The sequence below is a fragment of the Ptychodera flava genome, chromosome 11 (genome assembly GCF_041260155.1).
Source record: "Ptychodera flava strain L36383 chromosome 11, AS_Pfla_20210202, whole genome shotgun sequence".
Lineage (NCBI taxonomy): Eukaryota > Metazoa > Hemichordata > Enteropneusta > Ptychoderidae > Ptychodera > Ptychodera flava.
In genome coordinates, this window is record NC_091938.1 from 21,245,451 (window position 1) to 21,317,539 (window position 72,089).

At 37.1% G+C, this 72,089-nt stretch overlaps 2 protein-coding genes across 2 annotated transcripts; one reads left to right on the forward strand and one right to left on the reverse strand.

The window, feature by feature from the left end:
* Window positions 1-9,431: 9,431 nt before the first annotated feature.
* On the forward strand, window positions 9,432-19,026 carry LOC139143803 (CMP-N-acetylneuraminate-poly-alpha-2,8-sialyltransferase-like). The gene is made up of 5 exons (XM_070714364.1): window positions 9,432-9,487; window positions 9,985-10,146; window positions 11,364-11,462; window positions 12,060-12,638; window positions 17,294-19,026. The coding sequence occupies exons 2-5, from the start codon at window positions 10,004-10,006 to the stop codon at window positions 17,541-17,543; spliced, it is 1,071 nt and encodes a 356-aa protein (XP_070570465.1). The 5' UTR covers window positions 9,432-9,487; window positions 9,985-10,003; the 3' UTR covers window positions 17,544-19,026.
* An 8,496-nt stretch (window positions 19,027-27,522) lies between these two features.
* LOC139143804 (adhesion G protein-coupled receptor B2-like) lies at window positions 27,523-41,142 on the reverse strand. The gene is made up of 17 exons (XM_070714365.1): window positions 40,960-41,142; window positions 40,540-40,608; window positions 39,793-39,913; window positions 39,138-39,284; window positions 38,677-38,903; window positions 37,969-38,018; window positions 37,559-37,685; window positions 37,136-37,233; window positions 36,481-36,592; window positions 36,182-36,306; window positions 35,909-36,001; window positions 35,398-35,464; window positions 34,752-34,837; window positions 34,211-34,337; window positions 33,842-33,883; window positions 29,753-29,953; window positions 27,523-29,323 (listed from the first exon to the last, which is right to left on the reverse strand). The coding sequence occupies exons 3-17, from the start codon at window positions 39,869-39,871 to the stop codon at window positions 29,291-29,293; spliced, it is 1,614 nt and encodes a 537-aa protein (XP_070570466.1). The 5' UTR covers window positions 39,872-39,913; window positions 40,540-40,608; window positions 40,960-41,142; the 3' UTR covers window positions 27,523-29,290.
* Between the last annotated feature and the right edge of the window lie 30,947 nt (window positions 41,143-72,089).

Consider the following 72,089-nt stretch of genomic DNA (forward strand, 5'->3'; position numbering starts at 1 on the left):
AGAATTGTTTAGTGACCGAGGCAAACTTTTCGTAATGTAGTACAACTTTAAACCTTTCATCACAAAGTCTCACTATGATCGTAGTTTATTTGCTTTGTTTGAACGACTATCATATACCCATGTCTGTATCGCTCCATCCTGGTGACGTTTCCCGTAATATATCAGTCGTGATATTTCACGGTAAACCTCGAGAGTGCACGATAAACGACATCAGTTTTGATATTTGCAAATTGTTAGTGAAAAAGTAAACAAACAAATGGCTACCGCTCTCCGCCTACGGTGCATAAAAAAAATTGCATTGCTTTGTGGAACAAGGATACATTGGGTAGCTCAATCGAAGAATAATCTGTTGAATCTTGTGATGTTATCCAGTGGTTCTCCTGTTCCCCTTAAAATCCTTGTGACTAAATTTTCCACAAGCTCTAGCAAATATTCCACCGTTCGCATTTCCTCAAAACAGGTCATGAGCGCTTGGCGTGACGGCGATTTCGTGCGCACGAAACATGTGGTGACAATCTTGACATGGCAACTCTCTGATGTAAAAAACAGAACGGCCGCCTTCCCCCGCTCCGTGAGGCGATCGAGCGCATTCGAACTCGGGAGAGAGAAAGCAGAGGAAAGTTGTTGATCAGTAACGATTGTAATAATAAATTGCACCATCTAAATTTTGCATGTGACTATTTTTGAGTCCCGGTATCTTATGGTGCTCATTTAGATATGAAGGATTTGCCGCGCGTGCGTGTTGACTTCTGCGAAAACCTATAGTCGTATGGTTTATGAATGAAGCCTTTTTAAACAAATATTTCCATGTTTATGTGCAAGGAAGAATAAAAGTAAAGCCTAAAATTTAAAGTTTTCCTTAACATTTATAAATTTTTAAGCATGGGTATATGATTACTCGGTTATTACCAAATATCGCAAGTTGCTTGCGTCGTATCATAACCTCTATTTATCACCTTTTACGGATATCCAAAGGCAGATTTAAAGCAATGTTTGAAATGTATTAAAGCTGTTTCTCTATGAAACCTTTGAGTAACCTTTCTCCAATGATATTACTTGATATATAGTAATGTATGTTTTTCGAGTGTTTCATCATGTCGACTCTAAAGCATGTTGGCTTGGACCACTGTCTGAAAATTGTAACAACTTAGCGTAGTTTTTTAATCACTTTTAAAGGGGGGAGATATAGCTGGGCGGTTATGACTGTGATGTCTTCGGTAGGTGACTTGATACCCTACGTTTTCAGAATCCAATCGAAAATTTACTTCATTATTTCCATATGGAAGTTGCAACTAAATCGAAACCTTTTGCCTTATTTTGCAGGAGAGTACCTTGAATGACACTGCCAAGTCTACAGACGTCTTAGAGCATTTGAGCGACACACTCCAAAGTGGTGAGATGCTAATGAGTGGCGACATCTTGGTGGCCAGAGATATTTTGGCCACTATCGCCCATAACAAATACTTTAACAGGGATGGCAGTATGATACACGAACTTCTACCGCTGTTTAAGGTGTGTATCGAAAAGTGTTAATGAGATATTGACATCTGTGCGTGAAATTGCCTACTTAGGACCTTTGTAATTAGAACTCAGTTATTGGCAACAGCCACACTGCGAGGGCGCTACATCTATCAGACCGATATAATGTTTCAAGTACTCAGATCTAGAGGGCGTACGTTCTCGCACGATACCACTAAATTTTAAAATATTCACCACTTATTTGAGTGATGTTGGCAATAATGTTGGTTTAAAAATCAATTTAAAATATGAAAATGACGCCCGTCGGATACAAATGTGTAAAGTCTGGGCCTGCGAGAGATAGACATGTATGATATGATATGAAACTTTATTTGACGTAGACATCTTATGTCAAGAATTTTGTCATGAGGAATAATGTTTCTTTTCTTTGTATTATAATGATAGCAATTCCTTCTGGTCTGCAGCAGCAGCCTCGATCTGAGGGTCGAAAAACAATGGGGAAAAACTTACAGGGTAGGTACTAAAATGCATCGTTAGATTGCATCGGTTGAATTGACTAGCACAAAACAACATTACAAGCCTGCATGATAGCTATGCAGAATACGTCATTATTGTGTTTCAAAAATTTCTTTGGGGTCTGATATTCCAGAAGAAATCGTTTGAACATGTTCAACGGGTCAGACACACTCGTGAATATCATTATTCTGATGTTGTTATCATGTTTTCACTTATCATGATGAAAATAATGTTAGACTTGACTTTACATGCATATACAAATGTAAAAAAAAACCTTGAATAGAGCTGAGCTTGATCTTTCAGAATTAAAGTTTAATCATCTAGAGTAAATTCCCCAAGTTTAGCGTTGTTATATTATTATTTATGGTTAATCGCATCCCGATGAGTGGCATCTGGACACAGCAAAGTCGTTCATATATTTTACCATTTTACAATGTATGTTTCTTAATATTAATTCCTAATATTCTCAAAATTATAAGAAAGTTGATTTACAATGCAAATGTATTCATTTGTCGCCTTGTGGCTCCAATCTTTGCCTCGTGTGTTTAAAGCGGACACCACATACCGTGTATTTGCAGGCACCATCAGTGGCGTACAATATTGGTTTTCTATCCACACTTTGATTTTTCTTGTGCAGAATCTTGGTTCAGATGGTAGCGCTGTCTCGATATTATCCACGATGGAAGACTTTGATGCTTCTGTGTATCCACACATGTAACAGAATGGAAAAGACTTCGTTCTGCAGAGCAAAAATATTGGTATGTGTTTAATGTTTGATAATTCTTTTGGCAGCGTTTAAAAGCAATCGTTGTGACAGAGGTGCATGGAAACACTCCACGAACCGTTCCAATCATGTTTTGCGATACTATTCAGATCCTCGGATAATGCTTGATTTCACAAAATTTTATTAGAGATGCTTAGCGTGGGGCAACAATACGGCAAATCATATAAACTCGGATGGGTTTTTCCACTCTTAACGATGATTGCCACCTTTTACTATAAGTTTGCACTAAACGTATGTACATCTAATACACTTCAAGGCCCACGACAAACTCAATGATAACGAAACCGCATTAAGTAATCTACGCTTAAATCTTTTCATTAATTAAGTATGCATGGGCTGCTTGCATAGCGGAATAATATGTGAACTCTTGCAAGCAGACCACTAAAATCACGGTGTTCATCGATAGACTACTAAAAAATCTAACTGACACGGATTTTTTATGTTATTTCATCACAGATGTTATCTGACATTCGTCAACCGTGGGTCTGGTCTTTCAAAGAGAAGAAAGAAGCGGACTCTTGTATATTGTAATTGTAGTTTCATTCAATATATTCTATGACCCTCGGAGCAGCTTTAATGTAGGTTCTTTCAAAGTAAATCCAGTGTACCAGAAAAGCAAAACTTCTTAATAATAAAAATCATTATCATCACTCGTATATTGGAACGATTATGGTAAAGAAATCTGACCGGGCCGTGCTATGAACTTTAGCCTGACAATTTTTTAACGAATTTAGCTCAATGTAAATCATGTTTCATTACTCAATGTGCCTAGAACCGTCATGCCAGCTGCTCTAGTTGCCACGGTAACCTCATAAAAAAGTAATATTTAGAATTTTATTTTACAATTCGAGAAAAGCCTCTGGTAGCAACGGCTCCGGTAACCATGGCTACTATTTTAAGACCAGTTCAAATATGTTTTTCCTTGATATCATAGCCCTGTCTGAGTTTCCGAAGTCGTGGGAAAGACAACAGTCAATAGAGCTGAAACTGCTTCATCATTAAGTGTATTTACAAAACCTTTCCATCACATACATTGCATCTTTTAGGCGGTACGGAACTTTGGTAACGGTGTTAACTGCATTTTTCGATTAGCTTTGATTATAAGTCTAAATAATAGGTATAGTGTAGGTTTTCACCAGAATATCCCTACTCTTATCACTCGCAACTGTACAAAATAACACATGCATATTTTTTTCTGTCGTTGGGTCCTCGCGCCGGTTTAATACTTTCTATTCTAATAGCGGAGAATACATTTAAAAATCCCGGATATTTTATGGTTCAGGGTATATTACGGCATAAAATGGAAAACTGTTCACAGGGTAAACTTGTTGATATAACTTTTGAATCTACGTTAGAGATATTGTTTCGTATCTCAATCGACTTTCAAAGTTACAGACCAGTTTAAGGTGGTTAACGATGTTACGAACAGCATGAGCGATGCGATTGAAAGTGATTCGGGCCAATTCCAATGTACCTACCACATTTGGATATTCGGGAATTTGACACATATACGTAGATCCCCAAGGTAAATGCTCTACGACTAGTTACACTAGTTTTCAGTATTAGATAGCGAAGCTGCCGCAGTGACTGCAATAAAACTGCTTACACAAATTAGTTTCAGCTGTAGCCGTGGTCACGTTTATGTTGAACAAGGCTACTTGATACAGACAAAAAGTCTGCTTGTACAAGGCAAAACTAAGTCTGTCTGAGGCTCGGGTTGTAAATGAGAGTTTACGATTGGCACTCTGTGTTCAAGGTTAAGATACAATGTAACATTACCATGCACTGGTCCATGTACAAATCGGTTTTATTTCAACTTCCCCAGACAAACTGTCTGCATGGGACATACAATGTTGTCGACTTTGCCAGCTGGCTACAGCTGAAACTAATTAGTGTGAGCAGTTTTATTGCAGTTCACTGCAGTGGCTTCGCTATATATAGTCAGGTGGCTTGACAAAATATCGTTACACGGATGAAAAAGTGCCAAATTTGCTACAGATGTTCGCATATATGTGTAGATCAATATTAGCTATTGCTCCAAAAAGTTTGGCCACCGGAAAGGCTCGATGACGTCATAAATTCAAAATGGCCGCCACTAGAAGGCTTAAAGATGGTAAAATACGTCTAATTCAGGCAGTTTTCAATATTTTTTGAATAAACAGACACAAACATCCCAAATTACAAATGCAACATAAAAATTGATGCAAATCAATTATTATGATGACGTCATAAAGCCAAAATGGCTGACCAAATTCAAAATATCCCATATTATCGTCTGATAATGTTCAAATACTGTTTATTAAGCCTGTTTCCAGCATTTTATCCCTTTACTGAAATTAACACCCCAAATTATAGACAAAATATATAATTGATACAAATTCATTATTGTGATGACGTCATAAAAGCAAAATGGCGACCGAAAATTACAAAATGACCTATTATGAAGTTCACTGTGCTTAGTAAAATAGCCAATTTACGTCACAAAATAACTTTAAAGGTAATCTACAATTTGTCTTGATAATCCATAAACTCAAAATAAATGATAAATGTACTAAAACTTAGCCAATAAGCCCAACACAAATTACAAACTATTATAAACAATGACCTCTGTCTGAAAAACTGAACCAATATAAAGGAAATAAAGTTATCTTTACCCATAGGTTCTACCTTTGAAAGTGTTACGTTATAGTGAGTAGATCAATAGTGATGTGATTTCATGATAACGAAAAACATGGCGAGAAACCGGTAAATAAATCATGCCTTGACCCTGGTCATGTGACCTTGGTCCCTGAAAAAAGGTTTTATGTTTGTGATTTTGGTCTAGACTTTTGCTTCCTTTGTTTCAGAAGCCTTTTTCGTTTGAATTTTCTTGGATTTTTATGTCTCGATGTGTGGTGACATAGTTTTGTGCTACAGTTACTGTAGTTCTCTTTTTGGAGGATGTGCCGGCCTGAAAAAGATCGTTTGGTCAGGGTTTTATGAACAAAAAGAAGACTACTTTTTGCTTTTTGAATCTAGCTTAGCTTACTTTTTGCAGCTTTCGTGAATTTTATGAAAAGCGTCTTTGCCTTTCGTTGTTCACTTACCAGACTGGTTAGGAATTCAAAGATGAAGGAAACTGCAAAAAACGTTGCTGTTTGGAAACCCAAAACATAAAAACATAAAAAAACACCAGGAAGAACATAAGCAGAAATGGAAGGTTAAACAAAGATAAGAACTCAGAAAGATTCTCAGATTCATCAACAATCTTGCAAATCAAACCTTAATCAAAGCATTAATTAAAGGTTTGAAATTTATTCCCACTTCGGAGTGTCTAGAAAAATTGTCTTTATGAGATATCAACAAATTTATTCGCATCATACGATTATGCGATATCATGAGAATAATCATCAATCAATCAATCAGACATCTGTTCTAAGATAAGTACATGTTCAACACTAGTAACCGCGGAAAACCCAAAAATTGTAAAACTGTCTCGAAGCAACTTAGATCGATAGAGGAAATTCCATTCGCAACCCACTTCAGAAAGAATATGACTCTGGCAGAAAAGACTGCCCTGAACAATCTGTCTAAAAAACAAATCTTAATGAAACCCATCAATAAAGGATGAGGCATAGCAATTGTGAATAAGATAAATGACATTAAAGAAAGTTATAGACAGCTACGAATTGAAAAATGTTCACTAATACACTTGGCGACATTGACTATACAGTGGATATTGTATACGAAATCATTTATCTGCGACAAGAAGATCATTGACGAGGTGATTTACAGTTTCCCCATTTCCATAAGTAGAATAATTTGTACACCACGATGGTATCTCCTGCCAAAAATACACAAAAGCAAAGCAGAAGAAACAATCATTACCCAACGTCTCAATAGAAATAGCTGCTCAAGCCCAATAAAACAAATGTCGGAATTTCTAGACCTTGTCATAAAACCAATCGTCCAAAGCGACTTATATATGCCAGGGACACAAAAAACTTTATTCTCTTTTAGAACCAATTAAACAAACAAGCAAACTCTATTCTGGTAACATAAGACGTGGTATCAATGTAGAAAAACATGTCAAAAATGAAGCCATAAATGCAGCGATCAAAGCGTTGGACTCTGAAACAGTACTGCCAACTGGTATGATACAAAAACCCACCATCAATGTACTTGAAAGCCTTAACTGTCGATTATTCTGAAACGCAACATATTTTAATTCAACTTAGAAAAATGCAAATGAATCTATGGATGAAGTATGGGCTCACCAGAAAGAGCTGATATCATATACCATGAAACGGAGAAAATTATATTAAATCCTAAATCCCAAAGCCGGTCAAATATTCGTATTGAAATTTAAAAGGTGACATGTTCATGGTTTACACAGGAATCTAACATCAACTTTTAACATTCAGAAAATTTGTCGAGGAGTCCACACTGTACTCTACGTTCAACTTGGGAATTCATAATTGAACATTCTATCGACAAAATCTCATACCTTGACGCAATTGAGAGAGATGGCTCGGTTTTAAAACCCACAAAAAACCATCTGACGATGTTTATCTGCCACCGACTTTCAAATGCTTAATTGAAGGTGAATTACTCAGATATGTACATGCAACAACAATATGGACTTCATAAAAAGGTCAATTTCTCAACGCAAAATCTTAAACAAAGAGATTACAAAAGAAAGACATAGCTTGTATAAAAAAGAATGTAACAAAACGTCAGCCATCCTTCATCAACAAAAGTAAGAGTAATGATGTAACAAAATACTAGTCAGCACAACCTCATCAAAACCAGCCTAATCAAACAATGTGATAACAATCTGGAAATTATGAAGGGCGATTAAAACGCTGGCCATAGTTTTCCAGAGAACCTATAATAACGTATAAAAGGAAGAAAAACATACAATATATCGTCCTTCAAGCAAAATTCAAACACAAGGAGAGTACAAATGAACGGTCTGAGCAACAATTCACGCAAAATTCTGACCAAAACATAATGATTTTAGCATCTCTCTTTGATGAACAATGGCTACCATTAAAATGAGCATGTGGGAATACAAAACAATTCAAGTGGCTGAAGAAGGGACTCACTTTGGCCCGAACCGCCAACATAAAACCTTACATAAAACCAACATAAAACCTTATTTCCGGGTCCAAGGTCACATTACGAGGGTCAAAGCACTATCGATTCACTGGTTTCTCACCATTTTCCCTTATCACCAAACCACATTGATCTACTCACTATACGGTATCACAAGCAAAGGTAGAACCAGGGTGTGAAGTTGCCTTCATTTCCTTTATGTCGATTCGATTTTTTAAACACAAACCATTTTTAGTAATCAATTATCTCATTAGAGTTTTTTTACTTGTGTTGAACTTATTTGCTAAGTTTTGATACATTTATCTTTAATTTTAAGTTTATGGAATACTAATACATTGTACATTACTTTTATACTATCATTTTGTCACGTAAATGGGCTATTGTACCAAGCACAGTGAACTTCATAATCGTCCATTTTGTAACTTTCCGTAGCCATTTTGGTTTTATGACGTCATCTTAATAATTAATTTGCATCAATTATCTGTTTTGCCTGTAATTTGGGGTGTTCATTTCAGTTCAGGTGATAAAGAGCTGACAACAGGCTTCATTAACAGTGTTTTAACATTTTTAGACAATGTTATGGCGGACATTTTGAATTTGGTCGGCCATTTTGGCTTTATGACGTCATCATAAGAATAAATTTGCATTAATTAAATGTTTTATTTATGATTGGGAATGTTTGAGCCAGTTTATTTATAAGAATAGTGAAAACTGGCTGAATAAACTGTATTTTACCATTTTTAAGCGTTATAATGGCGGCCATTTTGAATTATGACGTCATCGAGCCTTTCCGGTGGCCAAAATTTTTGGAGCAATAGCTAATATTGATCTACACACATATGTGAACCTCTGTAGTAAATTTGGCACTTTTGTCATCCGTGTAACGATCTTGCTGTTTTTTGTTGCTAAGCCACCTGACTAATATTACTGAAAATGGTTGTATTGCGATTTATATATTGAGTAGGCCCGTGGAACGTGTCATTTTAAGTGTGTGGTGACAAGGAAATTATGCTCATTTTTTCTACATTGCACTTATGCATGAATAACAACTTTCAGTTTAAACATAAATGTCTAATGGTTGTGGCTGATTCTCTGCTACTCGATCCAAAGCAAAAATAGGCCATCATTAAATTTTATGCTCCAACAGTAGGATTCTCACTATAAGTAAAAACCTCTGGTAACAGCTTTTAATAATATTTGAGTTACATAGAAAAATTCACAGGTGTGCACAAGATTTTGTTATTCAGCATTTACATGTACATTATGCGTTGGCGGATTCCCTGATTATTATGAATTATTTTACTGTAAATGTCAGTGACACCCCCATATTAGACGAATCAATATTCATCGCCGTTAATTTTTTAAGGCTCTATACTGTAGGTGTTAATGGATAAGAAGAAAACGTTTATTTATACTCACTGACACCTATTTACTGTTTTATTATAAATATACGATCCGACTCGGACTGGGAATGGTTTTTGTATAGCAGGCCTCAGGACAATGGTGGTCCAACGCAAAGTGGATTTGCAGTAACACCAATGTAATCTGACATATAAAAACAATCACATGTGACAACAGTTCATCCATATGGCGTAGATGGTTGTGCAACAGGTATGTCTATGGGCTATGATCCCGAAATATCACTAAATGGGGGGAGGAGGTCGAGTCTGAGGAAATTTACCCGATCTTCTATCATGAAAATACCAGGGTGAGAACCCTGCCATGTAAACCTAAATTCTACCATTGCTTGAATTTCGATGAGGTTATGGTTCGCGAAGAATGTACCACAACCAACTGAATCACCTTTAACATCTTTGTTTCAAATTGATGTCATCCCGATCTTCTCTATTCAACATCAGTTGAAAACATACATTTACGTTGCGTCTATGCACTTCCAAATGATGTTTAGAGTAGGCCTACATCGAGAATTTGGGTGATGCACTCTCGGCATTCTCCATGTAAATCATATCAATTTATTGGTATTAATATAAATGATATTCGTTGTATTAGTAAACTCATTGTTCATATTCATTTTACTGAAAATGTCGGCGTGACTCCCATATTCAACGAAACGAAATTCACCATTCAGTGATTCTTATTTGTTTCAGAAAACCTTTGAGGCCATTAATGGATATGAAGAAATCATTATTGCTACTCGCCTTATTTATGTGTGCCTTCTGCCTGTTAACAGTGGCAATGATAATCGGTCCAGCAGGGACAATATTTTTGTCTCACGCGTCAGTAAAGTCGTCGTCCAACGTTGGTCCCAAGTAAGTTTTCCAACATACACTTGAACACCTCATAGAAATATTAATACACACGGTGTTTTTTTTTGGGGGGGGGGGCATGGAAGATGGTACTATCAGACTTCTTACGACATACATACATACATACATACCTACCTACATACCTACCTACATACCTACATACATACCTACATACCTACCTACCTACATACATACATACATACATACATACATACATACATACATACATACATACATACATACATACATACATACATACATACATACATACATACATACATACATACATACATACATACATACATACATACATACATACATACATACATACATACATACATACATACATACTAACATACATACATACATACATACATACATACATACATACATACATACATACATACATACATACATACATACATACATACATACATACCAGGTACAGTATCTTCACCTTTTTTGCTTTGTATTGAAAGAGCAGGCAAATTTCACTACAACGTTACTAGAACAAGTAAATATGGTGCACCTTTTGTTTTTCGTTTTATGCAAAGTATATGGCCTGCATATTTTGTTTATCTTTTTCGGTATTTTGAGTATAAAACCCTGCCCTTGTACAAGATCCTGCCTTTTTGAGCGGGGAATTCCATAATAGTGTACATTCGCGCGTTAGACTCTACTTGGATCATGTTTCGAGGCGATTTTTCCGTTTCTTATCGTTAAAGTATGGAAGGCTTTGGTAAAGAGATCTATCATTTTGCGGAGGGTGCGCATGCGTTAACATCTGGGGAGTGTGATGAATCGTTATTATGAAGCAAGGGCTTTTTATGTAAATAAAAAGTTGAAACGGCGCTGCACAGCCATGACGACAGAAAAACCCGCGCATAGGCCGTAAGCTACAATTAATGCACCTACCCCAATAGGCACTGCTACCAATGCAAACTTCATTATTTCACTATCATATAAGCCACAGGAACAAAAATATAGTTATTTCTATTATTGCCAAAATGCATTCTTGTATTAGAATTAAGTGTAATTCAATCGGTTGTTTCGAGATACTTTACTATCAGAAGACAAATACATAAACACGCAAACAAACATACATACACAGACACTGAGAGGAAATAAATCGTATGTGTTGACAAAGGAGCTGGAGGAACTGATTCATATCTTAGCAAACATTTACTTTTTCTACTTATGCTATATTTTTGCATCTGCAGAATCAAACATTTCATCCGCACCCCCTTGAATCGAACTTTGGAACCGTGCAAAAAATGCCCGAATAATCTCAAGTTTGTAAACAGCCTTGAAGAACTACGGTAGGTATAGCACTTTCGACATCGATTATAAACCATTTCCCTGTGAAATAAAAACAGTTGGAGATAAATCATGAATAAAAAACACAGGAGTGAAGTAGCAGATCTATCAGAATGACCGTAAATTGTTGTATTCACAATATTTGTCGACAGATTAACTCTGACAGTATGGAATGTAGGTGGAAATATGCGCCAGTATTCAATGATCAATGGAAATTATTCAAGATTCTGAAATAAACTGATTTTATTCAAATTAATCAGTTAGATTAGTAATCAATGAATGAGACAATCAAACACCCATCGTTTGCTTATCGTCATATCAAAAGTCACAGGTCAACTTGCCCTAAGTATCTCTCCCACATGATTAAACAACGAGTAAATTTCTACTTCAGTCGGACTATTTTTGTTGTCAACTTTCAGTGCCCATATTTACAGTTCACCTGCCGTGTTTTACAAAACAGTGTCCTACATGCCCTTTAAGCTACAAAAAGTTTGATATTACTTTTTCATTTGAAGATCAAGTAAATAAAATCTTTTGGCAGTTTCTCTCATTATTTAGTTACTTATTTTATTAATATATTCATTTTTTCTTATTTATAGGGGTAACATTTCTACAGTTTTTAATCTAAATAATTCACTCGCCGTTTACAAAAGTCACGTAGTTCCAGAGAAAATGATGTTTAGACAGAGTTTCATGACAACCGGACAAAAGCCCACGGGAATAAACGGGGACTCCTTTGAAGATAACTTCTACACCATTGAGACTCAGAAGAGCTGCGCCTTGGTTGGGAGCAGTGGCATCCTCAATGGGAGTCACTGCGGGCGTGAAATCGACTCGCATGACTTCGTTATGCGGATTAACTTACCCGTCGTCGCGGGATACGAAAAGGAAGTCGGCCATAAAACGAACTTGACTGCCATAAACTCCAGCGTCTTTTATTTTCTTCGTAAATACTTAGAGGAGAAGGGTGAAAAGATTGAAAAATACCGTCACTACCTGGACTCTCTGAGATACTTGGCTAATTGTATTATATGGATGAACCATGACATTTCCAAACGTCCTTTTCGAATGTCGATTAAACAATTGCAGACCGCCCTGATCAAAACGATGGTTGATGCAAATTGCTCATACAGAGTAGCCTACTCTCCAGTTCCTACTTATCCAAAGCTGACTAACAGGTAATAATCCTATTCTGCAATCACAGTTTTTTTAACATGTCAAAATTTCTTCATATAGCACAGGTAGATGTGTTAGAACCGATAACATATCAAAGCCGATAACGTAGTAAACATTTACCGATAATGCATCAAATCAACAAATAACGTAGTAACGAACCGATAACGTAGCAATTTTTCTTAACCGATAAGGTATCATCAAATTTACCGATAACGTATCAATGAACTTATAACGTATCGGTAAATCAACTGATAACGTAGAAAAGTCAACCAATACCGCATTAAAGCAACCAATGACGTATCGGTTAACTGATAACGTATCTGATCAAGCGATTCATTGGGAGCGATAGATCTATCGATCGATCAATCTATCGATCGGTCATAAATTGTTTGGTAGATCGATCGATAGAACGATGGATCTATCAATTCGATAGAATGATAGATTTATCAATCAATAGATCGATCGAGATATTCTATAAATTGTTCGATAGATCGATCGATAGATCGATTTGTTATTACACTGTCTCTTGCCTGATTTATCTTTTTCTTCTATTTATTTATTTTATTTTTTTATTTATTTTTGCATTCCAACATTTTTACCCAACACAGAAACTGGCCAGCTTGGGATTATAACACAGTCATGCATAATACTATTGATCTCGATGTTTATCTACAAATGTTAGCGCATATGTGATTGGATAAAATGGCTGTTCTGAGCATTTGTAATTACCCCTAGGCCTATGTACTGGTCAGACATCATGTTGCCTATATAATAGTAGTTCTAAACATAGACAGTAGAGGGGGGAAGTCCCCCTCTACTGTCTATGTTCTGAACTAAACTACAAAAAGCTGTTACACTACTAAAAAGTTTCGTTTGAGACGCCATGCCGAGTTCCTTCTCAGTGGGTTCTAACATAGGGGTAGATTTAGAGCAGACGCTACAAGACAGCAAACGATACAGAAATTGTGTGACATACATTAGAATTGAACATTCATCTACATTGAAACGTTGAATATATTGTACAGTATAGCAGTCGAAAAATCCGAACTTCGGTCATATGTTTTCACCGTGATGTGACGCAACAAAATGTAGTAGCTCCATGCAAAATGACTCCATCGCCACGCTAAAATCTGGATGTTTCGCGACGAGAATATAGAGAAGCCGTCGGAAATGTTAGGGGGGGGGGGTGATAGAACTGCAACAAATCGACATCGAATTGTTCGCGTTGGTGACGGTCATATCGGTTCAGTCAAGATAAAAATACAATCAAATTTGCAACACACGTGGTTGGGCCGAAAAATCCACAAAAAATTCCACCAATCCACATAGTGGATCCATGGAGTAAAAAACTATGATGTCTCCTACATCATGGACAAGGTCTGTGCCTACATGGATTGTTAATACTAGCGGAAATGATTCAGGGTCAGTTTGTGTTCTCTAAAAAGTTGCCACAAGCTTTAACTAGGTGCTAATTGTATGCATTCAATTCCTCTCTAAAGAGAAAAAAATATCATGTTTTTCTGATGCACCATAGGTACGATGCTGTGTGGACCTTTGTGTACATGTTCCGTTCACTATGTTACCCTGCACCACAATAGAGGGAAACACTGTGGACGAACACAAATCACCGTACACAGACTTAGGTGGCTGCAAAGTTTGCAAGGACCAAAGACCAAATGTACAATAAAAGAAGGACCTCGGCTACTTCTTTGGCGTCTACACACGCGCTACTCCGCTCTGCATGGCAGGGCTATAATACGGCTACGGCGTAGTCATAGCCGAGCACTCTTGACTCATACCGGCCGTGGGGCTAATAGCTGACCATCGCGCATCGGTTGATACCGTGGCAGAAAATTACTTTAATAGTAACCTCCGTGACTTTATTTTTAGGTCACGCGTACGTCAGTCCAAGGAGGCAAAAAGTTCTCTTCTACCTCCATGGTTAGTCATGGAGCCAGGAGCGGAGCTAGTACCTCCATGCTATACGGCAAGCATTGAGAAATATCTTGGTCATTGCATGCTCATTGTGTTTCAAATGTCATTACACACGGCTTTTCTATAGGTCTGCATAGTTTTCCCTATTTGATGAACGTTAGTTTGTAATTGTAGGGAAATTAGTGAAACCAACATTATTCGGAATCGCAACTGTCCTACAAAAAGCATGGAGCTATCTCCATGCATGGAGCTAGAAACTTATCCATTTCTAGCTCCATGCTCCATACAAAGAGTAATCTTAATTCGCTGCCCACATGTGGGTTGTCATCCTGATGTAATAGCCATTAACCGGATTTCCATCGATAAAGTCTGTGCGTAAACAAGAAAAGTAAACTTATGAATTTTATAGACTCGGTGGGTATGGCCGATTTCTGCCAAATAGGTCGTAGCCACCACATCTAAATCTGTGTGGGGGAAAAGCTGTCATGTTAGCGTAAATTGCTACAAATTTCTCTGCAGAAAATCAATCGTGTTTCGACTGTTTTCATAGTAGTACGAACGTCTAAGTTGAAATGTTGCCAAACTACTGGAATTTGTTTGAGAAGTTGTGTCTAGTCTTGCCGTTGAAGCTATACAGTTGTAGTTTGGTAAAATTCGAAGAGATAGTATAAGTACTGATAAAACAAAGGCAGGGTAATGAACGGCTGTTGGTTTACACAGAGAACCCTATCGACTAAGAAAACTAGTCTGTGTATCGGTGTAGCAACATTAAGATCAAGTTAGTCGTTCCTCATGCAACAAAAGTTATACAGGCGAGTCGTGGGAATACTTTGCTTTGCATATAAATGTGATTATCACAAAATAGTTGTTGTTTTTTAAAAACGTAATCGGACCAGCTACAAAACGAAAGTACTTTTGTCCTTCGGGACTGTTTTCTGGCTCAAACAGACCAATTGCAACGCCCGCAATCAGGATTAACTTGCAAAATTAATATATTTTGATTACAGGGAATTCAATTGAACAAGGAGTCCATATTTACCTGTAATTTAATCCCAGGATGAGAGTTACATTGCCATTTTGATGTACTGATGTCGTAACGAAATTTTATGATTGGTCATGTTGAAAACTGTTTTCCAAGTCCTCCGAACTTAGAAAGTGCGTCGATAAAGACACTCACATGTGTGTGGTACCTTGAATTCATCCTGCAGGAATACCTTTTAATTAGGCTGCATTTCCCAAATTGATGAAATTCGATTTGTGATGTCTGGGTAATATAACGAAAACAATATACTTCAAGTATATGTAACTCTTAAGGTGTAATTGATTGATCAAGAAAAATCGGAAGATACAACACTCATAAATATTCCGTTACTTTACATTTTAATACTTTATTGCTTGATAAATACTTTATTGGTTGACTCGATGCATTATCAGTTGATTAGAATATTTATTCTTCAACGTGCACGTGATTACGTTATTGGTTGATTCAATACATTATTTGTTGATTTGATACGTCATTGTTCACTTGGCTACATTATGGGCTGTTTGATACACTAGTACACTATCTATCTGTCTATCTATCTAAAACTATCTATCTATCTATCTATCTATCTATCTATCTATCTATCTATCTATCTATCTATCTATCTATCTATCTATCTATCAATCTATCTATCTGTCGATAGATCTATCTATCCAACGATCGACAAGCGTACACCCCTCCCCTTGGAACGCAATAAAACTATTATATATTCATTCAATCTTTCAATCGATAGAACGATCGATCAATCGGTCGATCTATCGATTGATCAATGGATTGACCGATCGATAGAGGATAGATCTACCCCAATCAGTCGATCCAATACGTTATCAGTGTTTTCATACGTTATAAGTAAATGTATTGATACGTTATCGGTTAGGAAAAATTACTACGTCATCAGTAAATTTTACTACGTTATCAGTTAATTTGATAGCGTGACATTATCGGTAAATCTTTACTACGTTATCGGGTTTGATACGTTATCGGTTAGTTACTAGATTATCGGTTGTAATAAGGCGAGAAGGGATACAGCTATTGGGGGCATTAGGTTTCATATGAGTGAGGATTGCAGTGCTGTTATATGTTTACCTCGTACATGTAGAGAGACCCAACTAATTTTAAGGAAATAAAATCACTTTCCTGTCATCACAGCCTTCATTGTGTCTGCGAGGTGGATGAAGTTGTGCTGTTGTCGAGCTGAATCTAGCCCCGTACGCATCCCGCAGTCAGAGTACTATTTCAAAATGGCTGTCCCTGTTGTAAATTCTCGCAAATTTGGCATCTCGTTGTCAATTATTGACAACGCATTGAGTTCTCAAACATAAGCAGGCTGTGCAATCTTTGTATTTCAGAATAGCTACACATTATCAATGCTGACAAATCTACGCTGTTAAACAAACGCTCTGAGTTGTTTTCAAAATGTCGCCACCAAAACAAACATTATATACATATATATGTGTGTGTATATATATGTGTGTGTGTGTATATATGTGTGTGGGTGATATATAATTGCAGGTAGTTTTACTTTGTAATTGAAATTATTTGGTATGAGAGAGAGAGAGAGAGAGAGAGAGAGAGAGAGAGAGAGAGAGGAGAGAGAGAGAGAGAGAGAGAGAGAGAGATATGCTGTTGACATTTTTGTTATGGCAATGCCATTTATATTTTTCTTATCATATTTCATAGATTTTGGAATAAGACGACAGCAAGCGAAGGATTCGTTATGTTCACCATAGCCCCATTATTCTGCAAGGAAATCACACTGTACGGGTTTTGGCCTTTTCCATATGACAGACACGGTACCTACGTAAACCATCATTATTATCACGAATCTTTCTATAAGCGACGGAATATCACAATGACGGGTGAATTCGACATCTTGCAGGATTTAAACAAACGCGGGGTAATCAAACTCGTCACCGACAAATGCGCATGACAACGCTTACTGGTATTACATGCAGTCACAAGGGCGAACATCATCTAGACCATTTATGTGCTAATAATTGTATGTTTTCGTGGAAAGAAAGCATCTATATCGTCGTTATATTGAAAGATTCCCGAGAATATCAGTACATTCCTTTCGCAAAACTACTTAGAGACACCTGCTCATGTATTTTGGGTTTTGCTCATTTAATTTTCCCCGAGTCATCACAGTCAAATTTCCATTATTTGAGGAAAAGAATAACAATATATTTTGACACCGGTACACCTTCAAATAAGTCAAGCAAATATACAGTTGAAATTTATTTTACATTATTTTACTTTCTAATCATACTTAAATGAATCAGCAAAAACTAAATGACCGAAAACAAAATACATGAACAGGTAGCACATTTGATTATACTTATATGGGCGAGCCTGGATCTTGCTAAACATATAGAATCACACATAAGGTTTCAATAGGCTTTAATAATTGTGTGTCTTATAATGTTGTTAAATATAATTGTAGTTATTAGGTCACACCTCTCGATGCCCGGTCAAAAACATTGTTTAAGGTCGTGTTTATTGGATTCTGGATGGGTATAATTGTGATTTTTCGATGAGAAGTTTCTTGGAGTTTTGCATATTTACGATTATGCCGTTTTAACCTAGCATGTTCTGGCAATGGTGTATGGCTATGATTACTTTGCATGTCACGACGAATCAGCAGGATTGGAATTTCGAATAAGGAGAGACTTGAATTGACCTATACTGAAATTAGTTGCCAACCACTGGCGGTTTGACTTTAATGTTGCAATTGTTTCTTCTGTTTCTATCTTCATCACTCGGAAAATGTAGCTTAAGAAACGTATGCCGTGCTGAGTTGAATATAGTATTGTACTGTTTTTGTAACTTTCAGTTCATTTAGGAGTTCATCTTCCACTTTTAGTTGTTATTTTTTAAACGATGTTGTTCAACAGAAACTCGCTACTTTCATTTTTATTTTCCGTCTTAACATGATATCATTATATCTCTTATGGGAACATCTTAAATGAATGTCATATTAATGGTTCAAATACAATGTTCTGCACGGTATTTTTGAAAGTTAAATATTTTACTCAAAAATATGTAAAGTTTCATGATTGCTAAGCGGTCGTTGAAAATACTATGATTTGAAATAACGGTATTCTCTGATAGGATTAGTCGATACAGTGGGCTGAGAACCCAGTTTGCTTCATCAAGGCTTACAAAGCCCATTGTACGGTGTGTACGGTGTGTTAAACAACCCGCTGAATAAATTGCATTGCAGCAATTTTTTCACAAATTATGTATTTATGTGCCTATTCATAAATCGTAATGACCACTTGTACGGCATTTACTGTTGGTTGTGTTAGTGTCATTCATATAATGTCGAATATCCGAGTGTGGTAGGTATACTTCTTCTATATCTTCATTATATGTGGCAAGTTTCGTTAAGTTGGTCGAGTCAATTTAGATAAGTATCCCTAATAAGGAAAGTTCATTGAATATGCAAATTAGGAATTGGCTGAAGTAAAAATGCTTGATAAATTTCAATAATGTTGTATTACAGTATCTTCTATATATGTAGAACGTTTCACAAACTTTGGTCCAGTCAATTCAGAATGATATCCCTAATTAGGAACGTTCATTAAATATGCAAATTAGGATTTGGCTGAAGTTGAAATGTTTAATGACTTTCAATAGTGTTTAATCATAGTACATCCAATATCCATACCAAGTTTCGTCAATTTGATCAAGTCAATGCAGATATATATCCCTAATTAAGAAAATTCATTAAATATGAAAATAAGCAACTATCCTCTATGTCATCCCTGAATACCTTTCAGGGCTGATATATCTTGGTGTGATCAACAGTTGTGGTAATTCTCGTCAAATTGGGTTAGGATTAGTCATTCTCAATGTTAATCCGGTTTTTTTTTCTAAAATCATTAATTATGCAAATGAGGGAAAGTTAGCAAGCCACATCCATAAAAAACTAATCAGTTCTTGCCACTTGCTAAGTGAATCTATGTACTAGATTTGATTCTTATCTCATGAGCAGTTTTTGAGATATCGGGAGCACAGGCAGACGGACAGACAGACAAAAATACACACAGGAAGACAGACATCGCAGCGACATAAGCTCACGTGTTTAAACACGTGAGTTAAAAATAATCGGTTCAATAATCGGGGTAAGTTGTTGAATTTTCCTGACTGTGACCCCTGAAGAAGCACTCACACTTGTACTTTCACTATCACACATCGCACACAAACTTTATCGAAGCAATGAATGTACATCGCAAAAACCTATTTGAACTGAATTTAAAGTAGTAGCCATGATTACCGGAGCCGTTGCTACCGGAGACTTTTCTCGAATTGAAAAAGAAAATGCCAAGTAATCTCTTTTTGTGAGGTTACCGTGGCAACTAGAGCAGCTGGCACAACAGTTTTAGGCGCAAAACTTGATGAAACAGGATTTAAAAAGGGTCAATTATTCAAAAAATTATCAGGTTTAAGTTCAAAAAGGCATGAACGAGTTCAGAAAGCCATAAAACATCTCCAACTTGTTAGACACGTGAACAAAATGAGCAATCAAATACGTAATCAAGACGAAATCAATCACTATCTCTTAATCGGCAAAGTACAGGAACTCTTCCAAGTCTGCTCGTAAATGTTTCATCGATTGATCGGACGTCAAAGCCTATACAACTCGGTCTGGTCAGGTTTCTCTTCCACAGTAGTCCCACTTACGAGTGATGGTAATGCTTTTTATACTTTAGTATGTTTTGTATTCTAGCAGACTGGACGTACTTGAAAAGACCTTGACAATAAAACTTCTCCGCGGGTCATAGAATATTGAATGGAATTACAAAACTTAAGATATAAAAGCTCTTTTAGAATGCCATGTAATCATGCGTGATGAGATTTGTTGTGACGAACAAAACATTCTTCCAAAACCGTTTATATCTCATACAATTATCACGCGCCTCGAAAGCGAAAGACTTAGACTTTTGCTCAAAGTTTCCTTCATGAAACTTTCACCCATTCTCTTACCAAATCAACGATAAAAATCCGGGATTCACCGTGCAAAGGTTGGAATTAGCGAAACAAATTACCCAACATTTCGCGATATTTGAAATTCAAAATAGCCGCCATTCCTGTGTTAACTCTATTGGGAGAAATTAAACTTTGGATTATCGGAAAACTACACCGATGTTTTTCTTTCTCCAAGACCTTCAAAATGAACCCCAACAGGTGGTAGACCAGAAAACGAATTGTAGAAATTTAAGAGTCCGGATATCTGTCCCCGAGGCGCGTTCTACCTCAGCAGTTGATGTGCACTACACGTAATGAATCAGATCTAATCCAGCACATACATAGGTGGACAAACACAACTAAGGGAGACTGATCCCAATTCTAAATTAAATAACAATGATTAGCCACAATGCTCTCCTCACTGTCAAACACCTTCTGAATACGTTATATTTTAAAAGACAATACAACTCGGCAGAATAGGTTGCAGGTTGGCCAAGTGTGTCTTCTGAGAGACCCAAAAGTAAATGTTTTTTTTAACCTCAATCTGGTTTCTGTTTCCAACCAGACTGGTTAGAATTTCTACGGAGGAATGCCACTCAGGTCCAGACTCGAAAACTACAAACGAAATCAGGTAATAAAGAATATATATTTTAATTTTTTCAGTTATATTCCAAGCAAGTCTGGCCGGATCACTTGTGATGGCTCTTTTTGAAGCTCACAAAGTAGAAAAAGTTTTATTCGACTTAGTTTTGTGAAAATTCGAGAATTTGAATTTGCCGTGTCGGTATATATAGGATAATTTGTTACTTTAGTACAAAGTTGTAGGGCGACCTCTTGCTTTCGAAAGGGAATAGTTTAAAGTTTCCTCGCGGAAAGTTTGAGCAAACATGCAGGACTTTCAATTTCTAGGTAAGTACACTGCAAATTCTTCTGGCTTGAAATATAACCACTTGGTTTGTATGTGGCTTGCGGGTGAACCAGTTTGAAATATTTCGGTTTGCCCGCAATCCACTAAGATTTTTTGGTTTGCAGTCACGCCACCACAAAGAGTATGAATGGCATGTATTCATACCAATACATGGGTGGCTTATTATCAAGCCCGTCATGGCATAAATTTAAGCCGAATGGCTTCTTTTTAAGCCTTTCATAGTCTAATCTCATTGGTTTAAATTTGAGCCACTGGCATCGTTGGTTTGCTTATATACCGACAAATTCATTGGCTCATCTTTAAACCAACCACAAGTGGCAACTTTGTGAGCATGGTTTAAGTTTAAACCATCCATGCACTTGAAATTAATCGGCCTGTTTTCAAGCCATTGTCATGACAGTCACTGGTTAATATCTAAACCAGAATCGTACATCACGTCACTACATTGATAACAGCGAGGACGGTGCGCATCAATGCCTGCATTCAGTGCGACAGATTGATTAGCTTTAATTTTGTCGTACTGTACAATTTTGGGATGTTTTCAATTGAACATAAGATGTGAACTTGCTTCAAGTATGCGGGTACATAAATATCAAAACAATAATTTGAAGGAATTAATTGACAATACTGAAATAGTGTTGATCGCAAATGACGTCATTTTTCTTTCATTAACATGCAAAAATAAATGTTGGGCCTATAGGTCGGATTGTCTGCATTTCCCGCGAGAACAACGAAAGTAAAAACCACAATAATTTATGGCTCATGACGTGCCAAAAATATGCAAGCCAGATCACCGCTGATGATAATTTAGAGCGTTACGTATACGTGTGTCCACGCGTGACGTGTTTCAATAAAGTCAACGGTCGCGGTCATTACGTAACCTTTGACCCACGGTTCACCCTTTGTAACATTACGCTTTAACATAGTTCAATTTTACACAATGATTCCCCGAGTCAATGTGAACTTCGTTATAGATATTATATCACCGTGACATATGTAAGAATTATTGTACTTGCTGATTGATCGTACTCTTAAAGTGACCGCTGGCTAGTGGAATCCTCACCCTTCACTTCAAAGGGAGTGGCGTATGAATTCCTCTGTCTGCGCGCCAAGCCACAGCCTAGCCGAGATGCAGTGCAGCCGAGACAGTACTCTACGCAGTCTACGATTGTCCAACCTTTCCGAAGTCCTTTCCGAACTACGGCAGTCCCCGTCAGTTTACCTCCAAAATTTCCCATATAACAGTCGACAGCAATGGCTTCCATCACCGACGAAATATGACTTTGGAAGAACATGTTATGTACAGCGAAACTACATGTATTTGTGTTCATTCGTTCAACCATGCATCGAGTCACTCGATGGAGCACACTAGTCCCGCTAGATCTGTGCATGGAGGTAGAAAGAAAGAACCGACGTCTTTGGAATTTGAGGCAAGTAAGCTTTATTCCATGTTATATTCCGTGTAAGATGTGCAAAGTCATTAATTTAAACCGGGCTTGAATTTGTTCAAACACTTCGATCGCGTTCCGAAAACATTTGAATTTTCTTGGAGCCGCCATTCAACTTCCGGTACAGGCGGCTCAGTGAAACACGGATGCCCTACACTCAGCAATGTTTATGCATGGATGTAAAAAAAATTTACATCCATGGTTTATGGAACGCGATCGACATGTTTGAACAAATTCCAAACCCCATAAACGACAAGGTTAGTGTGTATAGTGTTTGTCTTCAGTAGTGGTAAATCGGTACGACCAAATTCAGCAAATATGTAGCATTTCACATCAACACGCCTCGTCCAGTGGGATGTGCTTATTCATGTATGTGGTGGAACTCTACACGGCCGTCGGTGTACTGTGTACATGTTTAACAACCATTGTTGTTGTTGACAAATGAGTTCTATATAGCCTTTGCGCCTGTCGCCAGGGGGCATGGAACTAGGGGAAAATACTAAACGGAAGTGTGGTAAAAACATATGACGACTTCTATACTTTAACACAGAACGGTGCAATTTTCGAGCGGAAAAAGTGAGTGAAATATGAAATGCATATTTATGCTACAACAAGAAAACACCTAATGGTGCATGGGACTAGCTCTGGTAAGTGTTCATGTGCATTGTTTAGCTCCGTATTATTTTATAACTGTAGATGTCGGCGATTTTCAGCCTGCTATGCGGCCAAGTTGTAGACTCGATACGAGAGTGGGTGACGCAAACTGTGTCACATGGCCCTGCTGACAGTAGCGCCGGTATGATGACTGTGCGCTTCCCGAACCTAAGGGACCCGTAGTAGCTCAGCGGAAACAAATTTACGTGAATGTTCAATTTTTTTAATATTTCAAAAATAAAAACACAGCAATGAAAACATAAGTCAACAAAGTATGAATTCGTTAAAATTTTGAATTTTTACCCATAATTCTGAAGATTTTGACATTCTGGCCATGTTACGCCGTCATACATTGTACATAGTGAAATGAAAGTCTACAACTCGCCCGCTTCGCGTGCCAAAAATCACCGATATCTACAGTTATAAAATATTACCTTGCTAAACAATGCACACAAACACTTACCTAAGCTAGTCCAATGCACCACTAGGTGTTTCTTGTTGTAGCATAAATATTCACTTCGTATTTCACTTTTTTTCACTCGAAAATTGCACTTTTCCATGTTAAAGTATAGGTCGTATGTTTTACCGCACGTCCGGTTAGTATTTTCCCATAGTTCCATGTCCCCTCAGGACAGGCACAAAGGGTGTATTCCAGACTGAAATTTGATTTTCAACAGTAACAATGCTAAATATGCACATATGAACTGGGTTGATAATGTATTTTTGACACTCATCATGCCTTAAGAAGTAGAACAAGAAACTGCAGTTTTTTTGCACAAAATAAAATTACTTGGAAATTGCTAAAAGTTACAGCTGATTGAGCTTTCAACATGCTGGATTTGATTACTGTCAGATTCAGTGCATGGACATTGTGTAACACTACACTTGAATATTCATACAACCCTGTTACCTTCAGAGTGCTGGTTCAGGGATGTACACACAGATGTACCAGCCCTGATAAGCAACAGAGACTACCAGCTATTAAAATAATATCCCCAGTATAGCATAGTCAGAAAAATAACTAGCACAGCTGCATTTACATCCATGTACCTAGTGTGTGAACAGTCCAGTACAATTGTTCTGCTTATCAACTGCAGTTTCCCATTCAAGTCATTGAAGCATGATGAAATCCCCAATGTTTAGCTACTCAATACAGTATGTACATGTAGCATTGTTATTGTTGAAAATTTCATTTAGGGCCGTACAAGACTTCATTAGTCAATTATAAAAATGATCAAATATACAGGCTATAAAACTTGGCATTTAGTATGCTGTGGAAAGTAGACCAAGAAATTGTAGTTGATAAACAGTACTGAAATACTGAAGAAGTAGACAAAAGTTACAGTTAATGGAGCCTCATTTACTTATTTCAAACTACATACTGTGAAGTATATCATCAATGATGAGGGTTGCATAGCCAGAGTGATAAAATGCTTTCTCAAAGGTCTACTAACTTCTTTGCAAGTCTCAAAAGGACATTGCACTGTGACTCTGATATATCTTGTCTTGTAATAATCATTTTGATATTCTTGAATTGAAATTCATTATCGTGAAATTCACTCCGTAGTTTCACACACTTTTTGCCAGTGCACTGTTGCAGCAAGCCTATGACATTGACAGTAACTTGTAAGAGCTATCTTTGTCATACTGAGAGACTTGCCCTGAGCAGTCATGTCAGATTATTGATGCACCAAGAAAGACTTGAAAATTGTGTTCCTGCAGTCAAATATGTGTTTAAGAACATGACTGTTATATACTTGTACAAATTCCCTAAACATACCAGTTTCTAGGCCTTGCCCTCATTGTACAAGTAGCTGGGCACTGAGTGTTTTACCAGGAGCTCATCTTGGACTGCAGAGTTTGAATGTTTGCATCTTTTATATTGCAGGATGCTGGAAACTCACATTCTGTGGACGAGATGCAAAGCAGCAGCCCTGTTTAGGTGTGCTCGTCTATAAAGGAGGAACAGTTTGTGTTGTTTCTTGAAGGTGTTATATTCTGCAGCATGGAAAGAGACAATGTTGTGCTAGGTTTGCTTAGTTATGTAGGGTTTCAAACTTTGATTACATCAGATGTGTGAAAGGAACATTTCAATTTGTAGAGTACTTCTGGTTGACAAAGCTGGGATGAGAAGTAAATGGGCTGACAATTATGAGTGGTCTGCAGTGTACAGGGGAGTTCCCAGTGAAACAGCTAGCAATTTTGCATCAGATGCATTAAATTATGTTATCAGTATGATTTACAAGTAGCATTCATAAGAATGTCATTTTTAGTATTCCCTTGTAAGTATTAGATTCAATTATGTTGCAACAAAGACTGTTTCATTTCTTGTAAATTGCAATAAATGTTAGTCTGAAATTCATTTTGATGATTGTTGTTGTTTTTTTTAATGTAGCTTGCAGGATTTCTAACTATTTCAGCTGTTGTTTGTTTTTCAGATATTCTACGGTCCTGCTTTGTGTAGCTCCGTCACATAGAGGACCCAATAGGCCATTCCAGGGATGATAATCCTCCTCTGTGTCTACAAAATTTGAAGACATCCAATTTAAATTGAAGGATGGTCAGAAATAATTATCCCTCCCCCCTCCCCTCCCCCCCCGGAAATATGGCTAATATTGAACTGGTTTGTCAGCAAGCCCTACAAAAAGCCATAGATTGGCATGCCTGCAAGCCAGCTTGTAATGGCTTGTTGGTAAACCAGAGGAATCCTTACAGTGGTTTGCCTGTAAACCAGAATTAGTCAGAAATTGGTTTGTTTGTAAGCCACATTGCAGTAATATTGGCTTATCTTCAAACCAGATGGAACCAGAATTGGCTTACTATTGATCCATGGAAGTGTGGTATTGGTTTAAAAATAAGCTACTGTTCAGCATTATCTGGTATATGGGCAAGCCACAGTATCTTAAACATGGCTTGCTAGCAAGCCTAGTTCATATAATAGTGGATTGCCTGTAAACCATTCTTTAGTACTAACTGGCTTACTGGCAAGCTGAAGTGATCTGTACTTGGCATGTATATATGCCGTATCAAAACCCAAACTGGCATGCACAGAAACCAGACTTGGCATGCCAGAAAGCCAAATATAAGCCAAAATTCACAACTCGAAACAATCCGTTTACTGACAAACAAGCCGGTTTATTTTTGGCTTGAATTTAGCTGGCCGGCAAACCAGAAAAATTTGCAGTGTACTACTTAGAGGCCGTGGATGATTAAAACATGCGCACGGTGTAAACGCAACTAAGTGCGTCCTACTTCAAGCCTCCTCTCTTAAACGAAACTTTGGAAGTGCGAAAATCCAAACAGTCTTCATTCTGTATCAGCATATCTATAATCGGTAATTATTGCAGAACGAAATCACATTTACGCTACCCCCCCCCCCCGGCATACCCCTTCTAGAATAAATCTTTGTTCAGCGCCAAGTCAACAATAACGTGATATATGTTAGTATAACCAACAGAATGAAATGAATTGAAACATTGTATCCAAAACGATTGTATCGTTATTTTACTCGTACGCTGAACCACATGTATGCCAAAGAAATACTGGTGTGGCAACGGTGCCGCACTTGCCTGGTGAAAGCCAAACAATATGCGCGATATATTGCGATACATAAAACGTGCTGCGGGATCTTGCGATATGAAAAAGTGTAGTGCGATTTTTGCGCACGATAATCGAAAAACAGCCAAACCCCTTCCCCGAAACACAGAAATTGCGTTTACCATGCGCGTGTTTTAATTATCAACGGCCCCTTAAAGAAACAATTCTACATTAACTTACACTTTATAATCATTCAAATCGGAACATTCATTTCTCATTCCTGTTTCTAATTAAGGTTTGATTACCCTAGGGATCCGATATCAACAAACAGCCACTGAGAAAATACGCAAAGAAAAAGCAAATATCATTTTGATAATGTTTATATTTTTATTGGCAACATAGCTACAGAGAAAGCGCCAATTAATCAGCAAGTTTCAATTTCCCTTGAAATAGATGTATGGCAGATAATACTCACAAATTTTCACGCGAATGATCATCATGATGATTCTATAAATTTATGCAGCTTATTGCAGCGAAAAATAATTTCTCACCAAAAAAGCTAGATTATGTAATTACCGGCATTATTATGTCACACAGAATGTCTGAATTATTATAATTATACGGTGCACAATGACCTTAGTAATCTGCTTGTTGTACTAGACGACGTGTGTGTTGTGACTTGCTTATAAAATTGAAAACCACTAATTTGTGGTTCTATTGTTTCAATCAGGTTGATATCGTCGCAAACAAATGTGCAGAAACACCATAACAATTTGGTTAAAATGGCTAAATATATTGACGCACGTTACACTCCTTCCTGTGATTACCAAAGGGTTGAAACATAGAGCCTCCTTCTCCCTCACACATCAACTTTTCAGGGTAACCAAAATCATGACCCTTCGAAAAGCGAGCTTAAAGTAAGCTTTTTACCTGCAATCATGCAGACATATCCAAAAAATGCAATTTCACATTCTAGCCTAGATACTTTATCCGGTTTCTTCCACAAATCGCATTTGCTGTTAGGCATTTCTTAAATGAACCAATAGCATGCCTGTGAAACGCGGCTTGTATAGGGATAATTTAGATTATTTTCCCAAGACAAAACTATGCATGATGGCCCCCGATTCTTTTGCTTCTGGTCAACGAGAATGATTGAAAGTACATTTGCAGAGAGTTGAGTAAAAATATTTTAAAAATCAGAGTCGAGTACGTACTAACTTAACATTTGAAACTTCATAGTAAGTGATCTATTCAGTGATCTAACCCGAACCGGACTGTCGTTTAGCCAAAAGAGAGATATCATAGTATATTACAACACATAATATAATATAGTATGGTACAATACATGATCAACTCTTATATATCAAGCAAAAATGTAAATAATTTTAAAACACCATACGAATAAACAATTAAATGGATATAAACTTACAAATAATTAATAAATTTAATTAAGCCGAGTTTATTTAATTGAGGAAACGAGAACCAACAATTGTAACTTTATTTTTATGTTTTTTCAATCAATCAATCAATAATAAGCATCGTTACTCTTAAAGGCGAGGTTTAATCAATGTACATTATATGCCTTGGCGAGAGTCTTTCATTTACGCTTGTAGCTGTTTACAGCGGATGCTTGTCTAATGCCACATATTACGGATTTCCAAGTCACGGATCTACAGATGAGCTCTTCCTCCATATATTTTCAGTCTTTACTGAGATCTGTTGTCTCTTTCGATGCCTTTCGCGATAATTTTATATGAACAGACTCCCACAGATAAATGTTCTGCTTATTTCCAAGCCTTGCCCTAAATAGTAATTTATTTTTCGAAATCTTGTCAATAAAATTTAAATTGCTGATATGTAGGCGATTAATATTTAAGTCACCTGATGCAGGCATGGTCACATAAAACATCTAAACAAGAAACGAATGATGTTACAGTGGCAGGTTTCACCAATACATGCCTTTTTCAAATTCAAGAGACGGCTGTCTTTCGTCTTGGAAAATTCCCCGTTGCAGAGGCGTTCAAGATTCATCACTCACTTTCGATCACTCCATTATTAGCAAGATCTGCACTGCGAACCTTACATCAACTACATGAGAAGTATTGTCTGCGAATCATCCCTCGATGAACGTTTTAAAGTTTATTTGACGTGAACGTGATGGGTACGTTGTGCCTGGAAGAAGAATCAAACATCGATTATGGTCGTACAATAACCTTTTACGGATACTAATTAGCCAAGGTCAAGATTGTTGTCATTACGAAAGAAGTTGACTTTGAATATTTGCTTCATTGTGTATATATCAATCAATAATTTTCATTCCTATCATGCAAAAGGGATAACAAAAAGGGACGCATTAGAAGGAAAGCATTTATTCCTACAGTGATGATGCTAACATTACACTCTTTACATGAATATTACCCATGGGATCAGCTAGCTACTATCGTGTTGTCCTTAAATGCGAATTTCTCGACTTCAGTCCTTCGTGAAAACAGGAAATAATACGCAGACATGAATTTCCATAGCGTGCACAGTTTCCTCAAAGTACCCTAAGCTTGACCATTGTTTACTGAAATAATGGCGAGACATTATGAAGCCACTCACAGCTTGGAACAGATGCTGAATTTTCTTTGACTTTTCTTCCTTCTCCTGTTGTCGTTTGCTGATCTCTCGTTCACGTTTTCTTGTCTGCTTTAAGACCTCTCTTCGCTTTGTCAGAATCTCTGTTTCGTTGACTTGAACTTCTGCTAGAGCGTCACGTTCATCTTCGTCACCACATATGCGAATTCTCAGGGCAACCAAAACCTAGAATTACGCAGCGGGTAAAATATTTAACATAATTTTAAACGACATTGTTTACGTAAAATAAAGCATAACTTCATAAATAGGTAGGTATTAATATTCATGCTGGATTTCTAGTGTTAAGTTTGTCTATGTAAAGTTTGTCTTCATCCGTATTGTCTGGCTGTCGATAAAATTGCAAGGTTTGGTTAACCTTCGAATTTTGTGTGAAAGGAGAATCAGTATCAATAAACACACAAAAGCAGAGGCGAATACGACAATAAACTTTTGACCTAGGCAAATGCCATACATCGAAGTAAAAGATGCAATGGAATTCGGCAGATTTCTTCATATAGCCTCGCGTCCCGTTTCTATGAAAGCCCGTAAGGGACATGTTTGAAAGCAAAAATAAAAAAAATATCTTGTGCTCACGAGATCTTTTCTTGTGATCACAAGATCTTTTCTTGTGCTCACGAGATCTTTCTTGTGCGCACAAGATCTTTTCTTGTGATCACAAGATCTTTTCTTGTGCGCACGAGATCTTTTCTTGTGATCACAAGATCTTTTCTTGTGCGCACAAGATCTTTTCTTGTGATCACAAGATCTTTCTTGTGATCACAAGATAGTTTCTCGTGATCACAATATCTTTTCTTGTGCGCACGAGATCTTTCTCGTGAGCACGAGAAACTATCTCGTGAGCACAAGAAAATATCTTGTGATCACGAGATAGTTTCTCGTGAGCACAAGATAATATCTCGTGATCACGAGAAACTTATCTCGTGAGCACAAGATAGTTTCTTGTGAGCACAAGATAATTTATCGTGCTTTTTTGGTTGGCCTAGGGAGTAAAATTCCCGGCCTTGCATTTTTCGGCCATACAGTTTAAAATTTACGTATCTAAGGCTCAGAGGCAATATATGACACTATAATTTTAATTCTCGTGCCAATTATATAATAAACGGAATCAGCGATGTTTTAGTGATCTGATTTATACTCCCACTTGTCAAAAATTAGGTTTGAATGGCTTTTAAACTCGACTGCCGAGATCAACAATAATGGTTTATCAATCAAACAGTCACGTACAATTACTCTATCAGTAATATAATGTGCTACCAGTCTTTGTATATTATTCCTCTTACTTTGATCAGTGTCAATTTTAAATTGTATACAATCATTTTTACACGTTAACTGATCTTATCATACAGTTAACATTGAAAGTGTGATCAAATTTATGGCAATGTATAACTTTCAGCAAATTAATTATTCAATATTCAGTATATCTTACAGTGAAAATACAATTGTAAGAATGGTTAATGATGTACTGTTTTACAGTTGTGACTTGCGTAACCTGTGGAGAAAGTCGATCTTTCATGGTTAGTGAATGAATTTATGTATGGATAGTATATGCAACACCATTTTTTTGTATCACAGTATCTGTATTTCCTTTGTGTAATTTATATGGACGAATGCTGTCCGAAATAAACAAATAATAAATTATAATAAATAAAGGTCAAAATTTTCGTAGCCTAAGTTTTACTTCATCACTAATCCATCAACTTGATGATTAGCTTTTTGTATGTAAAAATCAAACTTTCAAATTTCAGTAAAATATTAGAATAGGTTGATACTGCTGTGAGAAGGATACATTTTGGTAGAAATTGTCTCTCAAACAAATTTAATCTCCATTATGGTTATTTGTCGATTTTCAATTTACATGAAGAAAAGATCAAATTATCTCGTGAGCACAAGATCTTTTCTTGTGCTCTCAAGATCTTTTCTTGTGCTCTCGAGAAACTATCTCGTGAGCACAAGATCTTTTCTTGTGCTCTCAAGATCTTTTCTTGTGCTCACGAGAAACTATCTCGTGCGCACAAGATCTTTTCTTGTGCTCTCAAGATCTTTTCTTGTGCTCACGAGAAACTATCTCGTGAGCACAAGATCTTTTCTTGTGCTCTCAAGATCTTTTCTTGTGCTCACGAGAAACTATCTCGTGAGCACAAGATCTTTTCTTGTGCTCTCAAGATCTTTTCTTGTGCTCACGAGAAACTATCTTGAGAGCACAAGATCTTTTCTTGTGCTCTCAAGATCTTTTCTTGTGCTCACGAGAAACTATCTCGTGCTCTCAAGATCTTTTCTTGTGCTCTCGAGAAACTATCTCGTGAGCACAAGATCTTTTCTTGTGCTCTCAAGATCTTTTCTTGTGCTCACGAGAAACTATCTTGAGAGCACAAGAAAAGATCTTGAGATCACAAGAAAAGATCTTGTGCTCACGAGATAGTTTCTCGTGAGCACAAGAAAAGATCTTGTGCTCACGAGATAGTTTCTTGAGAGCACAAGAAAAGATCTTGAGATCACGAGAAAAGATCTTGTGCTCACGAGATAGTTTCTTGAGAGCACAAGAAAAGATCTTGAGAGAACAAGAAAATATCTCGTGATCACAAGAAAAGATCTTGTGCGCACAAGAAAAGATCTTGTGATCACAAGAAAAGATCTTGAGAGCACAAGAAAAGATCTTGAGAGCACAAGAAAAGATCTCGTGATCACAAGAAAAGATCTTGTGCGCACAAGAAAAGATCTTGTGATCACAAGAAAAGATCTTGAGAGCACAAGAAAAGATCTTGTGATCACAAGAAAAGATCTTGAGAGCACAAGAAAAGATCTCGAGAGCACAAGAAAAGATCTTGTGATCACAAGAAAAGATCTTGTGCGCACAAGAAAAGATCTTGCAGTATCAATCTATTGTAATATTTTACAGAATGAAAATTGGCTTTTAAAGAAATAGCTAGTCACCTAGTTGATGGATCTTGGATAAGTTAAAACTTAGGCCATGTAAATGTTGACATTTATAAACTTGAATATTGAATTATTCATTTCCTGAAAGTTATGGATTACAAATAAATGCTAAATTTGATCACACTTTCAATGTTCACTATACGATAAGATCAGTTAACATTGTGTAAAAATGAACATATACAATTTAAAGTTGACATTGATCAAAGTAAAAGTAATATACAAATACTGGTAGCACTTTATATTACAGAATAGAGTACTGTTAACTTATAACAGTCAGTGTACTTGACTGTGTAATTGATAAACCATTATAGTTGACCTCTGCAGTCAAATTTAGAAGCCATTCAAACCTAATTTTGGACAAGTGAGAGTATAAATTAGATCATTAAAGCATCCCTGATTCCGTTTATTATATAGTTGGCATGAGATTTGAAATTGTAGTGTCATATACTGCCTCTGAGCTTTAGATACATAAATTTTAAACTGTATGGCCTGAAAATGCAAGGCCTTGAATTTTCTCCCTAGGCCAACCACAAAAGCACGATAAATTATCTTGTGCTCACAAGAAACTATCTTGTGCTCACAAGATAAGTTTCTCGAGATCGCAAGATACTATCTTGTGCTCACGAGAAACTATCTCGTGCTCACAAAATCTTTTCTTGTGCTCACGAGATAGTTTCTCGTGCTCACGAGAAAGATCTCGTGCGCACAAGAAAAGATCTTGTGATCACGAGAAACTATCTTGTGATCACAAGAAAGATCTTGTGATCACAAGAAAAGATCTTGAGATCACAAGAAAAGATCTTGTGCGCACAAGAAAAGATCTTGTGATCACAAGAAAAGATCTTGTGCGCACAAGAAAAGATCTTGTGATCACAAGAAAAGATCTTGAGAGCACAGAAAAGATCTTGTGATCACAAGAAAAGATCTCGTGCTCACAAGAAAAGATCTTGTGATTACGAGATAGTTTCTCGTGAGCACAAGATAATTTTTTAATTTTTTGCTTTCAAACATGTCCCTATGGGCTTTCATACGTTTCAGTTCAAAATGAAAAAAGTTTTTGCATGCTGATTTTGCAGTTAGGAACAATTTGCATAGGATATCACACTTCTTTGTACTTACCTCGCGATTAGTTGCAAAAAGCCTGAGGAAAATGACCGATCCCTGAAAGACAATTCAATGAAATATTGATTGATTCACAAGCCCTTAGATTCATTAGCACTTCGATAGGGTACTGAAATGTAATCTTAATCCATAAATATAAAAGACGGCATTATTTAAAACATTGAATTTCTAGTTGACGATTTAAGTATGGACAGGAAACCTAAACATTTCAAACAATGAAAAATGAAGCAGAGAGTATGTGTCCTCCAAAGGTTTCATATAAACGCAAACACCAAAACATAAACATCTTAAAACTCATGAAATCTCGTGAAATCGCTCCATACATGATTTTATTTGTTTAATGAAGGAATAACCTTTTTCACCCACCTCAGAAAATATCATCAACGTGAAGAAGTAGCTGCCGTCCAGAGACTTGGCAAGGGTCGTTGAATAGCCAGTGACACGAACGAAGAGAATCGTACCGTACAGTAACATAAGAGAAAACATATCTTCCCTGCGGGAGTAAAACGTACATAGTGACCAGTTTGAAATTAAGTGATCTGAAAGAGGAGTCCAAGCAATCTAGAATGGATGCTCAATTCACAAAGTGATGCTTCTACTGAGGTGACGTTACAGCTGTGTGCTGATGGATGGATGGATGGAAGGATGGATGGATGGATGGATAGTAGATAGTTTGTTTGATTGATGAATTGATGATTGGATGGACGGATGGACAGATTGATAGGTAGATAGGTGGGTCGATAGACTGATTGATGCATTGGTAGACTGGTTGGTGGGTGGTATGTATGAATGTGAAATAGATTTTTTCTGTATATCAAGCAGAACAAGTGTTTAGCCAATGTGTATCACTTTGCTGTAAAGCATTAGTAAAGACCCATAGACGAATGTAATATGCTGATGCACTTACCACAACCTCTCACTTTCGTCCTCACCACATTTTTGTCCATACTTTGTGTAGATGTAGTAAGCGTAGCAAATGATCACTAATGTAATCTGAAATTGAAGAAAGCCCTAAAGCATTATTTTCCAATATGATAAAAGAAGTTGGATTTAAAAATTCAGGAAAATGTCATAGCAAAATGCGGAAGCAAATCGTATCTGAAATTAATATGATGAAAGTATATTGTTACATGTACGAATCTGGGTGCACTGTGATTATGTAGGCACAAAGAGTGTTAGCCTAAACCAGATCACCAATTATTCTATATTTCAAGCTGGCGCCATAACATTATACAATTATCGTGAGCTTTTACTATAATGTTGAGTTTCTTTCAACTCATATGGTAACAAAGAAAGACGATTATAGTATTCAAAATTTCGTACGATTTTAAACAACTTCAAATAACGCTCTATGATCAGTAAAGGAAGGAAGCAGAGCTGACGTATTGTGGTAATGTATTGTGAAAGCAACATGTATTTCAGATGTTATAACATCAATTTTAGTAATTATAAAAACTGACGTTGAATATTCTCCATTTTCTTTCATTACAGTTGTTGATCCTCAGGCTATGACTTCAAATGCCTCAGTTGCAAATCTACATGTAAATACCTACCATCATTATCAATACTTCAACTGCTATTGAGATTGCCAGGGAATACGTCGATGCGTCAAGCCAGCAGCTGTAAACAGGAAGGAAAGTCCAAACGATTACAGTGAACTGGATAAACATCAGTACGGTCAAGTTTTGAAACTAATTGGTCAAGGTTTACTTTCGCTTTATGTAGATTCTTTATGAAATGACTTTTAATGATACGTGCAGTCTTTCGCCTTAAGCTTAATATTCGAGATCTCGTTGATATATGACATCACTATGACGACATTCACCTTTTCAGATTTTTATTATGTATAATTTTGCACGGGCTAGACCATTCTGCTCAAGGGGCCATACGAAGTGGTATCTGACTAATTAACTATAATTTTGTTCCAGCATACATCAGTAGAACTACATTATTAGGAGAATACACGTGCCGTCACTAAAATTAAACGCCTTTCATTCTTTGAAAACATGGCACAAAGGCAGTGCGCATTGCACACTATAGGCGTAAATAGAACCTTTGGCATACCTTACTATGTTATCATGATCCGGCAGGCGATTAACATACAGAGAGACGACGGCAACTAATGGTAGCAACCATCCATTCAGCACATACAATATCCTAGCAAAATATTAACAGGTACGGATAAATACATGCTGTTTGTAAAGAGATCGAAATTTCGGTAATAGGCACATTATTTCAAATTGGTTCCCACGGGAAAGTGTCAGCATCAGTACAACTGAAACCATCATACAATGATGATAATCCAACTCTCAAAATTGACTGTTTAGTTCAACATACCTGGCAAGAATCATACGGTCAATGAACATCAAACGCCGTAACTGTTGGATGCTCAAGTTCATTATCCAACAACAACTGCTCATCAACGAATAGTTCATCGCAACGGCTAAGACTTGGCAAACATCCTGCAAACAAAAAAACAATAAGGAGCAGCGATTAATAGCAACAAGCGGTGTCAATCCGCCGGTGTAAAGTAGTCTCGGTTTTAACAGCCATATGGTTGCGGTCATTTGTACAAATGAATAGTGCTTAAGCCTGGCAGGTGTGGGTGAGGTTTTGGTGATGAAGTTCTAACATACCGGTTGTTTGCTGTCCATGGATTCAAGAGCTGACGCAGTGCAGATAATGATTGGAAAGGACGCAAGGGACAATGTTGCTTGACCAAGCACAAAGTATCGGTCCGATGGTAATCTGCATAGCGAAAAAAGTCAATGAATGTATAGGTAAGTCTCAGTAACTGGTAGTAGAAGACAATTACAGGCAAATGTTAATTGATAATGTTTAGGATTACACCATTATGATATTAGTAGAATATAATTGGTGTTCGGACGCAGAAAAGTTGGAAAGTCAGATGTTGGAATCTGTTACAGACAAGTGATCGAAGACCATAAAAACAATGTATTGATGAATTGTAAATGGGCAAGCAATATCGCAGAAGAAAACTTAACGGTAAATAAACAGTATCACTAAATGGTTGAATAGTATTAGACTTGTATAACCTCGGAGTAGCAACAACGGTAAACACATGGCTTTCTGGCTTTTTATGTTTCAAACTATTATGCTTGGCAAGTGTATTTCAATACGTTCTAGACTATTCTGTTGACAAGAGCATGGCTTCCCTCTTCAAAATCTGACGGATTTGAAACATTCTGGTTTAGCTGGCAGAGCAGCAGATCACCATATATGTCGTAGTAATACTCAATTCAACAACGGATGTAATAATGAAATACCTACCTTGAAAAGGAAATCATTATAAGAGCCATCAATATCAGTAACGCCGAAATACCACTGTACACCGCCATAAAAGGTTTGTTAGCTGATTCCAAGAATGGCTAAAGGAATAATAAATTAAAAAAAACAAACAAATTAATCATGTCACATTTTGAGCCTGATATGTCAGTTAATGTCCGATCTTTTAAGTCAAATTCACGACTTTTGTTGTATTATTGTGAATTTCGCAAACTAGTAAGAGCAATGAGTGCTTTTAGCCGTAGTATAATTCTAATTCTGTAAAATACATCCAGATTTGCAACTAATGGAGCCTGCGTTATCTAATGGTCTGTTTTAAGTTAATTTGATTTGATTGATTGAGTTTCACTTTGTAACATCAGATGGATGACCAATATTGAACTCATTGAAGACGGTAGTTAAACTCACCTTAGGCTGCTCTCCCAAGCTCATAATGGCACAAAACGTTCCAATTTGATCACAAACACACTCTACATATTCGCCGAACTCATCAAACCCTTGTCGCAGAAGTCGACACACAGAAACATCCCATATTCTAGAGAAGAGTGGAAAATTATCAAGCAACCAGTGACTATTCATCATAGTATAAACAGTGATTATGGCTCATAGTCACTGTTTGACAAATTCATGTTGCTTGTACCAATTACAATTGATCATCTCTTTAGCTAAAGAGATGATCAATTGCAATTGGTACAAGCAATGAATTTGTCAAACAGTGACTATTGATCGTTGTATTAACGTGGGTTATAGTTGATTCGTTTAAATTATAATAGCAAATTTAAAAGTCGATGCGTTTTGGGACAAGTTTGTATACTTACCCAGTGTGTAGGCCTATTTCAGCGAAGGAACAACGTGGGTTGTACCCTTCCTGTAAAAATACAAACAGCAATCTTCAGATATACAAAACTTACTTTCTATCAGATTAGAATCATTTGCTTAAAGGTAACTATAGATAGATCGGCAATATTTAGTTTCTTTGAAATGGACTCGAAGCAGACTTTTATGTGCTTGCTGACGTACTTTGACAAGCAAAATATTGATACACTTTATAACAACGAACTCCGTTAGGATACGCTTCATTCATTTCATGTACTATGGTAGAATGCGCCTTGGGGACAGATATTCGTACTCTCAAATCTTTGTAATTATTTTCTGATCTACCACTTGTGGATGCTCATTTTGAAGTTCTAAAGTAAGAACATTAACCGTCATAGTTCTTCGAAAATCGAAAATTGTATTTTCCCCATAGAGTTAACACAGGAATGGCGGGCGGCCTCTAGAATTTTAAACATGGATAGATATTCGGGTAATTTATTTCTCTTGTATCACAATGTGCACGGTGAACCCCGACGTTTATTCTTGATTTGTCATAAGAATGATTGAAAGTTTTATTGAGGCCCGGAAAGTTTGAGCAAAAGTTTCGAGGCGTATACTACCCTTTATTAGTAAGAGCTATCAACGTAAAGGATGAACACAAAGATTCAATCGTACGATAATTAGATGTTACGCAGTGTAAACATAGTCACCTGTATCTCATAGAGTCGAATGACAGCCATGTCCGTTAGGCTGTATAAAGCATTTTCCAGTTTAGGATGAGCTGACACCGCCAGAGCAACTGTGTTTACTTTCTTTACAATCCTAGTCGCGGTAACACTTTTCACCCACGTCCGTTTCGCTTGATTTTGCCTGATATCGGCGGGTAGCATATTCCCCGATGTCCGGTAAACAGACATGACAAGGGCAACAGGCAAGTCTGAAATGTGAAAAGCATCGCATCAAGGCTGAATTACCTGACTCTCTCAGTAGGAAAGTTACACAAAACATTGTGTTCAAAATTGAATCATGTGTGTGTGCCATTAGAGTTAAAGGTGCTGGGAATGTCATTCTTCTCACAGCAAGCCTGCTTAGAATAAAAACCCTAGCATATGAGTAAGCTGCATGTTCTACAAGGTATGATCAGATATCGTTTCTCCATGATGGTCCTTACCGGTTTCAGTTGCTTGAAATTGATCGAGGAATTGTCGGGAAAATGTTACGCTCTCGTGTATCGACATTGTGTCGTTGCTTACAAGAGTCCGCTTCTTTCTTTTCTTTTCCAGACCAGACCCGCGGTCGACGAAATATCCAAGAAGATCTGTGATGTAATAACATAAAAAAGCTGTTTCAGTTAGATTTGGTCGTAGTCTTCAGAATTAACCAAAGTTCAGTGCCACTTTTCGATGAATACCATTATTTTGTAGACGATTTGTCAGTGTTCACATATTATTCCCTATGCCAGTTACACATACTAAATTAATGGGAAGATTTAAGCGTAGACTAGTGTATGTGGTTTCGTTAACATTGAGCTTGTCGTAGACCTTGAAGTCTATTCACTGTACATACCTTTGTATAAATTTCGGTAAAAGGTGACAGGCATCGTAAAGAATGAAAACCCCATCCGACTATAGTTTGCCCTATTATTGCCCCACGGCATGCATCTCTAATAAATTACTGTGAAATCAAGCATTATATCATAGGATCCAAATAGTATCGCTAAACATGTTTGGAACAATTAATAGAGTGTTTCCATTCACCTCTGTCGCAGGGATTGGTTGTAGTGATTATTGCTGCCGAAAGAATCCATAACAAAAGTGAACACATACCAATATTTTTGCTTTGCAGAAAGAGGTCTTTTCCAGTCTGTACCATGTATAAATACACAGTAGCACCAAAGTCTTCCATTGCGGATAATATCGAGACAGCGCTACCATCTGAACCAAGATTCTGAATACGCAAATCAACAAAAGTGTGGATAGAAAACCAATATTGTACGCCACTAATGGTGCCTGCAAATACACGGTACGGGGTTGTCCGCTTTAAACACACGAGGCAAAGATTGCAGCCACAAGGCAACGATACATTTGCTTTGTAGGTCAATTTTCTTATAATTTTGAGAATATTAAGAAACATAAATTGTAACATGATAAATATATGAACGACTTTGCTGTGTCCTGATTATCTGATGCCACTCATCGGAATGCGATTAAGCTTTAAAACAAGGCTTACCTGGGGGAATTTACATTCCAAGATTTAACTGTAATTCCGAAAGATCACACTGAGCTCTATTTTTACTCGAAAATCAACTTTTGTACACTGATGTAAAATAGAGTCTCACATTAATTTTCATCATGATAAATGTAAAAATGATAACAACATCAGAATATGATATTCACGAGTGTGTCTGACCTATTGAACATGTTCAAGCGAATTGTACTGGAATATCAGACCCCGAAGAAATTTTTATCTACAGAATAATCATGTATTCTGCATATCGACCATGCAGTCTTGTAGCGTTGTTTTGTGCTAGTCAATGCAACGGATGCAATTTGACGACGCATATCAGTACCTACCCTGTAAGTTTGCTCCCATCGTTCTTCAACCCTCAGATCGAGGCTGTTGCTGCATGCCAGAAGAAATTGCTGGAATTGTAATGTAGAGAAATGAAACATTAGGCATAGCTTTGGCATTGCAAAAAATTCTTGACATGTGATGTCTTGGTCAGATAGCATGTTTCATGTATCCCCTTGGCTTTTTAAAATTGATTTGTCGACCAACATTTTTTTGCCGCGCCTCAGAGGTGAATATATAAAATGAAGTGCTGTCAGCAAAGAACGTACGCCCTCTAGGTGTGCGCACTCTTAGTCTGATAGATGCAGCGCCCTCGCAGTGTGGAAGTTAGCCAAGTACTGAGTTCAAATTACAAAGGTACTAGGCAGAACATTTTATGCATGAATGCTAACATCTGATTATAGATATTATACGATCAATACCTTAATCAGCGGTAGAAGTTCGTGTATGATACTGCCATCCCTGTTAAAGTATTTGTTACGGGCAATGGTAGCTAATATATCTCTGGCCACCAAGATGTCGCCACCGGTTAGCGTCTCACTACTTTGGAGTGTGTTGCTTAACTGCTCCAAGACGTCAGTACACTTTGCAGTGTCATGCAGTGTGCTTTCCTGGAACAAAGGCAAATTGGACTCGACTTACTTCCAAAGACAAAGTCGATATTGTGTAAACGTGAAGAAATATCTGTAAATATCGGTGAAAGGTTACATAATGGTTTTGCAGGGAAGAAACCTAAAATATATTTACATCACTTTGAAAATCCGTAAACTGAGTTGATAGTTAAACAAAGCAACTGAATTATGATAGTAACACCTTCATGGCAAAAGTATAAGGAGTCAAGTGGTTCCACATTACACTTATTTTGACTCGGAAACTGAGCAATTATTTCGGGAATAAGATTAGTGCTTTTTATCCAAACAACCAATTTTTTCCAGGAGGCGACATGCTTTATGAAAACCATATAAAATATGTAAAACCCAAATAAATTTCAAGTTAAGGTAATACACACCTCGAAAGTGAAAGACTTAAACTTGTGCTCAAACTTTCCTCAATGGAAATTCAACTGTACTCTTTTCAAACCAAGTAAAAGAGTCAGGGATCATTGTGCAAAGTTTGGAACAAGAAAGACAAATTACTCGAAGTTTACCGATATATTTACTATACGTGATTTATTATACGTTGAAAATAATATACTCGATTTTTGAAAAATTAAGACTGTGAAAAATTTCCTTTCTCCCAAGCGCTTTTAAACGAGCCCCCATAAATGGTAGATCAGTAAAGAATTGTAAACATTACGAAGTCCGAATATCTCTCCCCTAGCAGAATGCTATTCTTAGGACTCCTACGAGAGTCACCTTCTAAATAATATGCATATTGTCCATAATGAATTAAAGGGGCACTTGTCAAAGAAACTGATAAAGACAACACTTAGCTTTTAATACAGATAAAGAAACTTGGTAATTATTAACCGGAAAGGGTGACTTCAGTGTAATTTATATTCATTCTGTATGATTCCGATGAAATATAACACACAAACTATATGCATGGACTACGTCTGTCAATTTAAGCGTAAAAGACAGGTGCGCAAAAATGCAATTCTACTCAAAGGTTCGTCGTCGGAAAGACATTTCCTTTTAAGCATCTGCTTATGTATCCGAGTTTATGATTGGTTGACTACTCACATTCAAAGATTTCTGCAATTCTGACATCTCTTCGCCCACACAGTATGTTGTGTCAGGCATGGCCCAGGCACCATGCTCATCACAATAGCGTCTCATTATTCCTAAAGCAATTTATTTCAAATTATTAATTTTAACTACGTGTCTAAGGGTGAGTTTCATTCTTCATCACATCATCAATAATTGATATGCGCCTCGACAGTGAAAGACTCGCGCTTTTGCTCAATCTTTCCTCATGGAATATTTCAACCATTCTCTCTCAAAATCTAGAATAAAATCGAGTTCACCGTGCAAATTTTGGTGCCAGAGAAACAAATTGCCTAAGATTCTACCGATATTTGAAATTCAAAAAATCACCATCTCCGTGTTAACTTTATGGAGAAAAATAAAATTTTGGATTCTCGAAAAACTAAGATCGTGAAAATATTTCATACACCAAGAGCTTTAAAATTAGCCCACTAACGTGGTATATCGGAAAAGAATTGAAAACGTTTGAGAGTCCCACTATCTGTCCACAAGGCGCATTCTACCTTAATTTAAAAACGTTATCATGCATGTATCGTACAGAAGCTTTGTGTCCTTATCAGGCTGCTGTAACCGAGAACAGTCAGGAGATCATAAACATATTTGATGCTGTTGTTATTAATCTTTACGGCCCTGATACGGTTTTTGCGGCCCGAGATCGTACGGCGGAAGGGCCGAGCGTGCGAGGGCCCGTACGCCGTACGACCAAGGGCCGCAAAAGCCGTATCAGGGCCGTAAAGGTTTTATCATATACTTTATGGAATGATAAATATGTAGTTCACATAAGATTAAACTTTGTTTAGGTGATGAAAATGCGTGCGATGTAAAAAAAATCATCGCCATTTGTGTCAATTTTACAGAAAAGCGATGACCGCTTCCCGTCGCGGACTGACGTATATAATGACGTCATTTGTTTACCGCAGAATTCAAGAACGCTCAAAGCAACATACGTATACTGGTACGTGACCAACAAAGATCTAGGCTGAAATCGAGGTGTAAGAAGCACAAAAGCGTGATGTCAATTTATTGTAATTTTTCTGAACAGGCACGCACTTAGTATACACAAGATTTCACTAGAATTAGAAATATCAGCCGGTGTCACCGGCACAGCTCCACTGTCGCCACGCGCCATTGCGATCTGAGCGAGCAGACGTTTTCCTAATCTCGCGCTGGCTTTGTGTACGAATGGAACGTTTGCGGATAGCAACGCGCGTAGTAACCAGAATCAAGGTAGTTCAGAAATGCACGCGATTGCCCATATTTGGGCACCGGGCCGGGTTGTGATACGTAAAAAAATGCACGGATTTGAGGGCGCTTTCTCCCATAGCTTTACACAGGCGCGTGAATATAGGTATATGATGGATTCTTATATGTTAATGTACAGACAGTGGAAGTCTCGCTTCAATGTGAGTGTTTTCGATGAATGCAATTTAGTACCGAAGCCTACTATAATTCATGGGAATTGTGACAAGCTTACCGTCAGCATTAGGACATTGTAGCCAATCGGTGTATTGGTTTGCAGGGGTTGCTTTCCATTCGATACCCAAAACGGCATCGTGCTTCGACTCACAAAATTTGCCTGCGATAAAATAAGAACAATATCACATAGCGGTTTTAATCTCCTACACATTTTGCTTATGCGCCATTGGAACAAATTTCGAGAAGAGAATTTTTCATGTCAGCGACAATCAATCTTGGCTGGCTAATGAGTTATTCACTGACAAGTGAGACAAGACAACCATTTATTAAATTCCCAAGCGGCACTCTTCGTGATGGTAATGCTGACGATTTAAATGGCGATGCTAAACTATTTCGAGACTACTGCTAACAAGAGGCTCAAGGGATTCAAACAGAATATTAGCCGATGAATTAAACATTAATTTTCAACAATATTAAGTGTGAGCTTTTTCTAACTGCATTTTCTAATGTTTATCCAGTTTAATTGTTGCTGCTTGATTCAAAGCGTATGTGTTTAAAAATAGTGTCAATTAATTTCATTCATTTGAACAAATGACACTCGACTGGATCCATGATCTTCATGATGGTACCGTGAGTACATAGCAACTTTAGTATGTGCAAACAATATCCTTAGGTTTTACAAAGGACAGCAGTCAACATGGGATATTTGAAAGACGCGTTGATACAGGCTCATCCCATTAAGCGTGTTATTATTCTCACTACGCAACTGAAATTTTAAATTCCTTGTCAACATTTAAGAGACCGAGGGGCGAGTCATCCCCCATACTCCATGCAAACACTCTCACCATGAGGAAGGAATACGAAGTAATCTAACATACAATCGAGGACTTTCAAATTTACATTACATTGTGAACAATTTAAAAGATATGTGCCTATGACGTCGATGACTTAGTTTCGTCTCATTTGTGGATCAAGAATATTAGCTGAATGACATCAGCTTGGTAGCAATTTTATGCATTTTTCATATACATTTTACTGTCTGCCTATGGGAAGTTGCCAACGAGACGTCGCCGAGATACTGAGACAGAGTGTTGACGCCTAGTCTTCGAATATAAATACCGTTTGTTTGTTAAACCGAGTAGGTGTTACACACGTCCTTCCTACAAGCTTGAGTATACGCAATATTAGGGGAAAATGGGGCAAGTGGGCCACTTAGTGGTATTTTGCTTTATATAATTGTAACGACTTCATTAATATGTTAATATGGTCATAATATAAAATGAGATCAATGAAATATAATGGTATAATAAATGATATTAAAGAAATATTATTATGCAAATGACATGCCCATAAAAATATTGTTGAAGCGGCCCACTTGCCCCACTATTTGGGGTAAGTGGGCCACCAATAATATGCAATTTTCCCCAAGGCTGGAGTTTCTGCTTGATGTACAAATCTATGTATAAATATTAATTTATCACCTATTTTGAAAGATATATGAATGTAAATGATTATCTTTATAAATAACACTTAATGCATTAATATTTTATTATTTTTTGTCAATTTTACAATTAATATAACAATACATTGTAATTTTTTATCTCAAATAAGTAACTGTATCCTCACAACTTGGAAAACATTGTGATAGTACGCAAGAACTGAGCAATGCTCAACAATTTGGATTCAATTACTGGTAGATCTCACAGCGATATCTAACTAAGCACTAAACTATCAGCCAGACAATGCTTTAGTATTTTTGGCCTTGCCATCTCGCTATATTTTTGTAGCTACAGCATCTCATAACTTAGAACTACACATTACAGAATGGCAATCGTGATGCAGACTAGCATACAAAATTCAGAGTAAAGTTCACCTTACTTTTGTTAAGTATAGTGTCATTCAGCAGTCCTTTGAGTTCTGTGACAGTGGCCTGAATTTTAAACTGATTTACGCCATCACACTCAAAAATGTATTGCATCAGTTTTTAACATGAAATTGTTGCAAGAATAAATCACTTGTCTTGTGTACAGATCTTACAAACTATGAATCTGGTCGAGCCTTCATGAAATATAATTCTCCATGAAGTCACCTGACAAAGTAGCAGTGGTATTGATCATATAGTGGGCAGTGCTTTGTGAAATATATTTCTGTAATCATTGTATACTGAAAATGCAAAGCAAAGCAAAGCAAAAAATGCGGAAAGAGTTGTTTCAAAGTTTAAAATATGCAAAATGTTGCTTAATTGTGAACGCTGTTATATGAACTGTACAGAGCTGCACAAGCCATTAATTTAATATAACACCATGGCTGCAAATATTAAATTTTTTATATTCTTCCGAGAACATGTAAAGAAAGGCAGTTATCCCAAAAATTGTAACCAACATCTTGACTTTAACATTTGAAATTTGAATTTTACTCTCAAAAAAGTTTTGGTCAAAATAGCCTTTCCAACCACCTTACAGGGACAAACTCACTCATTTTGACATTATTTCTGGTATTTTAGTTTCATTTGAAATATAAGTGTATTGCTCTGGTCACTGAAATATGCTGAATAACCAGTTGCTACAGTTCAACTCTCACCATATGCATAGTTATAATGCATGAATTCTTCCACAAAGCAATTTTTTGCTGTGGTACTTACCAAAAATTAAAATGATGGAAGTAATCATGCCTTATGTCCATGTACAGGGTGTGCGTTTAGCTGTGACAACTGGGTAACCCTAACCCTAACCAGCCTATTTCAATAAGCAGAGCAATACAATAATATTTCACAAGAAACTTAAATAACTGGAATAATGTCAAAATGAGTAACTTTGTCCCTTTAATCATTGTCACTGCTGCTGTGGTCCGAACAGCAGAATTGTTCCAATTTAGATGAACCAAATACACCAGTGCATGATTCATGGTGTCATTTTGTACATTTTCGGCACTTCCACCAGTCGTAATGAACTGCTCTGACTGCATTTTGCATGGCCTGCTTCTTGGGCAAGTCTTTTCTTTTTACCATGTTCTGTTGTGGAGCAAATATATAAAAAATCATATTAATATAACATATAATTGACTGTATTACCCTCACAATATAAATACACATTCTTAGTCAGACATATTTATTTATCCACATACGCACGCACATATATTACACATAATATTAAATATATGCTATGCATACAAAAAATAAATACCTACATATTATTTATTTATAAGCTAATAAATTTATATATTAACTTATTATATATCAATAAATGTATAATTTTAATTGATTGAATAATTAATTCATTACATCATCAATTTATCCACCAATAAATATATATATAATTAATTTATTCAATTACTTTTATGCAAATAAATATATTATCTATATACAATATTATAATTGTATACTTATAAATTCATTTATCCATTTATTTATTAATTCATTGTCATTTATCTATTTATTTCCTATGTGAATGTGTCTATGTGTTTACAGGCCAGCTGCTTCCGCTGGTAAACATTAATTTTTCAGGCAGTACACAGCTTTGAATTCACTATATGTGGTGGCCCACTTGCCCGGAGTAGTTGGGGTAAGTGGGCCAGTCACAAAACATGTCACCATATTAGTGAAATATAACTTGCAGTACTGATTCAATGGGCTGCCATGGAATATTTATTCAATAACACATATGTTTTGATAGATGAATTAAATTGCAATCGAGAATATTCAGTTTATAAATAATTTCTCAAATTTTACCAGTATTTCCCACGAGAAGTATTTAAAAATGGCCGCCGAAGGAAATCAAGCGAGGAAATAATCGACTCTTGTTATCGAATACAATGTAATATATGCAGCAAAACTTGTACTGTTAACAAGGAGGAGTTATTTATACATGCAAAATACAATGATAAATGTGAATACTAAAATCTTAGAAAAATACGAGATGTTTTCACTTTATGTCGTTATATTTGAATTTGGCGGCCATATTGGAAAAAGCAAATACGATTTCTGTCAAAAATCGTGTAATAATTCAACAACTGTCATTGATCGTTGATTATTTGGTGCCATAAACAATGCACCGTTGTCTCTGTCATGTTTACATAGTTATTTTTTATCGAAATAATCATATCAATAGAATACGGTCGAAATCCGTGTTATCGCACTTTCACACATACTAGTGGACACGTGACAAGTAGCAAAACACGCAACCCTAAGAAGAAAATACGGATTTTTACCTGAAATCGGCGCCTCTGCTGACGGTTGACACCATCGGCTGGATTCGTCTGATATCTGGTATACTGGAACGTAAACTTGCCGTAAAGGGGGAGATCGCTTTTAACGACAATTTGTCGTAAAATGGAAAGTGGCCCACTTGCCCCGACGGCCCATTTGCCCCCCTATTACCATGCCTTGTCCGTCGCAATTTAATTGGTCGAGCTGAACCATGTGACCGACCACTAATACGCAATAATGGTTTGTTTATGCTCTCGTGAATATCTTAAACATCGTAACTTTTCAGCTAAAACGTAAATTGTATTTTTACAAAGATCTTAATCAATCACAAAATAAAATGGACCCTTGTGGGCCAAGTTTAGACACTTTTTTGAAAAAAATCTCCGGATTTGCAAACTTTTTACAGCGCGCGCACTACTCATTGACAAGTTCTGGGGCTCCATTGTTGTTCGCGTGGGAAATTTTAGTAAATTTTGACGGTTTGGGGGGCCTGTTGATAATATAATAGAAATAACAGACTCTGCGCTGACCACTAACGTTTATTTATGGGCGAGGGCTCGAGAAACCCAAAATTAACGGGCTCGGCAAACCTCGCCCATAAATTTTTGGCTTTCCTCTCGCCCCTGCCCATAAATAAACGTTAAAAAGGGGAAATTACCCAGCCTTTCTTGGGTTATCAAGTCGTTATTTAGTGAAAAATAAACAAATTAGCGTTGGTTTCATTTACTTTCACTTGCGCGTATTAGCCCAGTAGCCACAGGCTGATTGCACTGGAACCGGAAGTGACGTACCAAACTTGCTGGTCGTCTTGTACACAGCGAGTTCAAAGTGAGGTCACTTACAACCTAGCGCAGTAAAGGACGCGTACGCCTTAGTGCTCGACTGAAAATCATAATGGCGAAGATAATTAACAATAACTTCGAATCTGAACGAGCAATCGATGATCTAAGACTGTCATCGTCAGAAAGTTACAGCGACTTGAGCTCGGAAAGTGACTATTCTAGCTTCGACGACGAAATTCAAATTCCTCTCGGCGATCAATAATGCCTGCCATTGTCAACCCATGGATGCATGTGGTGCGTCTGCAACCGCTGTGAAATCATGCCGACGCTGAAGTAATGTCAATGCTGTAAAAAGATCGACATTAATTCTAAAAAAGCGAGCATTTTGATGTGTTACAGGACACCCTGATGTAGCCATGATTTGTCTAGATCCGGCGGACTGTCTACAGCGTGAACGGTTCCGTTTCTAGTGCCTATTAAGTATACGTACAGTCTCTTATGTACAAGCGACGCACTCGGGGCTGGATATGCCCCGGACAGTTTTCTTTTTTAGGCTTGTAGTTCAATAGTTGGGCTTGTAACTTTCACTAAAAGCAGTCCTTTTCAAAGTGGTACTCGCAGAAAACTTTATTTCTCCTCAAACTAAACATCGACACCGAGTGCTTGGCCCCTATATTCTGTAGCCTTTCTATAGGTGCAAAAGCTTGCAGTTGCACATGTCGACTGCTTCAATGACCAAGTTTACGACTACACTTCCGGTATTTTAGTACACCGCTGTTTATCGGGCAGTAAGTGAAAGTGAATAAAATCGACTCGAAAGCCTTTCAATAATCATATCAGTTTAATATTCCAAATTAATTTTCAAGGTAAATATTCCCTTAATGGTCATCGCGTCGCCCGTTATTTCTATAATACGGTGTCTTCAATCGGGGTTCGAACCCACAACATACAACATGCGCTTTTCCGGGTTCAAACGTTAAAACCAGGTTGGCTTTCTCATTAATGCGAACCTGTGCAAATACGGACTCGCCATAACAGCTTTTTACCTGCGGTCTCCTGACATTTTTCTGTTTTTCTGTATCTCGACTACCTGTCCATGACTATTCCCAAATGGGAGACATCAACTGTCATGCATTCTATTTAAATACACGATACCAGGAAACAAACATCACACGTTTTACCGACATTATTTTGAGCGGTTCTTAAAGATGGAGGAATTCTAAAACTACATTGTAATTTTCCTGATTTAATTAACTTCATTGGTAAGGAAATGATAATCGCAAATTTTTCTGTCTCAAACATTCTCCAGATACATGTATGAAATCTTCTTTCACATAAACATTAACCTGTAAACACTGACATCATCAATACATGTGCCGTCTTCTAAAACAAGAATTTCTCTATATTACCTTCAAGTCTGGGTTTTTCCAACCTCCCTGATGTCGGTGGACTTGAAACGCAGAAATTGAAGTCGCTTGCTCGTACAAACCCAGTCTTACATACACACTTGAAACTGCCTATTGTATTGACACAAACTGCGTTGCGACCACATATAGTCTCTGGCTGTTTTGTTTCACATTCGTTTACATCTGAAATATAACCATAATGATGTAGAAATTATTTGAGATCGACGAATGGTATAAAATCATGGTCGCCCTAAGTACAATATAGGTTTTGTTCAGTATTTCAGATCTGACCTTGTTAGGGCTATTTGGTGTTAACGTTTGTTGAAATTGATATATCATCCTGTGAGACTGAGTGCATTAAGAATTTTCGTAGGGGCGTTGTCGACTTGCGTTGTCTAAAACACCAGTTAATTAATAATGAGACTGTTTTATGGTCATATTTGATTCAAGCGAGATGCAAAGCTGCTATTTTAATTGTCCATTTCTCAATAAATTGACATCTTATCTCGATTCATTATCGGCAGTTTTGCGCTACAGAATTAATGCAGATTGACTCTGAAATTAAAGCCAGCCTGACATGTGTCAGTGTTTGGGTAATATTTACTGTGTCAAATTGATACTCACATAAACATGGTTAATTACACTTTGCATACTAAATTTGCATCGCTCAAGGAAATTACTTATGATTAAAAACTGTTTTGAACGATATTTATTTAAAAAATCAATGTACACTCTGCAAGCATTATAAATGCAAAGCAACGTCTCCCGCTGTTAAAAGCATGAGAGGCAATTGTACAAATTCTAATTATAGAACTCTTGTACGTTTGTTGGTTCATATTTCCTCATTTTGCGAAAAATGTGAAAACCTTGAAAGCCTAATAGCAGTAAAGTTGTTGAGCTATATGTAAAATGACAAACGTTCTGCTTACCTTTGCATAGTGGTGGGGAGGGAAACCAATGTCCATCATCGCAAGTTGAAGGGTTCCGATCTATTTGGTAACCAGCCCTACAGATTAGGGCAACGTGTCCACCATGCAATACATTCAAACGAATTGCATGACCATTGTAACGTGAACCCTTTGGATGTGTTGCCATGAACGAGCGTGCTTCGTAAGAGCATGGTTTCTTTTGGCGTTGACTCGGTTGAACATCAGTGTTTGTGGCAGACGTTTGAGTCGTTGTCGAACTTTCAGGGCTTGACAAATCTGATTGATGCACGTGTTGCTCGCTGAGCTTTACTGTAACTACTGAAATAGTAGATTTTGAGGGAGTTAATCGATCGCCTTCGGTTTTCATATCACTTTGAGCTGATGCTGAGGCATAATTGCGATATCTTGACGAAGTTCCTGACTCAACTTTGAATGTCGACAAAGTTTGGTTAAAGCTAGAAGGCTGAGCATTTGTTTGATCTGCGTTTGGCTTTGTAGTCGACTTCTCTGTTACCGCAGAGTTAGACGGTTGTTTGGGAGTAGATTGGACGTCTCCGGTTGTCATGTCACTTTGAGTTGATGTTAAGGCATCTGTGAGACTCGTCGAAGTTCTTGGATCAAATGTAAATGTTGATGACGTTTGGTAATAGTCAGAAAGGGAGTATCTGATTGATGCACGTTTGACTCGGTAGTAAACTTCTCTGTTACTGAAGAGCTTGTCGGTTGTGCGGGAGTAGATCGGTCGTCTCCGGTTGTCATATCACTTCGAGCTGATGTAGAGGCATCTTGGTGACTTATTGTCGAAGTTCTTGGCTCAGTTTTAACTGTCGACGAAGTTTGATGAATATAGAAAGGAGAGTATTTTTCAGTAAATGTACAGGAAATATCGTTCATAAACGTCTGAATGAAATTCCGCATACATCTTTACTATACTAGTACTGATTTTGTAAATGTTTTGTGCGCCCTCGAAGGGATCTAGGTCTGTTGGAGTCTTTCCGACGTAAATGATCAATATATTTTCCACGATCTTGCTCAAAGAGGGGCTGAACCAGGTGATGTGACGTTTCCTGTTATTATTTCTCCTCATTGATTGGTTGGTCTTGACATATTCAATTTATTCAGTGTATCAACACCATATTTAGTGACCTTTGTATAATATCAAAGCTGCCCTTATCACTGGATATTATTGAGATGCGTTTGCTTATTGCGTCAGGTATGTGTTTGATTATGGTTGGCGGGTGATTAGACTGCTTTTGGACATGCGTTGTTAGGTCGTTGGTTTATGATACGGCAAGTTCTGTCCGTAAAGTAAACCAAACGACAAAACAGCCCATTCCCTTTCAGCAAGAACGTTGAAACTAATATCGGCAAGAATTTTCTTCAACTTGTTGACAAGCAAACCCCAAAGGGGGGCTGAACTTGACAAGATCTTCAATAGGAACACAATTAAAGTGATTACAGCTGATGAATAATAGGGCAAGTTTTTTGAACACGCCACAGTGCATTGGTGATAAACTAACAAGGGTTTTAATTGAATTAAAAAGCAATCAACAGGAAACTAAAAGTGCATGTAATATCATCAAAATGTCTCTAGAAAGCTATACAAGCATTCCAAGTCAAGTAAAACATGACTACCACTACAAAATTGGGAGAGGGCCATTTCAGTCAAACAAGTGGAGTGAAAGGGGCAGATGATGACCTACAGCCAAGGTCAAGCAACTGCCCCAAGGTTGGAATCCATCCTGCAAGGCTGAAAGTGCGGGAACTAGCAGAATTCCAGAGTAATGGGGTCAGGATAGAATCCAAGGCCCCTGCCTGAGAGAATAAGTAAAGGAGAGATAGGTGAAGAAAGGGGTGGAGGTGGGATTGACGGCAGTCAGCACACAGCAAACAATGACAACTGAATGATGGAAAAGTACAAGAACAAAGACTGCTGAAGCTGTGTTCCGTGTGCAGAGGAGGAGCTAATAGGCCGAGAGGAATTTGGAGGGAAACAAGTTGACAGCTGAAAGTTATCAAGGAGCTGGAAAGAAGCAGAGTGGCAAGGTCACAAAACATCTGTGGTTAAATGAGCTTGCAATGATGAAAGTATATGAAAAAATTGAGTTTCAAATGATCTTTTCGTTCTTGTAAAGAAGAATTCTGAACATCATTTCATGGTATTGTAGGTTTCGCTGATAGTCGTAGTTTTTTTTTTCACAAAAACCAAATTGTTGTCCTGTCAGCTGTAAAATAGGAACTTAAAAGTGTCCATTCTCAAGTTTGAATACAAATATTTGAATGAGCTGTAAAAGTATTCCACCCTTATTATGCATAACCAGATGTCCAGAACTATTGTAAGAAAAATGTGATTGTGAAATATCAGTACATGTTGCTTTGTAATGCTAAATTCTCATAGATAAAACAGAAAAGTATCAGGAACTTGTCATACTTTTCATAAGAACTGCAAATTTCATAAAGATTAGTACACTTTGCAAAACAGACTTCAATTTACAGACATCAAGATATTTCTAACATATTGCTCTGAAACATAAAAGTACCGCTCCCTATGGGCGCGCCCCGAAAAATTTAACATCGAGATATATCTGATATATACGTCTGATATATGAAAATCATGCGGCTGAAGGACACGCTGAATAATATGTTTGATATTTTAAAGTAACACGCCCGAAGGGGTCATAAGCAAGTATGATTCGTGCCTGGGAAAGTTGGGTCATGGGGGACCGGTTAACCGTATGAGCCGAGGAGATAAAGTTGAGGAGCATGAGGTGAACATGACAGGTTACTCTAGCCCAGGGTATCACAAGCAAGTACTATTCGTGCCTAAGGGAGTTAGCTCCTGGGACGGGGGTGAACTGTACGAGCCTAGGAGATAAAGATGAGGATCATGAGGTGAGTGTAATAGGTAACTCTTGCCAAGGGGATCATAAGCAAGTACGATTCATACCTAGGGGAGTCGTGTTCTGGGTGATAGGTGAACTGTACGAGCCCAGGAGGCTAATGAAGTGAACATGACAAGTAACTCGAGCCCAGGGGATCTTAACAAGTATGATTCGTGCTTTTGGGAGTTTGGTCCTGGAGGACAGGTGATAAACATGAAGTTAAAAGAAAGGCAACTCAAGCCATGGGATACATGCAGCATGAAGCGTGTCTGGACGAGAAGGATCCTGGGGATAGCAAATATGATCCGTGCCAGGGGGAGTCGGGTCCTGGGGGACAGACAGGGAAGCCAACAGGTGGAGAGTGAAGCAGACAGTGATACATGCGTGGGGTATAAGGCTGCGTTCACAAATAATGACTGGTGGGGCTAATCGTTTTTTCAGATCCCCCCTCAATACCGTAAACGAATTTCAAATCCGCCCTCTATATATGATGAACATTTCAAGTCTCCCAACAAGTATCACAAGCCGGTATGTTTGTAAAAGATGCGCGTGCAGAAAAAATAAATACGTATCGCGCCATTCCGCTAACAGATGTCCAACACTTCCTGTTATTAGCAGTTTGTAAAGTCATATTCCTAAGGCAAGTTCTTAAATTGATTCATTTTTAAACGATCAGTGGACTTTTCTGATTTATCAGTCTAAGCCAACTTGAGATAATCCAACTCTCGCCGGGTCAATTGCTCCTGCCGAAGAGTACAAAAATGACGATCATGCGAGAGTAGGCAAATTGTGAATTCTGGCTAATTGGCATATGCAAAAAATTGACAACAGTGACCTACCAAAAATGTGTTTCAAAGTATAAGACGTGAATGAATTAAATGCTATTCAAAATTGACAAAATTGGAAGGTTAAATATTCCATGATTGCAGGATGCATGAAACTTAAGTAACAGATATCATTACTTTGTACTTGAAATAATTTTAATCCTGCTTTAGCATCGAGCACTGTAATTTCCCACGAGGACATCTATATATATATATATATATATATATATATATATATATATATATATGTGTGTGTGTGTGTGTGTGTGTGTGTGTGTGTGTGTGTGTGGTGTGTGTGTGTGTATTCATATCCAATCCCTGCTTTTTTGCAAGTAATACTTTAATTAACTGAGAAGCTACATAACCACACTGACTGCCAAGTAACGTTTACCTGGATATCGGTGACAGCTTACTTGTAGTAAGGATTAGGATTCGTTTTTGTAAACAATTACATTGTAAATTTTTCACAATATTTTGTCAGGCATGCCATAATATCTTTTACAATTAAACAGAATGAGTGGCTCTAGTAAAGATAACGTTTAATTCATATAAGGTGAAAATTGTCGTTTCTCTTCGGTATAGAGTAACTCAAAACACTGTACTATGAGTCGTCTTGCATTTCGTATGATATCGTGGCAATTTTATAAATCCTGGACTTGGTTTCAAAAAATCATTTGAATTAACCCAAATATATGTATTACATTCCGTCCATTAAACGATTCACAATTTATGCCTGAGGTCGTATTATGCAAATATAAGTGAATATAGTGAATGTGGTTTTACCATTACACACGGTGTAATGGTAAAACCAAAACGTCCCATAAATCGATAGTCAACATAATTTTTCTAATTGACCGATTGAAATATCTTTGAAATCCATGAAAGTTATTGACGCGCATGACATGGCAACATAATATCCATTAAATGCCAGTCATACGTTTATGACCTTATACAATAATACACAATGGCAATCTTTTCTTTTGAAGTGCATCCATTCCCTTGATCTTGACAAAATCAAGGTGACTGCGCATAAAAACAGACTCATACTCACCACTTTGTGTCTCACATATGAATTTACGTTGCTCATCACAGGCAATGTTAAACCAAACTAGCGATTTGGTTTCCGTCATGCTTGTTACGACGCAACGCTTATAGGACTGGGGTTGACCCTGGCCCAGAATGATGTGCTTAAAGCCGTTGTGTCCAACCACTGCCATTCAAACTGCTATAACAAAATAACGGTACAATTAAGCTACAGCAAAAGAAAATAGCTCCAGCATTATTTGAGCATCTGTCAAGTAAAATAATTAGATGAAAGTGCTCATGTTCTGTTTCATCGAGGTGTCCTCACATATCTCATGCTCGCGACAGATGCAGTCAGCCGTTTGATAGATTGAACAATGTCTCTCAGTGACTCTATATTTGACTGTGGTGTGTTCGCAAGGTAACTGGGTGGCGTACGTTGTGGGTTCGAATCTGATCGAAAACCGACTGTATCGTTTACATTCTATCACGGTCCTTCTACAGAGGGAACACAATGCTATGCACAGTTTCGTAAACAAAACTTAAAGTGGTTATTCGATGCAATAAAATTCTTGCCCTTGTTGACGTGTGTTATTATTTAACCTTTGCCAAAACATGGGACTATATATCCGAGGGTAGGTGACCATTCGCATCGCGGGTACATAGTCCAATGTGAGACTATACTTTTTCCATGACATGCCTCTCGTACATAGTTTTACTCCAAATATTTGGGTTTATATACAAATGGCAATTAGCTTTATTTCCATGTTAGACGAAAATTTGTTGAAAGAATAGAACGATTTTCATTATCGGATGGTTCATCAGTACGTTTAAATCATTATCTTGCTGTTTATCGAATTTTTACGCATAATATAGTAAACACAGGATTTCTCATATGAAGCATGTAATTTTATCATTTTTGCAGTAAATTCCGAAGTTGTCAAGTCGAACTAGTTCTGGTTCACTTTCGGTCAAGTGATCACTATGCGACCCGCGACGTTATCAGCAAGTTACCATTGAATCGTATGGACCCCGCGAAGTTCAATATACGACGCTATGTACAAATTTTCAGTTCTTACTAGCTGATGATATCTGGTCCGATCGATCCAATATCCCTATACCTACAATGTGATGGCTCTTCGCCATGTATCAAACGACAAGCGACTGTGTTTGTACAGTAATAAACAATTTCGGCATGTCAACACTCACTTACATTTAACGTCAATACACTATATTATATTCGGAAGAATATGTCAGATGTCCGTACAGACAAAATTGTCGATATTCATAGCTCGGTCACACTTTTCATGCATATTTTCTAAAAAACAAGTTCAAAAACCTGTACTTTTTTGTCCAGAAGAAATGCCAAGAAAATTCTTTGATATCCGTTTACGGCACTATCATGATATTGACACCATCATTATCTCGTTCCACTGCCATCATAAGCCAGGGGTGATAAACGGGTCTACTCACGGCCCCTCGAGGGTCTGTGGTCAAATTCGCCGATTAAAAGATTTTTGATTCGATTTACTGGTCAGAGCATTTATTAGGGGCCACACCTTATGGGCTGGGCCCCTATTGTTTTTGTAAGCCATCAATATTCTTCTTCTTCCTCTTCATGTTCTTCAATAACTTTTTTGCTCACCTAGAACTCAAAAACCGCTTGACGTAAACTTCTCAAATTTGCAGGGACAATAGGTATATATTAGTACTCATGCACCTGGGTATACAAATTTCGATTGGTTACGTGATCTGGCGGCCATATAAGTTTTTCCAAAAATATTAAAATGGCTTCTTCTGATGACCTAGGGTCTGGTCGATTTTAAATTTGGTGTAGAGCTAGCATGGCGCGCAGTCACGTGACCTTGGCCGCCATATTTGATTTTAGAAATATCATTTAATCAATCTTCTTCTCCAGAACCAACACACCGATTGAATTTAAATTTTACTTGTATCATCCTTAGTGTGAGCGCTTTCAAGTTTGCGAAATTTATATGGATCGGTCATGTGGTTTGGCCGCCATATTTGATTTTGCAAAAATCTCAGTATTATGTTAAAATATCTTCTTTTTCGGAACCAATGCACCATTTACTTTGAAATTTCACTCGTGCCATCCTTAGTGTAACTGCTTTCAATTTTGAGAAAATCATATTGGTTTTTGCGAAAACCTACGATTACCAGTGAATAATATTCCAAAATCTTCTCTTCTTTGCATCATTTAAACTGAATTTTGCTCATATTATCATTAGTGTAAGTACTTTCAAGTTTGCGTAAGGTATATTGATCGGTCTCGTGGTTTGACCGCCATCTTGGATTTTCAAAAAATAGCAATTTAGATTTGTTCAAAGTAGGATGAAATATGGAATTATATGAAATTTGTAGTTTTGAGGCTAATTTTCCTAGTTTAAGGCCAAAATCATCCTCCTCTCATTGTCTGGCTGACAGCTTTAATATTTGGTATACAGCTTCCTAGAGATGACCTTATTCAAATTTGTTCAAATTGTGATGAAATATCCAAATTTGCAATTTTTATCCTTCTGACTAAAGAATCTTTAAACATCTTCTTCTTTAAAACTACCAATCAGGCAACTTTCATATTTGGGATATAGGTATAAGGGAATACCTATTTCAGATTTAGTTCAAATTGTGCAGAAATATGAAACTTTGTAAAGCCATTTTCGTCATTTTTGGTTTCACTAAAACAGCTTGTCTGATACCTTGATGTTAGGTATGCAGGTTAATAGGGATGATAAAAATGTGATATAATGAAATTATGATGAAATCTGCAATTATGTAGTTTTGCGCAATTTTTGCCATTTTGGTGTATTTTTTTCAAAAGCCTCTTGTCTGATAGTTTTGATATTTAGAATACAGGTTTCCAGGATGATGATCCTAATACGGTGGTTTCAATCGGGTTGGAAATCGCAACGTACGGTACCCAGTCACCTAGCGGAGAAGCCACAGGCAAAACTGCTAGGCCAAATCCTCGATCTCATAAAGATTGTTTCAAAAACCGAGCTAATGAAATAATAAACCGAGCTATAATGAAATATTCAATTGAGTATTTTTTGGGCAATTTTTGCCATTTTGGTGAAAACATGTCTTTCTCAAAAACCACTCCTTGATAGCTTTGATATTTTGTAGACATGTTCTTATCGATGATCTAAGAATGATATATTCAAATTATGATGACATCTTCCGTTGTGTATTTTGCAGCTATTTTTGCCATTTTTGGTCAGGCCATCCTCAAGTAAGCTATCAAATATTACCGCCTTCTTCATCAGCACATGTATCACAAGTAGTTATCTTCAGATAACACAGTGCAGCTCTATCGGCCACTAGCTCTACTACTATCGTACTGCAAATTTATCATTTCCATGCAAAACTAAGTCGACGAAAATAGATACAATGTGCTTGTATCTCAGACACTGCATTGTGGATTTTACATGAAATGCAACGTGTTAGCTACGTTCTGTTTGAAATATTTGTACTTCATGAAAAATTATGCTAAATGTATATTTACAGTAAAACAGCGCTAGCTTTTTTATAATGGCCATAAATATCATAAGCTTTCCTTTTTGGAATGAGGATCACTGTTAAATGTTAAAATCGCTGTCACTGTCAAATATTACTCGCTTTTCACCCCTGATCAATCATCCCTGTTCGACTTTAAGACAACTTCCGAAAAAATGTACAGTAAATTGGGGGGGGGGGGGCTTTTCAATAACGTTAACCTTGTGTTCACAGAAACTATCGGCCAAGACTTACTGGAAATTTGTACAATCCAATATACCAATCACCAGTCTTTCCTTTCTCCCTCATGATATTTTGCAGTTTTTCATGGTCGGCATCAGTTTCTAAGATTGCCAAGTCTGATGACATTCCTTTGCAGTATCGTTTGGCATTTAGCCAGGTTTTACTCCCCTCACTGAAGAAATAGCATACGTCATTTGTATCCGCCAAAACCCAATCATCTGAGCAACCTTCAAACGACAAAATTTGAAAACATAGTGACCTCAATGTCGACAAAGCTCAGATCAAATTTTGGAGGAACATACAAATATATCATGGCTAATAGTTTCCCCTGATTGTATGATTATCTTCCATATGCACTTAGGAGGGGCTGAAAGAGAAATTATATATATATATATATATATATATATATATATATATATATATATATATATATATATATATATATATATATATATATATATATATATATATATATTATATATATATTATATATATATATAATATCTCCCTGCCTTTTGCAACGGATCCTGTAATTCATGAGAAGACACATACCAAACAAACTGCCAACCTTACTTCTATGTCGTTTGTAGCTTAAAGGGAGGTTCACCAAGGATGATTTTTACATATGTGCTAGCTTTGTGGTCATTTACCCCGGAAAAGCTATTTCGCCATTTATAACTTGCGCGACTTTTTACAAAAACCGACAGAATAAGTACAGGAAGTTGCCCATGTAATTTGAATAATGGGAAAAAGCTCCAAGCTTGGAGCTTCCATCATCTTATGTGGAAGGGACCACCTTCCCATGGGTATGGCATTGCCCACCCACCACGCTCAACCAGGTCGTGCGTTTGTACATTACGTTGTTTATACTGAGTATCCTTGCATAAATGATGGATCACTTATAATAAACTGTCTACTGTCAGATTTTGTGTTGCTGTTTACTACTGTGTGATTTGAGTGGACAATGCAGGGCCATACCCGTCCGAAGATGGTCCCTTTCGTATCACATGATGCAAGGTCCAAATTTTGAGCTTTTTTCCAATGATTGAAATTACATGGACAACTTCCTGTACAATTTTATCGGTTTTTGTAAAAAATCGAGCGTTATAAATGGTGAAAATAGCTTTGCCAGGGTAAATGACCAGAAAGCTAGCACTTATGTAAAAATCATCCTTGTGAACTTCCCCTTTAATTGTAGTTATGACTATGATTTATTTTCAACAATAACAGTGTACATTCAAGAAAGGCAATGCATTTTGTTAGGCATGCCATTTTTTTACAATTAAATAGAATAAGTCGCTCATATCTTGTCTTTGGTATAGAGTAACCAGAACACTGATCTGTCAGAACACTGATCTATTTGCATGCGTACGCGTCGTCTGCATCTCTTATGATATCATGGGAATTTAGTAAATCCCTTGACTAAGTCTCGAAAAAATACATTTAAATTAACCCGCATGTATACGTATGTATACATTCCGTCCGTGTGGTTCATTGAACGAATCGCCTTTAATGCTCTAGGTCATATTTGCAAATATTAGAGAAAATGTCCTTATCATCACAGACAGAGGCGGTCTTGCAAACGTCCCATATATCGAGTATTAAGAGTCAGCAACGTTATTCCAATCGTTCAATGATTATCCAAAATAGTTGACACGCACAACACGGCTAATGGTGTCATTTCATTGTATTGCTAGTCTAACATCAATAACGTAAAATCCATACACAACAATCTATCTCTTTCGAAGTACATCCATTTCCATGATCTTGACAGCATCACGATGACTGCGCATAAAAACAGACTCATACTCACCACTTTGTGTCTCACATATGAATTTACGTTGCTCATCACAGGCAATGTTAAACCAAACTAGCGATTTGGTTTCCGTCATGCTTGTTACGACGCAACGCTTATAGGACTGGGGTTGACCCTGGCCCCAGAATGATGTGCTTAAAGCCGTTGTGTCCACCCACTGCCATTCAAACTGCTATAAACAAATAACGGTACAATTAAGCTACAGCAAAAGAAAAAAGCTATAGCATTATCTGAACATCTGTCAAGTAAAATAATTAGATTAAAGTGCTCATGTCTGTTTCATCGAGGTGTCATCACATATCTCATGATCGCGATAGATGCAGTCAGCGCTTTGATTATTATTGAATTACGATTTCGCATAATTAACTTTATCATTTTCCATGCACAATAAAGTCGAAGAGAATATATCAAATCGATCACACATCAATCCCCATAACTAGCAAGTAATAATCATATTACAAATGAGACAGTTGGTAGAAAAAAAAACCGTAAGCAATGGCCGAAATGATGTACAGTGATCATTTAATGTATTTTGACTTCTGAATGAGTAGTGATATCCAAGTATTCTGTTTACGTTGTTGGTACAAGTTGCTTGTATCTCAGTCACTGACACTGGGCAAAATGCTTTATATACAACAATATATGTGTCACATATACTGATACTGTACATGTATACATTAAGTATACAAGTACGTACACTAATGAAACGAAAAACTACGGTGTACAATTAGTGTGCAAAGATCTGCATTGCGTATATTCATGATCTGCATAGAAATAGGCTACTCATATCGACGTATTAAAATGTTCCACAGACAAAGATATACATTGCGTATGCAATTAATATTGTGTTCCATATACGTCATTATACGTAAATATGTCAAGCGCATATTAAACATTTTGTCAAATGTAAATTGTAGATTTTACATGAAATTCCATATGTGAACTATGCTCCCTTAAAAATTATTTGTACCTCGTGAAAAAGTTGCTAAATGTATATTTAAAACAGCGCTAGCTTTAGCAATGGCCATAATTATTAAAAGCTTTCCTTTCGGAATGAAGATCACTGTAACATATTAAAATCTCTGTCACTGTCAAATGTCATTGGCTATTCACCCCTGATCGATCGTCCCTGTTCGATTTCAGACATTTTCCGCAAAAAGAAATATACAGTAAAAGGGGTTACAATAATCGTGTTTTAATTCTGTTGACAGGAACTATCGGCCAAGACTTACTGAAATTTTGTACAATCCAATATACCAATCACCAGTCTTTCCTTTCTCCCTCATGATATTTGCAGTTTTTCATGGTCGGCATCAGTTTCTAAGATTGCCAAGTCTGATGACATTCCTTTGCAGTATCGTTTGGCATTTAGCCAGGTTTTACTCCCCTCACTGAAGAAATAGCATACGTCATTTGTATCCGCCAAAACCCAATCATCTGAGCAACCTTAAAAAGACAATTTTGAAATTAAACAAGGTCAAAGGCGTCAAAGGGATCGTTTACAAGGCCAAAGTATCAACGGAGGACAACGCAGAGTTTACATCGGCCTCACTGATTACTCCTTCAAGACGCACCACATGCAATTGTTCCGTAACGAGAGATACAAAAACAATACCAAGTTGTGAAAGTTTGTATGAAACTAAAGAATTAAGGATCAGGTCTTTGACATTTCGTGGTCAATTATTTACAAAGCATCGAGCTACTCTAGCATAAGCAAGCGATGTAATCTTTGTATATCAGAAAAGCTGCGCATTATCAATGCTGACGAATCTACACTGTTAACAAACGCCCTGAGTTGGTCTCAAGAAATGTCGCCACCAAAACAAATATTTTTTAACAAATTTTAACAATACCTACAAATAGAACGGTTCGTCCCAATCATATATGTAAGCGTGTCAAGCTAGTAATCCTTTCACTTCTATCTGAGGGTTGCAGGATGCATGAAACTTAAAGGCGCCCTTCTCAATCCCAGGTTCTCGCATTAGCGAATGTGTCAATAGCCCATTAACAGTTTGTCATTCTTTTGTTTTCCATTGAATATTTTATCAAGTAAATAATATTTATATTAGATAAATCTGATAATTGAGTGGGGGCTTTAAGAAATATATATCATTACTTTGTACTTGAAGTAATATATATATATATATATATATATATATATATATATATATTATATATATATATTATATATTATATATATATAACCCTCTGCTTAGCATCGACCACTGTAATTTCCCACGAAGACAACTGCATACTTCGATATATATATATATATATATATATATATATATATATATATATATATATATATATATAATAAAGACCCTAACCCTAACCCTAACCCCAGATACCATGCGAACAATAATAAGCGGAAGAGGACATGCCACTGAAGGAATAGCAGAATTTGCTGAGGCACAACTGGGTGAACATGTCAAGAACCTAAGCACATATATAAGAGACACACCACATTTCATCAAACGAATACAACAGGAGGTGAAACAACCATTACCACCAAACACCATTATGTACTGCATGGACGTAAAAGCGCTTTATCCGAGCGTTCCTAAGGAAGAGGGGATAAAGGCCTGCAAAAATGCCCTTGACAACAGAATAAACAGACAGCCACCAACGAAAGATGTCATAGAGATGATTGAACTGGTACTTGACAACAATCACTTCACGTTCAATGGTAAACATTACATACAGACAGAGGGAACTGCCATTGGCTCACGCCTAGGAATGAATTATGCTTGTACATATATGGGAGAATGGGAGAGCACTTTACTCACAAATAGCCCAGATAAACCACTAATACAATGGAGATACGTCGATGATATATGCGGAATATGGATACACGGAGCCGAAAATCTGGAAGCAATCCACAGATAGCCAATACTATACATCCCAATATACAAACCACAATAGAATATTCAACGAGTGAGGTGAACTTTTTAAATTTACTCTCTGCATTAATGATGGATTCATTGAAACTTATACATACACCAAGCTAACAGACAGATTCCGATATCTGCACGCAGATTCAGACCACCATCAAAGCGTGTTAAAGAGCATACCATATGCATTAGCTTTAATACCAAAGACAATATGCCCTAAACCAGACAACTATGAAAGAGACCGAGAAAAAATCACCCAAAGACTAATGCACCGGGGATATTATGAGACCAATGTCCAGAAGCAAATCAGCAAGATTTGTGAAATATGGACAGACAAGACAAATGATATGCAAAACCAAAACGAAAGCAAAAAAAAATCGTGTGTGTATTTCCTTTGACGTACAACAGTGCACTACCCGCGATGTACCCCAAATCCTAGCCAGAAATTTACATATCCTCCATAGATCAGAAAGATGTAAAAAAGCTTTTCCACAGCCGCCAATTATAGCTGGAGAAAAGGACGAGACATAGCATCCAGACTGACAAACACACATGCAATGAAAACAGCAAGGGGGACAAATCCAGGATCAGCACCGTTTACCAGCAAGAAATGCGCCATCTGCCCGTATATGGAAGAAACCAGTACATTCAAAGGTCATGACAACTCAAAATATAATATAAGCCACCATATCAACTGTAAATCGTACGACCTGGTAAAGCAATTTCACGCAGCTTATGCCAAAAAATTGTGTACATAGGAGAAACAGGTGACACTCTGTACAACCGCATACAAAACCATCTTTCACTTATCAGAAACAACAACCAAACTGAACCTGTACCGATACACTTTAACGAGAAGCCCCATACAATAAATAATTTCCGAGTGACGGGTATAGAAAAACAGCATCGAAACAACAAAATTTACAGGCAATTAAGAGAATCATTTTGGATTAGGAAACTGGACACAATAAACAACGGAATCAACAGAAAAAAGTAGGCTGCCACCCCCACCAGAGGGCACCCTGGCACTTGGACATGCACCAGAAACTGTTACATAATTGTTACATAATTACTCTTTTGTCATGCAAGGAGTTCTGAACTTGACAGTGGCAGTTCTAGATCAGTGACTGTAGTGGACCCAATGAAGAAGAAGGGCTTAGTCCCTTCGAAATATCTGGGATATACAAGCTCAGAGTGGAACATTGATATACTCTAATACATTATTAACGATTGAGACTATATATATATATATATATATATATATATATATATATATATATATATATATATATATATATATATATATATATATATATATATATACATATCGAAGTATGCAATACAGCAAGGTTGTGATACAAATAGGGCAGTCGGTGAGAATATCGCTCATCTGTTTCTGTTGGTCGTTCGGGCCACAGTATTCGGTGGTACACTTGTACGTACATGCAACAATCGACTCGGAATCCTTGCAATATGGTTTGTAAGTTTGCCGTCCAAACCAAACGCGGAGAATATGCGTTTCATGATGGTATCGATTTTACAGTATTTCTGCCCATCGGCTGGGCTCTGAGCAATATGCCCTTCCGAGAACTGCCGTTAACATTTGAATAACGAGATAAAAGGGCGAAGTTGGAGATTTCATCGACTGCGGCCGCCGAAGTTCATACTCACAGTGAACTCGTATGGGGCATACTTTTGGATTGTTCGGTACCGCATATGCCTTCGGTGGAAATTTCCTCGTGTTTCGGGTTCCCTTTGCGCGTTTTGGTGACTCTCTCATTGTACTCACCACAGTGGTCTTCCTTTATGACGACGTCCCCATGTCATATCTATCAACTGGTGTGCATAGAATAGGTTTTTTAATCAAAAAGCAAGCATAAGGCGCAATCTTTGAAGTGTTTCTCTGGCTGTTAAAGTGAACCGAATCAGGTGTTTAGCGTAATGGGCGTCGCCATGGTATTGATCCTAGTATCCGGACTCTGCCTTTCAATATTTCTGTAAAGCTTATTTCTTATCAACACGAGGTTTAAATTTTCGGTCTACACCAATTAATGCCAAAGCAAGCGTTTTTATATTTTGTAAACACATGTTCGGATGATGTTTCTTTATTGGCCAAGCACAGAGAGTATTTTTACTATCTGTACTTAGTCTAGCAAAAGTAGTGACCAACTACTAGATTGTGCTTCACGTCAGTGGCAAAGCAGACGAAACCGTAAGCTAGCTTTGCTAATGTTGCATTGTATATCGTATGCATTCTGATTTATAATGTCAGCAAAATTGATGTATTCTGCAAACTAGCCCTACTGCATGACCATGTTATTAATAGATCGATTATTATGAAATGCAGCGATGTATTAAACACCTGCATTTAAACACATTACATGAACAATGCATTCCTATCCAGATCTTAATTTCTTGGATACAGTTACACCAGTCAACACTGCTTCAGCTGCTTGTCTGAGGTGGTACACTTAACTTTGTTCGAGGGGAAGAACAGCTTACGGCCGTTTGCAGCGCAGACGGGGATGATAAACGTCCTGTTTTTGTTTTCAACATGACTTAACGGAGAGTGGAGCAAAGTAAATTCGTTAAAATTGAATGACCTTAAAGTTTCATCATTAACGAAGTTCAAAATGTGTCTTCAGCTCAGCACTTTGGGTTGGCAGTTGGTCCTCAGATGCACACCGAAATTACAAAAGGTCGCCAGATTTTGCACGGAGTTGTTTATCATGGGATCAAATATACAGTCCTTAAAAGAACACGAATCCTTAATACACTTAGATCAATATTTTAGAAAAGAATCCGTAAACCTACCGTAGTTCTGTAATTTTGACGAGTGTACCAACATTAAAACGCAGTGTGATATCCGGACGATATTCATCTTGTGTATGAGTCGCTTACCAAGTTCGAATACGTGCAGCGCGATGGCCTCGAGGTTCGTAAAATGAAAGACGCGGCTTACACCACTATGTGACAGTCTGTCTGTATTATTAATGATAGGAGTAATCAACTTAATGAGTTATCTCGATGAACGATCGTAAAATGCCACCTCAATTCCAATTTAATGAAAAATAATCGCATATAACCTTTTATAAAGTGTTGAAGTGTTTTGCGGCGGCCTTGCGTGACAGACAGATCTAGTACATGCATAAGTGCCGTTTATCACAATCCTCGTTCCTCCTTTAATAACTGAATTTGTTAGGTAGAATCTAAAACGTAATATGATGTTTTGGTCATCTTTGTCATGACTGCATTCAGACGGCCTGTAATCAGTAAATTAAAATTACTAAACTATTCAAAGTAAAATATGGACTTATATGCTTTATGCCTCCCGAAATATTGCTTTTATCTGAGTCAATGTATATGGTTGCGTCAGCTGTATCAAAAGACAAATTTGCCTGAATGAGGGAATTTTATCAGGCCCGAATGTGGGATGCACACAAACTCATCTGCTGCAACTGTACCAACAGGTTGAACTGTGAAATTTCGTAGACTCGCTTCTTGTCCGCCTCTTGTTTTCGTGTTTAGGGATTGGTCAGTTTCTTCGGCCTGGGGGCGGGTCGGTGGATTCATGGGGGTCATCCTGTTTTTGACTTTGGTGATAGGGGGGTCACCATGTTTTTTGAAATGCCCAATAAGGGGGGGGGGGGTCAGTGTGTTTTTGAATTCGACACAGGCTCATCATTGCCTAAAATGCATCGTGTCAGCCACAAATTTCATCCAGTTGCATTTTTCGGCGCGCCTTTCGGGCGTAACATTAATAGTCAGACACATTTTCAGCACGCCCAACTTTAACATATAAGGCATACATATATCAGAGATATCTGAATGTTCAATATTTTTCATCGTGCTCTTCGAGCGCATTACTTTAACATATCAGACATTTTTCAGCACGCCCCTCCTGTTGCATGACTTTAATATACAAGACATATATATCAGAGATATCAGGATGTTTCATATTTTTCTCCGCACCCTTCGGGCGCCGTTAATAAATCAGAGATATATGCCAGAGATATCTTGATGTTTGCTGAGTGAAAGTGTACCATTATGAATCTGCAGTTCATATGAAAAGCATGAACAAATTCCTAATAGTTTTCTGTTCTCTCTATGAGAATTCAGTATGAGAAAGCAACATGCACAAATATTTCACAATATATATTTGATACAGTGACTTATTTTAGAGATAGAAAAATGACACGATATCTTTCGTTCTCATTGATGCAACTGTTCTCCTTTGTGTCTCAGGTTTTCTGTAGCATGATGCTTTTTTATGACCAAAATAACAGTTAAAAAATGCAGTTTTTGTCATTATCAGCTGTGCTTTTATGGTTTCAATGTTACAAGAAAAGGTAATCTTAGACACATCCGATTTTTACAACTTAAGGAACAAAATTTGTATGGAACTGAAGAAATAAGGGCCAAGTCTTTGACATTTCATGGTCAATCATTGATAAAGCATTGAGCTACTCTAACATGAACAAGCGATGTAATCTTTGTATATCAGAAAAGCTGCACATTATCAATGCTGACAAATCTACACAACGCTCTGAGTTGGTTTCAAAATGTCGCCACCAAAACAAATATTATTTATCGAATTTAAACACCACCTACAAATAGCATGGTTCGTCCCAATCATATATAAATATATATATATATATATATATATATATATATTATATATATATATTATATATATATATATATATATATATATATATGAATTATTCGTCTCGATTTTTGCAACTGTAGCCAGGTCAAGGCTCAATGGAAATATAGCACCTGTAATATAAATCGAGGCTCAGTGTTAACCTTTCTAGGCTGTATGTATGTATGTATGTATGTATGTATGTATGTATGTATGTATGTATGTATGTATGTATGTATGTATGTATGTATGTATGTATGTATGTATGTATGTATGTATGTATGTGTGTATGTGTGTGTGTGTGTGTGTGTGTGTGTATGTATGTATGTATGTATGTATGTATGTATGTATGTATGTATGTATGTATGTATGTATGTATGTATGTATGTATGTATGTATGTATGTATGTATTTATGTATGTATGTATGTATGTTTGTTTGCTTGTTTGTCTGTTTGTTTGTATGTTTGTGTGAAGTGTGTGATTATGTGTGTGCGTGCGTACATGTGAGCTGTGAATGAAGCGATGTCTACTTTGAGGTTTCTAATGTTTGATTAAATGGTTGATACTGCTAATCCACTTTGCGTTGGACAACGATTCTCCTGAGGACTGATAATCAACATTCATAAGGAGCCCGGAGTCTCGACGACAATTTCGTCATATCCGTTAACACCCACAGTAGATTGCTAGAAACAAATTAATGGTAACGAACTTTGATCCGTTGAATATGGAGGCCTCAGATTTGCAGTCAAATGATTGACAATAATCAGGCTATCCGGGAAGGGCTTCACCGGACCGGGTAACAATAGAAACCGGTCTGTACGTCGTTCACTCGGCCCGCCAACTCCCCGGATGTTCCTATTCAAATCAATGCACTGATGTGCGCTCACATCAAGGCATGTAATAAAAACTGATCTGAAATATACGAAGTCGATTCAGATACGAAACAACATCGAAAACGTAGATTCAAAGGTCATTTCGACAAGTTTACCCAGGCGTAGAAACGAAGATACGGCGGAGTGAACGTGTCGTCATTTCTAAAGAACGACTAATATTATATGAAGGACACCGTTTATATCTCATACAATTATCAACATGTTAACAGTTGATGTGCACTATACTTATTGAAATCAGATCTAATCCAGCACATCCACTCATATACAAACACGACAAAGGGAGACAGATCTCAATGCCAACCTTAAATAACATAACAATGGTTACACATAGTGCGCTCCTCGCTGTCTAACACTAGCTAAACTTAACGTTATATTTATCACCAGAATAGGCTAAAATTGACCAATATTTCAATAAGTTTGAGGAGCGAAACCTGCATTAAGTTTATGTTTCCAACCAGACTGGTAAGAATTTCTGCGGACGAATGCCACTCAGTTCTGAATTTGACAGATACTGGGATTGATGACGAGATCAAGTACTCAAGCGTAGACAGGAAATATGTTACTTTAGTACAAAGTTGCAGGGTGACCTATTACTTTCAAAAGGGAATAGTTTAGCGTTTCCTCGTGGGAAGTTTGAGCAAACATTTAGGTCTTTCCATTTCGAGTTGCATACTACTTGAAGACACAATTCTACATTACCTTACACTTTCTAATCATTACAGTAAGAGCACCTTTTTCTCATTCCCTTTCTAATTTAGGGTTCATTACCCGAGGGACCCGATACCACCAAACAGATGCCACTGAGAAAACACGAAAAGAAAAAGCGCATATCATTTGATAATTTTTTTTATATATATTCGCAATATAGCGACAGAGAAAGTATACACTGCAAGATCCGAGGTGCAACCTTTTTATAGACTACCCCTCGCTACGTATTTAAATTAATCAGCAAGTTCCAAATCCCTTTGGAATAACTGTATGGTAGATCCTACTCATTAGTTTACTCTCAAGCAATCATCATAATTATATTATGCAGCTTATTGTAGCGAAAGCAAATTTCTCACCATATGTCCCAAAGAATGGCTAAATTTTCATAACTACACCGGTGCACATAGACTGGAAGGTTCGTCACTCGGGGGCGCTCTCTACGCTCCCCCTCTTAGGGGAAGGGAGCGCAGGGGACGTCCTCGAGCGACGGATCTTTTAGTATACGGTGCACAGGGACCTCAGTAATCCTGTTGTTGTGCTAGATGACGTTTATGTTGAGGTTTGCTTATAAAACTGGAAACCACTAATTTGTTGTTGCTGCTATTATTGTTCCAATGATATTGATATCTTGAAAACAAGTGTACTGGAACACTGCAATTAGGGAGCCTTCAGTAACAGAAGATTATTTTACAGCTAAACCTTTGAATGTCCATTTGATATTTACTGAATAGGAAATTGCTGTCGGAATACATTGATTCTTTTAAATACATACACATTATCGATAAGCTTCACAAGCAAAGAAGATGCATTGGTATCTACATTAAACACCTTGAACAGTTAAAACTGATGAAACGCAAGAGACAAATACATATGGGACAGATGGCAAAGTGTATATCAATTATTAAATATCTGTAAATGCACAGATATTGTTAGTTTTATGTGTTAATTTGGTAATTTATTGTGAATCAACATTCGGTGAAATTCCAAAATCCAATTTCAAGCACACACATCCATTTGTAACCACCATAGTATAATCAAGTACATTAATATGAATAATAAATAGTACACAGATTTACCTATTTTTGTATAGGAAAAAAATTCTTCATAGTTTCATCGTAGACCATGTACAGTGAATCAACATTTCGGTGAAATTCCAAATCTAATTTCTCGTACATACTTAGATTCGAGTAAACATATTAAAAAATTCAGAGTCGAGGTCCGAACTAGCTTAAAATATTTGACACTTAATAGTAAGTGACTAAACAAAAGCCCGAACCAGACTGTCGCTTAGCCTAAAGACAGATATCACATTTTTACTCAAAGTATAGTACCACACAAGGTAATCTCTTACAAGGTTATATCCACTTAAACTGGGTCGCTCTACAACTTAGTATTTTAATTAAAATATGCATTTTTAAGTCACGCAAAAATTATCGTAAATAATTTCACAACCTCATAAGAATTGATAATTAAATGGATATAATTTTGAAGCAATTAATCAATTCAATTTGATTCAATTTAATTATTCCAAATCCTTGTTTGTAAAATTATATTGCTGACATGGAAGCGAATAATATCTAAGTCACCGGATCTATATAAAATAATCACAATCATACCATCCAGAATCCAACAACAATAGGTCAAAATATGTTAAAACATGGTCAATT

Coding starts and splice junctions, on each gene's coding strand:
- LOC139143803 (XM_070714364.1), top strand. CDS start 10,004: ATGGATATGAAGAAATCATTATTGCTACTCGCCTTATTTATGTGTGCC. Junction 11,463..12,059: donor AACAGCCTTGAAGAACTACG/GTAGGTATAGCA, acceptor TCTTATTTATAG/GGGTAACATTTCTACAGTTT. Junction 12,639..17,293: donor TATCCAAAGCTGACTAACAG/GTAATAATCCTA, acceptor CATATTTCATAG/ATTTTGGAATAAGACGACAG.
- LOC139143804 (XM_070714365.1), bottom strand. CDS start 39,871: ATGGAAGACTTTGGTGCTACTGTGTATTTATACATGGTACAGACTGGA. Junction 39,285..39,792: donor TCTGCAAAGCAAAAATATTG/GTATGTGTTCAC, acceptor ATTACATCACAG/ATCTTCTTGGATATTTCGTC. Junction 38,904..39,137: donor ATTTCAAGCAACTGAAACCG/GTAAGGACCATC, acceptor TTCACATTTCAG/ACTTGCCTGTTGCCCTTGTC.